At 37.1% G+C, this 72,089-nt stretch overlaps 1 pseudogene; it reads right to left on the minus strand.

The window, feature by feature from the left end:
* Window positions 1–13,968: 13,968 nt before the first annotated feature.
* Window positions 13,969–56,770, minus strand: LOC129514511 (40S ribosomal protein SA-like; annotated as a pseudogene).
* Between the last annotated feature and the right edge of the window lie 15,319 nt (window positions 56,771–72,089).

Genomic DNA, 72,089 nt, shown 5'->3' on the forward strand with positions numbered 1-72,089 from the left:
TCAGAGATTCCCAAGGTCCTTTAACTGTAGTTATTAACTGTATAGTCACTAATTATATATACAAACTTTGATTATAATCCTTCTCTTTATAATTGACCCCAAATCTTTAGGCGGTATTAAGACTCTTTCAAGTGGGTCTTTGCTTCCCCTTCTGAGCCTGGAGGTAAATCTTTCATTTTTAAATCTCTCCAAAGCCTCCTTTTCTCCCACATCTCTATTTCTTAACTTGCACAAGAAAAAACTAAGAAGAATGTGTTTGTATATTTGCCTACCATTCTTCTGATTACTTTATCTTTGTTTTTCTTGATACTCTCAAGAAAATGTGCATATACTTATAAAAATAAAACAAAATATAGACATAATAACAAAGTTTCAATGCCAAAATACTACTTAAAATTTTTTGTTTGCTCTTATTTATTTTCAACGGGTTATAATAAGCTTTCATCTCTTTTATTGCTGTTTAATAGTTTGAGCTGGGTGTCACTTTATTTTGACAAAGTAACTATAATTATCCTAGAAGGAACTAGGTCTTTTGCAATAAACAAGATTAGCTTAAATGTTATTAAAAGCCATATTACACGATTACACATGCAAAAATAATACCACTGGTCAATTCTATGACAACTTGTTTGAATTACTTTCAAAGAGTAAAAATGGATTCATATTGATTCATTCACACTTTCTCACTAATTTTAACTTCAGATTTGAAGCCAGCATTTGGCAAAATAAGATCCATTTCTAATAACCACTTATTTTTATGGCTCTTTGTCTGTGAATCCTATGACTTAGACAAATAATTCAGGTATGAGGATGTTTGCTCTAATTTTATGCATCGTACCTGAAGAAGAATACCCCATTGTCATGGTATCTGTAATTACTGGCCAAAGTCCCTCTTAGTCTCCTTGCCCATACACGGTACAGATCTCACACGTGATTCCATCTCTATGACCTACTCCTAGAACCAGTTGTGGTTACTTATTTAAAGCTACAGTGATTTCATGCTTAATCTATGTGCCCCTTGAGATCTGGAATTTAGCCACAGTGAGCTTGTTACAGAGGCCAACTATATACTGCTGTGGTTTGAGTCCAGAACAGAGGTTTTTCTCGCAAGGACACCAACTGTATAGGCAATTCTCCAAGCACTGACCAGCACTCCTACAGTGAATTCCAGGTCAATCTGACCTTTCGCTCTTTGCAATTAATATTTCAAATCTCCCTACATTTCTCAAGTTGCGAATCTGCTCATCTTTCTCCTCAAGAAGCTACCTCATTTCTAATTCTTCTAGAGAAAATAGAAGCCATCAGATGGAAAATCCTTCTACTGCCCACCTACAACCCTACATTTGCACGTGTTCTCTCTCTCCTCTTCCCTTTATTAATCTAAGGCTAATCCTTTTAGTGAATCTAATTCCCCTCTCCTCAGAAATTTCACACTATTGCTTATCCCTTCAAACCAATTGTCTTCCATTTTTCCCTATGAATCAGTTTTATTAGAAAGTTATATTTCCCAAGTATCTTCCATCTCATGGTAAAAAAGAAAACACACACATACACAAAGTAAAACAAAACCACATGTTTAATCATATTCCCACTTCCCACTTGTCTAACAGCCAGACATTTATCATAATCATCAGAAAAGTGCCAAAAACATCAATAAACAGTTCAGTAACTCATCACAAAGTGAACACTCATGAACTCACTACCCAGGTGAAGAACTAAACAAACACTGCCAACTCTCACGAGACCCTCTCCTAATCATTACTCCCCTACTAAGGATGACCACTATTCTGACTTTAAGACACTGTGGTTTAGATTTACCTCTGTTTATAAGGTGATCATATTAGTTATTTTATTATTGTTATTTCTCAACATTATATTTAAAATTCAGCCATGGTGATGCCATGATTCATTCATTTTCATTACTTATAAAAGTTTGATGAGTTCTAATAAAAATAAAGTCATGTATCAGCCATTGATACCAGACAGAAAATTTCTAACATTCCCCAAAATTTCCTTATGTCTCTTTGCAGTCAACCCTACGCCTCCTCGACTTCCCCCACACACAGTCCCTGGCAACCACTGATCTACTGTCACTACAATTTTGCCTTTCTAGGATTTTACATAAATAGAACCAGAGTATGCAATCTTTTTTGTCTGTCATATTTCACCTAGAATAATGCTTTTGAAATTCATCCATGAACGATGAATCCATGTGTTGTTAGTTTATTCCTTTTTATTGCTAAGTTGTAGATCATTGTAGGAATGTACTCTAATTTGTTCATCCACTGACCAATTGTTGGACATTATTCACTGTAATTTTTATTTGTATTTTCCTTATTACTGATGGATTTGTTTATCAGCCATATATCTATCTCCTAAGTGCATTATCTAAGATTCTTGCCCATGGTTCTGTTCTTTTGAGGAGATCAGTACTTTGTTACTATTTGGATTACAAGTACTTCCTCTCACTGTGTACCTTGCCACTGTATTTATTAATTATAACTTTTGATGAACATAAATGGTCATTTTTATTTAGCCAAATATATTATTTCCCGTTTAGTTGGTATGTTTTGTGTCCTCTTCAAAATTCCTTCCCTATCCCAAGAACATTAAATGATTTCCTTTATTATCCTATATAAACTGTATTAGTGTTTCATATTGAGATCTATAATGAACCTGGAATTAACTTTTGAGTATAGTGTGAGATAGCGTTTGACTTTCTTTTTTCCTTGTTGTTTGTTTAGAATTTTGGTAAAAATACTACTTAAACTAATATCATTTTTCTAAAAGTCCCTTCTTCCCCATTAGCCTATGTGTCACTTTTATCATAAGTGTCTATATATGCATTGTTCCCTTTCTAGACTCTCCATTGAATCTTTTAATCCATAAACATAATGCATCTTCCCATCGTTTGATTCTTAAATTTATCTTTACACACACCCAAATGTGTATAGGTCATCTTTCACATTTTTAGTTAGACTTATTACTAGATAGTTAATATTTTTTGTTATTATAAAGGTATTTTTAAAGTTTGTTTGTTTATTTATTTAAGTCATCTCGACACTCAACATGGGGCTTAAACTCCAACCCTGAGATCAAGAGTTGCATGCTCTTCAATTTTTCTTTTCTTGAAATTCTTGCTGGTACATGGAAACAATTCATTTTTGCATATTGACTTTTACATATCAATATTGCCAGAGTCACTTACTAAAGATTCATGTATATATTTTTATTTTCTAATTATGCAGTTAGATCAGATGCAAATAATGGCATATTTAATCTCTTTTAAAATACTATACATTTATTTCTTTTTATTACTTAACTGAACTGGCCAGGAGTGCCAATATTTTGTCAAATAGAAGTCATATGCCTAATCTGAAAGAAAGCTCTCAACATTCACCAATAAACATAATATTTGCTTTAAGTATTTTGGAAAAATTATTTGTCAGATTAGTGAACTTCCTTTTTGCTCTCAATGTTCTTGCTATGGTAAGAATTATTAATTTTTAATAATAAATGGAATTTGAATTTTATCAAATGCATTTTGGGGTATCTATTGAATATATTATTTCTATCCTTTATTCTCTTTTAATTTGGTGGATTACATTGATTGATTCTTAATGTTAAACCACTCTTGCATTATTAGAATAAATCTAAATTTGTTGTGATATACTGGAATTTTTGTATGCTGCAGGATTTGGTTGATGAGTTTGATTGCCTTGTTTTCTCTAACGTCCTTGTTAGGTTTTTTTTTTTTTTTTTTAAAGATTTTATTTATTATTCATGAGAGGCACAGAGAGAGAGAGAGAGGCAGAGACACAGGCAGAGGGAGAAGCAGGCTCCATGCAGGGAGCCCGATGTAGGCCTCGATCCTGGGTCTCCAGGATCATGCCCTGGGCCAAAGGCAGATCCTCAACTACTGAGCCACCCAGGCGTCCCTCTTTATTAGGTTTTAAAATCAAGGTTTTGCTAGCTTCATAACATAAGATGTGGAGTATTCATTCCTTTTTTCTGGAAAAGTTTCTGTAAGATTGGTATTACTGCATTCTTAAATGTTTAGTAGAACTCACTAGTGAAGCTATATGATCCTTAGAATTTCTTTGGGGGTATAGTTTTAATTACATAATCAACATATTTAGTAGTTAATAACATTTCAATAGCCTATTTCTTATAGGATAATTTTGGTTTAGTATTTTTGTTTCCCTAGAAATTTCTACATTTCATCTAAGTTTGTTTCATAATATGCTCTTATAGTGGTTTTAATGTCTGTAGGATTTGTAGTGCTGTTCCCCATTTTCATGTCTGATATTATTCATTTTTGCCTTCTCTCATATTGTCTTTATCAATTTCACTGGGAGTTTACCAATTTTTTATAAGCTTCTCAAAGAACAAATTTGTTGATTCTTTAATTATAGCTCTAATTTCTGCTTTTATCTACTTTCTCCTTTATTTTGCTTTCTTTGGATTTAAATTTGCTGTTCTCTTTCCACAGTCTTGCTCCAAACATTTGGGACTGCCATACATATATTTTAAAACTTATAAAGCTCAAATTGCTATTGATTAAAATATAACATACTACCTAGACAAAATATGTATCCTTAAGATGCCAATATTTTTAAATATTTGTGAAGGCGTGGTTATTATATAATGGAAATTTAGCAAAATATGAAGGTGCCTAAATTTAATTATCATTGTACGTGTATGGGCATTCTGTTTTGGAAGGACAGTGTTTGGATAGATATAAAATAAAATGATGCTTAAATCATAATTGTATTTTTTTCCAGAAAAAAAAATATTTTTACTTCCTTTCAGGAAAATTATTAATTATATTAGTATAACTTAAAATTTTAGATAACTTATTTTCTATTGACAGATTTAATCTTTTTTCTTAACATGTTATACTATTTAGATGGTTTTAAATTAACCTCATTTTGGAGAAATTTTATTCCACTGAGACTACAGCAACTGAAATTGTCAATTGTCAAATGTAACCAAGAATTATAAATATCATGTTCAAGTATTAAGTGGATCTGTATTTAGATGAATACTGCAAAACATTACAAAATATTTAATTTTATAAAGTAAATTATTTTCACATATGTTGCAATTTGCCCTATCTCTTTAAATACTCTCTAGATCCAAACAGTAATATAAAGAATCAGTATTCTCTTCCTTATATCATATGCAAACATAAACTTAAAATGAATCATAGAGCTAAAAATATAAAACACTTAAAAGTACATAGCAGCAAATCTTTGTAACTTGAGTTGGGCAAAGACTTCTTAATTATGGTCTCAAAAGTGCAAGTAATAATTAAAAATAGATACAGTAAGCTTCAATTTAAAAACATTTGTGCTTCAAAGGACACCATCGATAAAGTGAAACAACAACCACATCAAGGGAGAAAATATTTTCAAATCATCTATGTGCACGGACTAATATATGACTCAAAAAGAACCCGATTTTAAAAATGGATGAGGGATCTGAGTAGACATTTCTTCAAAGAAGATATACAGTGGGCATAAGCACATGACAAGATTCTCAACAGCATTAGCCATTAAAGAATGCAAATAAAAACTACAGTGAGATACCACATTATACCTACCAGGATAGCTATAATAAAAAAAGCAACAGTAACAATTGTTGGCAAGGATAAGGAGAAATTGGAACCTTCATATACTATTGGTAGGAATGCAAAACAGTATAGCCACTTTGGAAGAAGTTTAGCAATTCTTTTTTTTTTTTAATTTTTATTTATTTATGATAGTCACAGAGAGAGAGAGAGAGAGAGGCAGAGACACAACACAGGAAGAGGCAGAAGCAGGCTCCATGCACCGGGAGCCCGATGTGGGATTCGATCCCGGGTCTCCAGGATCGCGCCCTGGGCCAAAGGCAGGCGCCAAACCGCTGCGCCACCCAGGGATCCCCAAGTTTAGCAATTCTTCAAAAGGTCAAACATAGACTTACCACATCACCGAAGCAATTCTATTCCTAGGCATATACCCAGAGAAATGAAAACATCCGTCCATGCAAAACTTATCCATGAATGTTCAAAGCAGCATGAGATTCATAATAGCCAAAAAGTGGAAACAGCCAAAATGCCCATCAACTTATGAATTGATAAATAAAATGTGGTATATCCATGCAATGGAATATTATTTAGCAGTGAAAATAAAGCACTAAGACATGCTACAACATGGATGAACCTTGAAAACACTTTGCTAAGTACAAGAATCAGTATCCAGCTTTATGTATGTTTCATCTACGATATGGGGGAGAAGTGTCTTCCTCAGGCTTGATGCTTCAAGGATTCTTGTCATTTTCCTTGTCTCATGAATCTGATGAAGGTTTGACTCAATGTCTCAACCACTCAGCTACTTCACCCCCACCCAGAATCAGCAGAGATCTCTACAGGGTTTTCTTCTTTTCCAAAACATCATCTCCTTAATTTATCATGTTGCTATAATCCCAATAGTTGTGATCAGACTTTTTCCTACTTTTATCCAGATTTTCAGAACAGTTGTTAGACTGTTGAACAGTTATTAAAATCCTCTATTCTGATTTTACCTTAAAAAAAAGATTGATTTCCGGGATCCCTGGGTGGTGCAGCGGTTTAGCGCCTGCCTTTGGCCCAGGGCGCGATCCTGGAGACCCAGGATCGAATCCCACATCGGGCTCCCAGTGCATGGAGCCTGCTTCTCCCTCTGCCTGTGTCTCTGCCTCTCTCTCTCCCTCTGTGACTATCATAAGTAAATAAAATTTAAAAAAAATTGATTTCATTATCTTTAATGACTTTTTGCTGTCTCTAGGATTACTTTATGATTTTTCAAGTGGTTTACAGTCCCAAGACTGTTCTGTCCCCTGCTCCTGACAAAGACCATAATGGATGCTCTCCCAGGAAGGACAGTAATCCTCTTTGCACAGTGTTTCCCAGAGGTTGGGAGTTGGGCTGATGGTAAATCACTGGAGGTACCCATTCAGGATGATAAATACATGTAGCGATTATTTTTTCATTTACTGGTTTTCGATTATGTAATATTAACTTTCTTTCTTTCTTGTGGTACCAGAGCTCCAATTTCCTTTGGAAGAATAACCCTTCTCCTTCTATTAGTCAGGGCTCTACAGAGAAACAGAACCATTTATATATATGTAAAGAGGTTTATAATAAAATATTGGTTTGCATAATTATGGAGGCTGAAAAGTCCCACAATCTGCCCTCTGCAAGCTGGAGACCCAGGAAAGCCAGTGATTAGTTCAAAGGCCTGAGAGCTAGAGAGCCAGAGGTGTAGACTCTAGTCTTAATCTGAAGATCTAAGAACCAGCAGCACTGAGAGCAGAAGATGAATATCCTAGACCAAACAATCAGGCAAAAGCAAATTCAACCTTCCTCAGTCTTTTGTTCTATTCAGACCCTCACTGGATTGGATAATGCCCACCCACATTGAAGAAGGCCATCTGCTTTACGCAATCCACCAATTCAAATGCTAATCTCTTTCAGAAACACCCTCACAGACACCACAGAAATAATCTTTAACTAGATATCTGAACATCCCATGGCACAGTCAAGTTGACACATAAAATTAACTGTCACATTCCCATTGCATATATTCTTGTGGAATTGTTGCTCAAGTTTATTGCCCTCACTATTGAAGGAATGGAAACATTCTCTAAGCCAATTAAGCTCCCTGCTCTGAATCTTTCAGTCTTGACCAGAGAGATGCAAATTGTGTATGTGGAGTGGTGGACACTGGAACTGATTCAGAAACGACTTTACAATGATCGGTTTACATGATCTACTTAATGTTCTCCTAATTGTTGTTGTTGCTTGCAATAAAAACAAAACAAAAACAAAGAGTAACAATAGTATTTATTCACAAAATAAAAATATGATTCGATTCATAATTTTCCTTTAAAATGACTGCATTGAAAAGAAATAATCAGTTTGGATGCCTGGGTGGCTCGGTCGGTTGAATGTCCAACTCTTGGTTTCAGCTCAAGCAGTGCTAATCAGGCCAACTGTAGGAATCTGGGCAGTGGCCAGTTTGGTGGTTAGTCTGATCCACTCTCCGTCATACACCCATGATTCAATCTTCCTTCTCTCTAAATTTCCCCTTGGAAAAAGTATCCACTTCTTTTATTAAAGCTTGTTCCCTGCTTTCTTAAATTTCTTTCCTGATTATCTTTTTTGGAGTTCTCAGATTGGCCTTGTGTAAGTTGTAAATAATCAAGGCTGATTTTGTATATGACAGAGCAGATTTTGCTACGGCTGGGTAAAACAACACACTCTCTGAAAGCCATCATAAAAGGAAATCCTAAGGCAGTTTATTTTTAATGTATAAATTAGAGGAAAAAAAGATTTCAAATGATTTTGTGAGCACAAGGCCACCCTCCCAAGCCAAATGAATACCATCATCCACAAATAGCTTAGCTCCATCCCAGCCACTGTGCAATTCTCAAGCTCATCTCAAGACAGGCTTTCAAGATGTAAGTGACCGGAGACTCCATCTTTCCTAGTTACAAGAAGCTCTTCTGAAGGTGGCTGTTCTTTATATCCCTGTATACAATTTCTCTACATTCCTTTTACTCCCTAATTTTTTATTATGTTTTCCATTGGCTCTTCTTTATAGTCCTTCTGTTTTTCATTGTGGTGATGGAATCAATAATTACACTACTATGTGAATCCAAATAAAGTTGTCTCTTTTTTTTATTGAGGATAAAACCAATGCTTTGTTTTCATTTATCTTCTTCAGCAGTCTTTAACAGCATTTCATCAGTGAAATTGTATCAGAATATTCAATACTTACAGGACTGTCAATCTCATTTCCAAAGTTGGGGCTTTTCACGTGGGCTCTGCTTGGCACTGCACTCTGCCTGACTTGGATTTTATTTGATCACTTTGGCTTCAACCAACATTGGGAGGCAAGAAAACCAGCAATCAGCCTGCCATGAACTTGCCAGGGGACCACATGCTGTTGCAGAAACAATCATATAAATTTGCTGAAGAAAGACAAATCCACAGCAGGCAGATTACAGCAGCCTGGTCCCCATGCAGTAGCTAGCTCCGGGGAAAGAGGAGCCTGAAGTAGAACATAGAATGAAGAACATACACTCTTCCTGAGATATTGGTTTCACAAGAGCAGGATTTACAGCACTTTGATCAATAACAGAAGGAAGGTAGTGTGACAAGGTACAATCAGTCCTGGGTAGAAGCTATGGACACTGGGTTTCAGACTACACTCTGCCATTGAATAGTTGTGTGGTTTGGGTAAATCATGCAAACTATAAGTCTCAGTTTCCTTTTCTGAAAATGGGAATAATAACCATTGCCATGAATAATTTAGTGCAGTTGTGAAGGTCAAATATAAAACTGCTTATGATAATTGCCTAGGGTAATAGAAAACTTTAGATGAACATAAAAGAGTCTAACTAATCATTATTTCAAAACTAATAATATGGGCAGCACTGGTGGCTCAGTGGTTTAGCACTGCCTTCAGCCCAGGGTCTGATCCTGGAAACCTGGGATCGAGTCACACGTCAGGCTCCCTGGATGGAGCCTCTTCTTCCTCTGCCTGTGTCTCTGCCTCTCTCTGTGTGTCTCTCATGAATAAATAAATAAAATCTTTAAAAAAAACTAATAATATTACTAATAATAATAACAAATACTTTGTCCCAAAGTTGGGCAAATAGCTATTAGTATTTAAGCAGGATTAGCATAAAAATGAATTTGAATAGCATCTAAATCTTAGAGGAACACATTGTGCTTTCATTTTCAAATAGGGTTTCTTCATGATGGATCATTATTAAAAAGTTTCTGAGAGTAAAAAAAGAGATAATCCATGGGAGAAATTGAAATGGAATAAGCGGATTTATGACTATTTTTAAGTATGGTTACAAAGATGCTTTTCACTTCCTTTTCTAGATGCTCAGTGTACATTCCTCTTCCCAGAAAGATCCATTTACTTTCTGTATTTTAATAACCCTATTTTCTTTTTTTTAATAAATTAATTTTTATTGGTGTTCAATTTACCAACATACAGAATAACACCCAGTGCTCATCCCGTCAAGTGGCCCCCTCAGAACCCTGCCATTTTCTTTTCTTTTTTTTTTTAAATATTTTTTTTTAATTTTTATTTTATTTATGATAGTCACACACACAGAGAGAGAGAGAGAGGCAGAGACACAGGGAGAGGGAGAAGCAGGCTCCATGCACCGGCAGCCCGACGTGGGATTCGATCCCGGGTCTCCAGGATCGCGCCCTGGGCCAAAGGCAGGCGCCAAATCGCTGCGCCACCCAGGGATCCCGAACTCTGCTATTTTCTAAACTGTTTTATGAACTGGGAAGCTGAAGTACAAAATCAATAGATATTTATAAAATCCAGACATGGCTACTAATTAAATGGGAGAATAAATAAACAAACTTAACAGGCTAGGATATATACTATTCCTAAAAGGACCTGAATAGTCAGCCCCCTTGGCAGGCAGAAACAGAACGAGATAAAACAAAAACAAAAACAAAACAAACACACGCAAAACACAAAACCCACAAAAAAACAAAACCACATGTATAGAAAAACTTGTTTAAAATGCTTTGAAATAGTCATCAGATGAATCACAATAATGTATAACCAATTTTTTAAGCTATTTAAAAATTAAGCTGATGTTAAAGTAAGTTATTACAACATTTTGAGTGTGTGTGTGTGTGTGTGTGTGTGTGTGTGTGTGATGGTCCTGTCTCATCATTAGTGAGGTATAAATTTTTGTTTTGCTTTTATCTCAGTCAATATGACATTATGGTCTGGCTAATTTATAACACCAGACAATCAAAAGAACAGATCTTCAAAAACACACAATTATTCATTAGTAATATTTGCTTCAACCTACCTTGATAAAAATATGGTTATACCATCTTTCTTTGCTTAGTGACTGATTAAAAGCCATACTGTCAAACTTTCTGTATCTTCATGCTTTAAAAATATCCCTCCTAAACAGCATTTGGCTTTAAAAAAAAAAAAATTCTAGTCTGGTAATCTTTGTCTTATACTTGCAACATTTATTCCATTTATATTTAATGTAATTATTGATAAATTTGCAGTTTAACTTTACATTTTGAAATAATTATAGATTCACAGGAAGTTGTGAGAATAGTACAGAAAAGACCCCTGTATCCTCTATTCAGTTTAAATCTTATATAATTATAATATCCAAACCAAGAATTTGACATGATTACAATGTGTGTGCATGGTGTGTAATTTTATTACATGTGTGGTTTGTGCAACCACAACTGCAATCAAAACAGAGCTATTCCATCATCACAAAGATTTCCCTCATGCTACCCCTTTATAGTCACAGCCACCCCTCACCCCACTAGAGCAGTCCTAACCCACGGTACCCTCTAATCTGTTTTCTATCTTCATAAATTTATCATCTTCAGACTGTTATAGGTTTACAAATGTTTTCTCCCAGTCCATAGCTTGACTTTTTGTCCCTTTTCACATGGTCTTCTGCATAGTAAAAAATTTTAATTGTGATGAAATGCTATTTAATTTTTTTCTTTATGGATCTTGCTTTTGATGTCATGTCTAAGAACTCTTCACCAAGCTAGAGCTTGGTCCCCAAGATCTTATTCTATCTTATCTTCTAACAGCTTTATAGTTTTATGTTTAAATCTATGATCTGTTTTTAGTTAATTTTTGCATGAGGTTTAGGTTCCTTTTTTACGGAGCGGGACATGGATATCCAGTTGGCCCGCACTGTTTGTTAAAAACATTATCTTTCACCTATTGAAATGTTTTTAATCTTTGTCAAAAATCAGCTGGCAGTACTTGTGTGGAGCTATTTCTGGGTTTACTATTCTATTCCATTGATCTAAATGTGCATTCTTCTGTCAATAACACAGTCTTTATTATAGCTATATAATGTCTTTAAATCAGATAGAATGATTCCCTCACTTTATTCTTTTTCAAAATTGTTTTAGCTATTCAACTTACTTCTCACATAAAATTTAATTCTACTATATCACTTTTTAAAAAATATTTATTTATTTATTTATTTATTTATTTATTTATTTATTTATTCATGAGAAGACACAGAGTGAGGGGCAGAGACACAGGCAGAGGGAGAAGCAGGCTATTTGGGGATCCCTGGGTGGCGCAGCGGTTTAGCGCCTGCCTTCAGTCCAGGGCGTAATCCTGGAGATGCGGGATCGAATCCCATGTCAGGCTCCCGGTGCATGGAGCCTGCTTCTCCCTCTGCCTGTGTCTCTGCCTCTCTCTCTGTGTGTGACTATCATAAATAAATAAAAATTAAAAAAAAAAAAGGAAGAAGAAGAAGCAGGCTATTTGTAGGAGTCCGATGCAGGACTCGATCTCAGATCCCAGGATCACAACCTGAGCCAAAGGCAGCCGCCCAACCACTGAGCCACCCAGGTGTCCCTATTACTATTTTTTAAAACTCTTTATCCCATCTGTTCTATGTCTTTGTTTTGCTTATTTAGTTATTTACTTGCTTCGTTACTTTCTTCTTTGGGGATTACTTTCTATAAATTTAAGACCTGCCTCCTTACTTGAAAGTTATATGATTTTTCACTCATTTTTCAGTGCTCCCCTAGAGACTTACATAAAATTATACTGATCATTATTTTATTCTCTTCATAGACAATGTAATAATCTTAAAATACTAAATTTCATTCTCCCAACTTCTGTACCTTTGTTATAATTTAATTATCTCTATAGGACATAAAATTTTATTATTTTATACAGACAATACAGATTTATTAATTACATAGTAATTAGTTATTTAGTCTTCTTGTTTCTCTTGGAAGCATCTCTGGGCTTCCACATGGAATCATTTTTCTTCTGCATAAAACCTGCTAAGTACTATTGATTTCATTGTGGATCTGCTGGTGAAGAAACATGTTTTGTTTTGTTTGACTGAAGATGCTTTTACTTCATCTTCATTTTCTAAGCATTTTTTCACAAGGTATTGATTTATTGGTTGGTAGTTTTGTTTTGTTTTGTTTTTCAATCAGATATCATGATTTGGAATATATCATTCCTCCTGGATACCACTGTTTCTGTTAAGAAGTCAGCTCTGGGCCTTATTGTTGATTCTTTACATTTACATTGCCTTTTGACCACCACCAACAGTCCTATCCACAGATGATTTTAAACATTTTTCTTTGCCTTTTTGTCTAAGAATTTTACTTTTATACATGTAGATATGCCTTTAAAAAAAATTATGCTGCATAAGATTTTCAGGCTGTTTTATGTACCTTTCATCAGTTTTCAGAAGTTCTTGACTATTCTCTTTTCAAATATTGCTTTTACCCTATATTCTCTTTTTTGGGATTTCAGTATGTTCCACTTTCTCATTGTGTTTTCTCTTATGCTTTTTTCTGTGTATTTCATTCCTTTAGTCTCTCCACACTTCATTCTATATGTCATCTTCTGATCTACATTTCATTTTGCCAATTCTTTCTTTAGTTCTATCTTATATGCAATTAAACCCATCCAGTACATTCTTAATTTGGGTTACTGTAGTATTAAATGTACAAGTTCAAAATGGTTAAATTTTAAAATTTCTATTGGGGGGGGCAGAATTTTCATTTTTGTCTCTTTTCTTTTTGAACAATAGAAAGAATAGTTATTTTAAAGGTCTATGTCTGAAAACACCAGCATCTGAACCCTGATGATCTATTTCTATTGTCTGGTGTTTCCATTCATTCCTACTTATGTTATCTTGTCTTTTTGTGCATATGGATCTTTAAAAATTATGTGCCAGACATTTTATTTGTAAGTTGTTTGTAGAAATAAATTGAGGACTAGGATAGGATACTCTATCAGGAAATATTTTTATTTCTATTGGGTCCCTATGAATACTTGCAATCTGGGATAACCTCAATTCAATTATAGGGATTAAGAGGATCCTAAAATGAGCTGCAGTTTCTATGAGGACCTATTTACTTTCAGTTTACCTTTCTCCTAGGGTGCAGCCCTTTGTGGTTCCAAATCTCAGGAAAGCAAGGTCCACCAAGATCTCTTCCTTGACTGAACCTGGGAATCTTTGTTCTCTTAGCCTTTTAAATATGTCAAATGTACTGTTCAATCTCTCATCTGTCCATCTGAACCAGCAAAAATGGCCATAAACACCGATCTCTATTATCCATTTTGTCTCGTTCTCCCCAATTTTTAACACCCTTAGCCCAATAGGCTTATTGTTTATCTACCTCATTCCTAGAACTTCTATGGTGCTGACCTTTCTCTCTCTTCAGCAATTATAACTCACACTCTCCTCTCTCTTTATGCTGCTTCTGGATATTAAGGGAGAACTCAAGTTATCTTACCTTATATTTCTATGAGGGACTTCCTGCTCTTTCCCTTGGCCTTTCTCCTCATTCCTTTCCCATACTTCCCTAGAATAAGATAAGTCAATGTGATATGAGTTTGAGGGAAGCCTCTTGAGGGCTGTGCTCCCTCAAGCTATGGGAGATGGCTGCCTATACATAGAGGACACCATGTTCTGCTCTCAACCATGTGGGCTATCCCCAATCTCATTAGTGGGATGCCTACAAATCCATTTTGAAGAGTAAAGAAAGATATTAGATGTCCATCTGTCCATATATTAAATTATATTACCAATGCAGCTTTTAGTCATAATAAAACTATTATTTCAGTCTCTCTTTGTTCGGCCTTTGTCTTATTTTTCAATAGGTTTCAAGCTCAGGAAAGAAAAGAAGGTGTGTTATTTATTGATTCTCTAAAAGTCTCCCAATGGCCAAGAACTTCTTATTATAACTCATTCTATGCTAGAAGCTCTTCATCCCAATCTTCACCAGTGCCATCACCCCAGGATTATGCCTGTAGCTTAAAAAAATAATACTGATATATCCAGCCACATATTTTTTTCCTCTGCATTGTCATATTCCATTTATAGCCTGGGATTAATGACATGCTTTGAATCACAATAAACTGAAAACAATGAATGTGAAGGAATTATCCCAATGACACAAAGAAATAGCATGGTACAAAAGTAACTATACAACCTGTACATTCTGCCCACAGGTATAATATCAAAGTTTACCTTCTCTAAGCAAAGTAACCAAATTATTAACTATATTTTACTTTTTCATAGTATGTAGGTTTTTAAAATAAAATATTACAAAGCAACCGACACATGATTTATTCCAAGCCAAGGGAAATATTTCCCTAACTGCTTGGACAAAAGAGCCTGAATAATACGAACAACAGTTCAGACCTCATCCCTAAATTCACAAACTACATTTACATACACATAACCATAAATAAAGCTCCTTTTTATCTTAAAATGTTTCCATGAGCCATGAGCTTTCATTTTCCTTTTTTTTTTTTTTTTCCTTCTTTCTGAGAACTTCTGCTTATTTGCAACTATTTCTGGGCCTCAACAGCACTCCAATAGAGTGTTTTGGCAACAACCACTGATGTGGTCAGCAACTCCTTCTGCAGCTGGGATTTCTTGAAAGAAGTGAGTAGCATTTGCCTTATAGTGCTCCAGCAACAAAACAAGCAAAACATTCGTGGGAATCAGTAGTCACAAAACTTAACCCCTCCTCTCTGTCTTTCCTTCCCCTCCTTCATGTGCTCGAGGAGGTCAAAGCCACTGGTGCACATTTTAGTAAGTATGACATTCACAGTGGGGCTAATACATGGATTCGATCCCAACCACTAAGCCCTGAAACAGATCGTGGGAAACTTCTGACTAATGTGATTGTGGGACTAATAACCTGGGTGTCACAAGTTGGAGGACGTGTCATAGCTTAAGACTATTTCCCCCAGAAGTAGACATACCTCAGGGTGGGTCTGCTCATGTGTATGTGTTTAGTCGGGAGTGGTTCAGCTATATAATGTGTCTAAAGGCAACGAGGCCACGGATTAACGGATTAAATAAACATAAATATCTAGCTCTGCCTTAACTGCAGCCAACATACCGAGCAAAACCAAACAAGAACAACAACAACAAAAACCCAAGCAATTTTCCCTGGCTAAGCAGTAATTCAGAATAAGCCAGTAGAGATAAGACTTACCAGGTAAAAGTCACAGCAAGCATTTAAAATGTGTGAGTCTTGTCTGGCTAATCCAACGTGAACAAAGCCACTCTAAGAAATCAAGGTACAGGGACGCCCGGGTGGCTCGGTGGCTTAAATGTCTGCCTTTGGCTCAGGTCATGATCTCAGTCTCAACACCCCCCCCCCTGCGTTGGGGTCCCTGCTCAGTGGGGAGCCTGCTTCTCCCTCTGCCTATGTCTCTGCCTCTCTGTGTGTCTCTCATGAGTAAATAAATAAAAACTTAAGAAAAAAAGAAAGAAATCAATCTAAATATTTGGAAAATGCTGTGATATTTGCAAAAACTGCGACTGTGGAAACACAGGCCACTGACTAAAATCTACCCTAATACCGCAAGATGTTACTATCTTCTACTAATGCTCGAATAACAACATAACCAAAGAAACTTCTCTGAGTCACTGTAACTTTAAATAAATATCTTGTTGGAATCAGAGAGATGGAAACCGCCTGTGAAAAGTGGAGTCCTACAGGCAACTCTCACTGAAGTCTGGAAAGACAAGCCATCCGGTTTTGTTCCTTTTTAAAAATTACTATTCTTTTATTGATGGTATTTTTATGTGAGCCTTAAAAACTTTCTCTCGGTATCAATCCCCTCCTGCAAACATCTGCCTTCACTTTGAGGAAGCAGTGACATTACCACCCGAGGGCTCCCCAGTGAGGGTCAAACACTTCCACTTTTGATGACCAATAGTTTTCAAAACCCACATTAGGCAAAAGGGCATTTCTCAGAAGGAAAACATGCTGTTAGCTCTGACAAAGGCCTGTCTATGAGGTCGCCTCCTGTTTGAATTGCCCCAAAGCAAGACAGATGCTAGAAAGGGAAGTTTGAGAATCGTTCTAATCCAGATCCACTTTGGGTTACTTCCTCTGCTTGCTTCCAACACAGCTGCACAGAATAAAACAAAAGAGGAAACGGGGACACCCAGACTGAATATTATTGCCTTCAGCAAAAACTTTTTAGAAAACCCTCTCAGGAACCCCTGACATCATAGAGATGTGTCATCTTCCTCACAGAACTTTGCTTTACAAGCAAGATTTATGCGATTTCTCAATGCAGACAATTAATGCCAGAACAAAGTTAGTGTGCAGGGCAGTAACAGGAAAGAGGCGATACTCAGGCAAAGTCTTTTTAGAAATCAAAATGTTCATTAACTCAACCAACTTTTATTTTAACCAACCAAATAAATAATGGCATGACATAGTGACTTTGGTTCAGAGGAAGAGACACAGCGAAACTTGGCCAAATCCCAGGGGCTTGGTGTTTCAATTCCACCTCTGTAAGACTCCAGGTGATTTTCCTGAATCCACTTCCTTGCTCTGAATCTCAGCATCCCCATAAAGAAAAGGGAGTTGGGCTTGATGATACTATTGTTTCTGGACATCTGAGTCCGGTGTTCCATGAAAACATAAAAGTAATATATATAGAGATGTAACTCATTATCCTACTGACACCTGATACTCCCTCCTTCTCCAGTAATAACTTCAGTTTAGGATGCCACCAACCACCTTGTTTCTATGGCTAGATATCTACTAGTCATCCTCTCCTCTTCCATTTTTCATAATATAGTCCTCCCTTATGTGGTTTACTATCTTTTCACTACATATTTTTAGTTTTTGAAAGCCTAGTCCTATCAGTTTAATACTTGAATCTTTGGCTGAACCATCCATTTTTATCAATCTTCTCAGGCAGTTCCCGAGCTCAGGTTTGCCCTCTCTTAGGGGAGCCCGTGCCAGCGTCTCCTAGCTGTTCCCCAGGCATGATGCTGCATTGGGTCACGTTGCCCTACAATCTAGCTTTTTCAAAGCCACCCGAGTTTCTTCTTAAAAGATGCATATTCTACATCTCTCTCCTACCTAAATCCTTCCATCATTCCCCACTGGACACAGAATAATGTCGAGCACCTTACCACATTATGCAGGATTCTTTAGTGACATTTCCCACAAATACTCCACCCACCCTGCAAAAACTCCTAATTTTCAATATTCTCCTGGATGCTTTGGTCTATATATACAGCATCCTAAAGCCCAGGTCAATATAAACGTATCCCTCAAGGCAGCTCAAGCCATGCCCCTCATGCTTCTGCTCTGCAAAGTTCATTCCTGGTATTTGCTTCCAAAAGGAAAAAGTGTAGCAGTGCAAAGAGACTTAAATGTTAGACATCCCTTTCTCTCTCCACATGAACAAAATTAAATTCCATTCAAGAAGAGGAGGATGTGGAAAAAGAACACATTGTCCGGAAACAATGATGAGCTGACAATCACAGTCCTTTAATTTCAGCTCTTTCAAAGACTTCATCGCCATGGGTATACCCAAAGGTATATTTAGTTTGTTGCCTATTATCAAGAAATAAATATTATAACTTCATAATTGAACGTCACTCTGAATATGACAGCACTCAGATAATCATGCATCAAGGCCTAGAAAAATTAGTATAACTTAGAAGTTTCCAGTGCTGAGGAAAAGAAACCACACCACTGAAACTGTGTCCTTGGGGGGTTTTATGGTTCTGGTTGTTAATTAGTCTCAGGGACACGATAAGGAACATCCCTGATGATCTAGGAACTACAGGAAGGAAGGTTACCTCTAGGTAACCTTCTAGGTTGCTACAAGACCATGAAACAGTTATTTCACTTTCTTGGGCCTCAGCTTTCCCACCTGACAATATGGGGACACGATGAGTGATGTCACGGTGGCCTCTCGTCCAGTCTGTAGGAAGATCTGCAGCAGTGGTTCCAGGACCAACCGTATACTTTTATACGATGGAGTTACAGGAAGGTTGGCCGATACTACTAGTTGTCTAGTTGGCCTAGGACATGCCTGGGTTATGCATGTTGTCTTAATACAATTATTTTTTAAAATGCGTCCTTGGAACGGAGCCTGGGTGGCTCAGTTGGTTAAGCATCCAGCTCTTGTTTTCAGCCCAGATCATGATCTCAGGGTCGTGAGATCGAGTCCCAGATCAAACTCTGGCCCAGTAGGGAGTGTGCTTGAGGTTCTCTCTCTCCCCCTCCCTTGGTCCCTCCCCCATCCTGTGCGCGCGCACACACACGCACACTCTCTCTCTCTCTCTCTCTCTCTCTCTCTCTCTCTGAAAAAAAATAAAATCTTTTTAAAAAAATGCCTCATTAGAGTTTTGAAAATGTCCCATTCTGGATGATAAATTTTAACAAAACAATAGTATGATGTTTAATTTTTTTCCCTGAAAATCTTTAGGGATTATGTATTTGTCCAGCTTTTGCCAAATCACTGATGATGGAGACGAGAACTTCAGAGCCAGGCTAAAAGCTTTTCCACCTTTTAAAACTCCTTAAACACATGTTTCTTTTTTTATGATTCTCAATCTTTTAGTGTAAAGTCAAAGATTCATATACTTTCATAAAATAGTTTTCATGTGTTATTTACTTTGGTTTAAGTTTACAGATTCCGGTGGGACCTTCTCTTTTTTCAAAGAATATCATTCTTATTGCACTCCCCCACTGACAGCTTCCTTGCTGAGGGAATTCAGCAAAATATATACATCATTTTACCATCTGCAGGGTTGATAGCACTTAATTAGGAAAGCCAGGAGTATCAGAAGACATTTTCAAAGCAGCACTTCAAGTAAGAGACCCCCTTCCCTCCTCTGCTGTGACTAATAGCTCTGCAACGCGTTTTATGTTCAATTGCATCACAGAATTTCCCCTAGAGAATATGGAATTCAAATCAGATGAACAGATGCTCACAAATTAAGGTACTCTATATACCTACAGCAATCATGAAGTGGAAGGTGGGGACAGGATACAGGAAAAATCAAATTTTGAAACCACTTTTATTTCTTGTCTCCCTTTTCCCTTCTCTCTTCTCCTCTCCATGGACCTCCTACCCTCCCCTCTGTTACTCTTCACCGTATTATTTTTCTTACAACCTCTTAGTTGCCATAGATGGATAGTCAGTGAGGGTTATTTGTTTTCAGGGCCCAAGCCAATCTCTTTTTCTCTTCTTCCCTTTATAGTCCTGGAACTTGCTCCCTGTAGTTTAAGAAACAGAGTTTGTAAATACTAAACTTTACTTTTTTAGGCTATGGTTCAGCAAGCAGAGAAATTTGCTTTACCCTGAACAGAAGTGTTTTTGCAACAATGCCAGTCCCCAGTTCCTTCCCCCTTGGATGGTTTCCCTCCAGATCACAGGCTTGTTAGATGAGGATCATCCGGGCTCATCTTCACTCAAATTCTACGTCCCAAACATTATTTCCCAATCTCTACCCCAAAGTGCCCCTTCTGCTCCCACTTCCCACCACACAGCTAATTTTCCCCTAGGGAATAGGAAATAAGAAAGGTATCCATACTAATGTACCTGATAAGGACATTCTTTATATCTTGTTTTTGAACCTTTAAATATAAAAAAATAAAGACATCCTTCCCTTCATGGGAGTTAGCCCTTCTTAACTGGGAAATATCGCAAAGATCGCAAAGAACTTTACCTTCGAGGATTGTCTTTGTCTTTCTATATAGTAGAGGAGATATCAGTGGCTCGTGAAAAACAGCCAGTTCACCAATAAACACTCTAATGAAAGCTTATTTTGGCACATTTTACGTCCTTCCATCTTCCTTTCCCAGCTGAATTTCAATATGTATATTTGCTTTTACAAAACGGTAATAATTTGTAATCTTTGTTGTGAAGCCTATAGAGCACAAACCCACATGTCTGCCTGTCCTCCATCATTCTTCACATCACATTATTTTATTTGTCAAACAATGCTTTAAAATGCCCTAGATTTATTTTTTTCTACTTCAGTTACAGCAGCTCCGCGTTTGTCTCGTGAGGGCCATTCCTCATCAGCCTTATCTGCTTTTGAAAACCCCGATAGTAGACTTGGCTGCGTGGCCACATGAGCTAAGGTCATTCACACTCATCTTGTCAAACTTGTCATAACCCCGAGATTTCACGTAACAGAATGTCCCCTTGTGCATTCTTGGCAATGCCACACAACAGGGGATTTAAGAATTCAATATGCAATATCATATTATCTAATTTGAGTGGTCGTTTCAACAAAATTTCCAGCATTGTAAAATTGTGGAATATAAAATAAACAGAGGAAGAAAACAATGTCCCACATCACTTATTCTATCCCAAGGTGGAGAGTTTATAGCACAAGGGGAAAAAAAATATCTTTTCTACCCATGATAGGGAGTTGGGGTCAGGAGGGTGTGAGACAGTATAAAAGACACATTTCCTTTAGAGATCCAGAAAATATCTTTGTTTACCATTGTAGTGTTGCCAAGGAAACACCAGCTACGTATGACATCATGTTAGATGGCTATCACAAGCACCATAACACTGCTGTTTGAATGTTACAGCGGATCTTGTCCCTCCTCTGTCTTTTCTGTTCTCTTAGGCAGAAGCCAAATGATCACTGGTAGCCAAAGATTGTAATAAAAGAGGGAAACGAGGGGATCCCTGGGTGGCTCAGTGGTTTGGTGCCTGCCTTGGGCCCAGGGCGTGATCCTGGAGTCCCGGGATGGGGTCCCACGTCGGGCTCCCTGCATGGAGCCTGCTTTTCCCTCTGCTTGTGTCTCTGCCTCTCTCTGTGTGTGTGTCTCATGAATAAATAAATAAAATCTTAAATAATAATAATAAATAAAAAAATAAAAGAGGGAAACTAGATTGTAGCCTATATTCAGCTTCAGTTGGAGCATTCCCATTTTATTTTTAAGCCAACTGTGGCACGTCAATTGTGCTTTGGGCTTAAGGGTCGCAGTATTCACACATCTAACTCCGGCCTCCTCAGCTGCCATCACTTGCCCAAAAATTTCAAAACGGAATAGACGTTCTCATCAGTGGGAGAAGAAAAGAAAAAAATCCCAAACCTTTTCCTGGATTACTTCAGGTTTTTCTGGAACACCCCTGTGCCTTTGTTAACATGGACTTGTTGACTCCTTTACATCTCCATCTGGTCTTGATCTCTTGTGACCACGAAGCCACAAGTGTAATAGAATGTCACCCTCCCTGTCTAACTACACTCTTCCAGCTTCCATACGATGCTCCTGAGAAAACCTTTCTACCCATGACCCTGAAAATGTAGGAAGGACTTAAGTCAGCTGTCCATGGATGTATAATGTATAATGTCCCTGTGTGTGCACAGGGACAAGGGCAGGAGGACAGTGGTGAGAAAATGCTCCTGAGCGGAGGTGCCAGGCTCTGCAAAAGGAAGGCATTTTCTGCATATACCTGTTAACACTTTTAATATTGTTTTGAAATTTCTGGCAGATTTTCGAGAAGGAAAATGCTTATGTCCTTTCCTGGATCTCTGAGAAATAATTACTCTCTGTGCCAGAGGGACTAGAGCAAGATTTGGGAAGAAGCTGGCACACGGCTACACCACAGACCACTCACGGCCCACGGAGGGCAGAGCAGCACTGTGGGCCCCCAGGAGTGTGATAAACCTTGCACCATGGCACGGAGGCCTTGGAGACTCACATGGAGCCTCAGCACGGGTCCAGGGAAGGGGACTCTGCAAAAAGCAAAGTAGAATGGTTTGGGAGGGGAAGCTCTGGGAGAGCCACACAGTTACCGTGACAGATATTTGAAAGATAAAGGATCACTTCTGTGAGACACAGGGTGTTTTAGTAAAGAATCAGGCAAAATGGGCAATAAATCGACAACGATGAGGTGCCAACACCTCAGCGGTAGCATCTCCCATATGATCCCCTATAGCACAAAAGGAGCAGACCCGGGGCTTTTCTTTGTTCAAAAAGCCCTTCCAGAAGTTGTATGGACAGCACTCTTTCTTCCTTGCCCTCCTTGGCAGTCTGGACACACTGGAGGCACCTTCCCCTTCGTGGGAGTTAGTCCTTCCTAACTGAGAATAAGTAGGTATCCGTGGCTCATGAAAAACAGCCACAACTAGGTGGCTCAGTTGGTTAAGCATCCGGCTCTTGTTTTCAGCTCAGATCATGATCTCAGGGTCATGAGATCGAGTCCCAGATCAGACTCTGGCCCAGTAGGGGGTCTGCTTGAGGTTCTTTCTCTCCCCCTCCCTCAGTCCCTCCCCCATCCTGCACACATATACACACACACACACACTCTCTCTCTCTCTCTCTGAATAAAATAAAATCTTTTAAAAAAATGCCTCATTAGAGTTTTGAAAATGTCCCATTCTGGATGATAAATTTTACCAAAACAATAGTATGATGTTTAATTTTTTTTCCCTGAAAATCTTTCGGGATTATGTATTTGTCTGGCTTTTGCCAAATCACTGATGATGGAGACGAGAACTTCAGAGCTGGGCTAAAAGCTTTTCCACCTTTTAAAACTCCTTAAAAACATGTTTCTTTTTTTTCTTATGATTCTCAATCTTTTAGTGTAAAGTCAAAGATTCATATACTTTCATAAAATAGTTTTCATGTGTTATTCACTTTGGTTTAAGTTTGCAGATTCTAGATTCTTCTCTTTAAGAGAGGGTGTCTTGGGGCAGCCCAGGTGGCTCAGCGGTTTATGCTGCCTTCGGCCCAAGGTGTGATCCTGGAGACCCGGGATTGAGTCCCACATCGGGCTCCCTACAGGGAGCCTGCTTCTCCCTCTGCCTGTGTCTCTGCCTCTCTCTGTGTGTGTCTCTCACGAATAAATATATATATTTTTTTAAAAAAGCAACATATTAAAAGAAAAAGAGAGAGGGTGTCTTTATTTTTTTATATGTAAGGTTAAAAAACAAGATATAAAGAATGTCCTTATCAGGTACATTAGTATGGATAACTTTCTTATTTCCTATTTCCTAGGGGAAATTTAAAAATTAGATGTATGGTGGGAAGTGGGAGCAGAAGGGGCACTTTGGGGTAGAGATTGGGAAATAATGGTTGGGATGTAGAAATTGAGTGAAGATGAGCCCAAATGATCCTCATCTAACAAGCCTGGGTCAAAGCCTGTGATCCGGAGGGAAACCATCCAAGGGGGAAGGCACCTACTGCCCTCCCACTGTCCACACAATTCACACGTTGTCAGATCCACTGCTGGATAGATTCCTGTTTCTAATCTCCACTGCCCTCCTCCAAGGTCTCTGCCATGCGATACAGTTCTCTGTAAGGTGATAGGGAGAGCAGGGTAATTACAGGCCCATTTCTGGAGTAACCAGTGATGATTTTTATCACTCGATTCACAAAGTAGCTCACTACTTACCAAACCTGCTGAAATTGCTAACCGTGCATGGAGCACATAGTATTCAAGGACTTACGAGAATATCTGGGAAAACGCTACTTGGAAATTTTTGACTGAAAGCAACAATCTAGAAACATAGCTCCTACCTTCTTCTAGGTGGGAATAAGACCTTTCAAGTAGTCTATCATATAAGTGGTATCTGTAACTCATATAAATATTTTTTTATATATACTGCAGAATTTTAGGATGTGACACATTTCTCTTAAATGGAAAATAAGAATGGATATATTCTTGTTACTTCAAGTTCATGGATTTTGAGAAGGCAGAGGAAATAAACTCTATATGATAAAAAAGGAATTTATGATTTTTAAAAAGATGAATGTCAGTTCCAATTTTTGTAAATTATTGCTTTCTGCAGAAAAAGAAAAAATGTTAGTATCTTTGAAAAATGTGTCATTTAGAATTATGTTTTCAATGAGGAATAGATTATAAGTTAATATAATGTTAATATATTATAATATAAGTTAATATATTATAATAATATAATATAAAGCCACATGAAGTTAAAGCTAAACAATTGTCATAAGGAAAAATTGGTTGCTTACTGACAACTTTAAGAGTGAATCTAAAAATTTTATTTTTTTAGTTGTATTTTAAGTTCATATTGTACTTATTATTATTCATGTAAGCAATTATTAAATTTTGTTCCAAATAATTTTTAAAATTCAAATGTGAGACTTTGTATTTTCCCTATTAAATTGCACTTTATGAAAATGCCATATTATTGATGTTAACCTGATGTTAGGAATGCTGAGAATTTTGTTTTTGCCTTGTTCACCTGATGACTCTCAGATTTTTATTTCTTCTCTGAGAGTTAGAGGACTAATCAACTCTTCAGGAAAGAATAAATACAATAGAGGAAGATTGCTAATCCCAGATGAATAGTAATAGGTTGGTTGGTGAAGGGTAATTAGGGTCTACCTTGTAACTCCAAGAATTCTTTTGCATAAAAGGTTTTTAGTTTGATGTACAAGGAACTCCCACTGTACCCGTTACCAAGATTCTACAATTGTTTCTGTTTTGCCCCATTTGATTTATTCTGTAGGTCTCTCTATTTGTGTATGTATGTATACATTTTTTTTCTGAAACCATTTGACATAATTTGGAGACAACGTGTTCCTTTACCCTTAAAACTTTTAGGGTATACTACCCAAGGGCAAGAACATTTTCTCACATAACCCCTGCATAGTTCCCATGGTCAGGTAATTTAACATTGATATCAGAATGATATGGACTGAATGCTTGTGTCTCCCCACATTTATTTGTTGAAGCCCTAAGTCCCCAATGTAATGATATTTGGAGATAGGACCCTTAGATGGTAATTAGGGTTAACAAAGGTCATGAGAGTGGGGCCCAAGCCTGATGGAATCAGTGCCCTTTAAGAAAGACACCAGAGAGACTTTTCTTTACCTTCCTCCCTCACCTTGTACACAAATAACAGATTATGTGAGTGCACAGTGAGAACGTAGCTGTCTATAACACCAACGGAGACTTCTTGCCAGAAACTGACCACGATTGCGTCCTCATCTTGGACTTCCAGGCTCTAGAACCATGGGAAAATAAATTTCTGTTGTTTAAGCTATGGTCTATTGTACTTTGTTATGAGAGCCCAAGCAGACTAAAACACTAATCCTTAGTCTATATTCAAAATTTGTCAATTGTTCCAATAATGTCTTACATGGCTGCTTCATTTTCCTCAGTTCAGGATCCAAGTTAGGATCATACATCATATTTAGTTGTCATGTTGCTTTAATCTTTATTTGAATAAAGACTCTCTGACTTTCATGACCTTGACAGTTCTGAAGAGTACAGATCAATTACTTCATAGGATGTCTGATGTCCTCTCATGGTTAAATTCAAGTTATTTGCTCCGGGATGGAAGTGATAGCTTGTCTTTCTCTGCACCATATATGGAAGTATTTGATACTGGTGGTTCCAATAATGATGATGTTTACTTCAGTATCCACCAGGTTTCTCCAGTAAAAAGTTGCTATCTGTCTCTCTGTAATTAGTACAGAATTTATTCAGAGACACTAGTTTATGTGAATATCCTGATTCTTCAAAATTTTACTCACCAGGTTTAATATACGTTGATGATTTTCTAAGTCTATCATTCCTTATACATTTTTTGGTTATCATTCTGCTGTAAAGAAGAGTGGCTTTCACTTCTCTCTTCATTTTTTGTGTTTTTTAAAATTTAAATAAGAATAGACTCATGAATTCTTATATAATGGCTTGCAAGTATTACTATTGTTACTGTTTTTTATCATATTTTGATGTTCAAATTGTTCTTACTAAATCTGCCCAGCAGAAGCCCATTTAGGCATTGTTTGGACACTTTCTTATGTTCTGTTACAATGAGATGCTCCAGGTCTATCTTGTTCTTTCCTGTTCCAGTTCTGAATTAGTCATTTCCCCCAAGAAGCCCTGGTCCTGGCTCCTGGTGTGCTCTTTGCTCAGGTGCAGCTTTGCTTCAAGGCTTCTCAGCACACAGAGGTATGAACACACACGTGCACAGTTTCTTTCTTCTCCATCATTCAAAATTCAAAACTTAAGTGTTAATGAGTTCTTTCTTCATTTTCTTTCCTATATCCATTTCTTTTTTTCTTTTCTCTTCTGGTTACCTTTCTATGTCTTTCTCCCTTCCTTTTTCTTCTTTCTTTATATTTTCCCATTTCTTCTTGATTATAATCAAGAGAAAAGATGCTCTCAACAACAACTTTACAGTTTGAAGAAATCACACCAGCCACTTTAATTTGTTTTAAGATCCTTAAGTAAAAGTTTAATCGATGAATAGTACTGCCAAAGAAGCAAAATATTTAGATTCATAATTTGACACAAAGTATTTTTCTACTTTTACTTCCTAGTTAAAGATCTAATTTAATAGGGCAATTCATTTTATTTTTCATACAATAATAGGTCCTGACTAACTGGGTGTGAATATAACATATCCATATCTAGTACAAATGAAGGCCTCACAAATCAACCTTTCTGGTACAAATTCAGAGCTCACAAAACTAAACTCTCCAAATCTGGTACATTTTTCTAGAATATTACAAAGGGCTCATCTATATTGATCAGGCTGCCTCATTCTTGCCCTTATGGCTTTTACCAAGGAATACATTCACAGAATTTTAGTCTGAAGGATACTTCAAAATTATGCAGTCCTACCTCGCCATCCTATACTCACTTCTAAAGAAAGTATTTATTTTGACAATTTTAAAAATCAGAAACTATTTAGAATTTTGTATCACTTTGAGTTAAAGCCTTTCGGTGCCTATCATAAAGTCATAAGCCAAGTAGCTTCAAAATATTTTAGTCAAACATTCATTTACTTTATTTGTTAAAATACTGACTATGTGCCAGGAACCGTGTAGATACTGTGGATACAGCACCATAGATAGTGCATGGAGAACATAGATAGTGCATGGAGTAGGGAGGGGATTATGGGCAGAAGCGCAGATTAGTTAGGAGGCTATTGCAACCATAGCCTAAGCAAAAGGTAACTGTGACATTGACTAAGATAATAGGTAAGGTTAGTTGGCTTTAGATATATTTTGTTAGAGCTCACAGGATATGCTAATGGATAGGATGTGGAATGTGAGAAAAGGAAAGGAGTCAAAGATGACTTAGGGATTGTATTTGGTTTTTAGGCTGAAAAACTGGAAGAATAAAGTTCTTTCAATTTGGGGAAAATAAATTTGGGGCGGGCAAGAAGTCAAGTGTGTTTTGTGGGCATGATAATTTTGAGATGAATATTCTATTTCAAAGCAGAGATGCATATGTATTTCAAGTGAAAAACTTTGTGGAGTTCAACACAGGGATGGAGACTAGAGCAGTCATCAGCTTACAGCATCAGCCTAGGACCCAAAGGTATATTTTTGGTTGGCATTTACTGAAGCTTTACTTCTAGCAATTGTTCTGAGAGCCTTACATGCCTTGATTCATTTAGCTTGCACAACCATCCAGCCCAACCAGGTAAATACTATTATTATTATATCATTATTATTTACAAATGAACAAACCAAGAGCAAAGAGAGACTATGTAATGTATCCCCAAGTTTCAAAGTGAGTAAATGTCAAGGCGGAATTTGAATCTCAGCTGTCTGAATCCACAGTCTTATTCTTAACCAACTAAAGGTTAGGTACTAACATAACTTGGCACTGAGACTTTGAGACAAAGGAGTTTGGAATATGTGTGAACTTCCAAGATAATAGGTCACAGCAATAATTAGATGCTTCATTATGATTAAATTACACACTGGAGATCTGGAAGTGTAGCAGGGTCCGTAGATACCCAATTTATAGCCATAGATTAGCTTAGTTACGGGTATTACCAAGCTCATAATGCCTAATCATTTAGATCTTGTGCACACATCTTGTCCTGCCGCCTAGCACTTGTGTAAAATCTCACTCATTTAAATCTTTCATCATTACCTTTCATCAAGTAGCAGTAAAGAGTGGCTACTAAAAGGTTCATTTCATTAACCCCTTGGCGTCTAAACAATTATAGTCTATGTTCATTTCATTCTATATAATAAGAAAGAATTTAGGAACTTAGTGTGGAACTTGGGAACTTAACAGAGATTTAGTGAGCACCAAATTAAGAGTGGTGATGTACTTAGGCCTGTGAGACTGCTTTTGCCCTAAGATTTTGTAAGTTATATACCAAATGCTGCTAATTAATTTCCCTTCCTTGATGAGGAAGTACTTCTGCTTTTCCTCTGCAGAGAGGACCACCCAACTCCTAGAACTCTGCTGTTACATATTGCTTTTGCTGACAGTGCTAAAAGTTTGCATTGTGAGAATAGATTCTCTAGAAATGCTTTTCCAACTTCAAGAATCATTTGTATAGAGTAGGTCTACAGCAGAAGTGAATGTTTGTTCTGTGTTTTAAGTCAGTTTTCAATCAACATGGCCCATGGACCAAATCACCTTTGTATGGCCTATGAGCTAAGAATGATTTTTCCATTTTTGAGTGACTGGAAAAAATCAAAGGAATAATATTTCATAACATGAGAAAATTCTATGAAACTCATATTTCAATGTCATAAATAAAGCTTTATTGGAGCATGTTCATCCACTCAAATACTGTTTAGGGTTATTTTTGTACTCTACAACAGTAAAGTTGCATATTTGTGACAGAAACCATATGTCCTACAAATGCTGGTCCTTAACAGATAAAGTTTTCCAACCCCTGCTGTATATACTTGAAAAAAGAATCCGTCATAACATATTTTAGAATATAAAATAGTTATTTGTTTTTGTACTGCTGTCTTTGAAAATCATGGTTCCATGTGGCAAAGCTGTCAAAAGTAAGAGGACCATCTTATCAATGAGCTAGAAAATAAACAGAATAGCACTGAAGCAAATCAACAAGTTATTGTAAATTGTTTTTTAATTTGATAACTCTCGGTAGAGAGGGTCAAATCTGAATTACTATTTGGCTGCTTTTAAATGATTTTTCCATTATTCCTTTAAGAGAGCTCATTCCTAAATGTTTTCAATGGACAATCCCAGGGGTCTATACACATGTATCAGTGTTGGACATTTTTTGTAGAAGAATGTGAAGAAGAAGGCTTTTTGGTTTAAGGAAGAGCCCTTGGACTTGACATAAGGAAGATAATTTTCCAACTGCATAAGGTTTTGCCTAATCACAATATTTAAAATTTGACTACCTCTTGCCATCCTCACAACTTAGTTTAACAAACTAAGTATATTTATCCTTAGTTTGAAATGAGGAAACTGAGGTCCAGAGCATCATTGTTATACAATGAAAAAAAAAAAGCATTGGTCCTAGGGTCAAAATCTCTGACCTCTTTCTCACTCAACTCTCCAAGTAATAGTGCCTTGCATAGAAATGCAAGTGAGAACCCTTGACCAGCTAACCCCAATGAGCTGTTATAAGATTAAATAAGAGATATATATACATGCTCTGAAAACTCTATAAAACACTTTATTTCAAAAAAGAAGAAAAGAGAAAAAAGGCGAGTGATTTACTTACATCAAATAACTCTTGGATAACTAGTGGGGTTCACCTTCCTTCTAGCCCTGTGTTCATCCCATTAGCCAAAGCTACTGGAGGTGAAAATGAAAATCATTTGCTATGGGAGTCTGTGCCTTCGGCCATCAAATATTTTCAGCTTAGTTAGGACAAATTTCACACCAGAGGGCTTGTGATCCACAACTGCATTGCTCTCATCTGTTTCCTCCAGCAAGTAGAGAGACAAAAGCTTTACACTGACTATATCAAATGCCATCAATTCAAAATTTTGTTTTATAGCATGGCTGCAAAAATCCTGAATGTCAACACAACAGTGCTCCAGATGCCACTCAATCTATGTACTTTTTAATAAATTGCAAATTTACTCTACTGAATAATATAATTGATAAAATCACCATATCTTTGGACTTCAGTGAATTGTTTGTGTGATGGTGTTGTTCTTCATTACATGCCTGAATGCACTCATTAAGCTCAGAGTGAACAATAAGCATAAAAAAGCACAAAGACAATGTGCCTGAACCAGCAGGAAGCCCACATATCAACCAGCACAGGATCTGGCAGGTCTGCTCTTCTAGAAGGAGAATGTTCCAAGCATTGTATCTAAATTTCACATTCAAGAGGTGATTTAGCTTTTTGCTTTCCAGTGAGGAATGAGAGCTGCATTTCCCTGATGATAAACATAAACCTGAGATGAGAAGATTTTTAAATTAAAATTTACCAACTTTTCAAGTTACTGACACTTTTTGCCTGCATTGTTTAAAAGCCTAAGCTCATTTTCAAACTCATTTTCCCTCAGGTTGTGTATACCTTTGTCTTCAAATAACACCATGTTCCAGGGAACTTCGGACGCTTTTTCAGTTCTTTCCTTGCTAATAGCAAAGGATATGCCCAACTAACCTGACAAGGGTTCTGCACAAGGCAACGCAGCTTCATTCCTATGGAAAAGATAGTTTCTGAGCCAGATTCGGCTGATATAATGGGTTCAGACAAGGGTTCATTTTTCTGGGCTCAAAGGTTAAAACAAAATACATTTGTTAATTAATTTACCAGATATGTATTGAACACTGGATATTTTGGGTTCTGGGGATAAAAAAAATGACTAGAATAGAGAAAGTTCCTGTTCCTGTGATCCTCACATTGGTGCAGGTAGGAGAGACAAGAGTACTTACCATAATAGGTTTCTCTATAATATCTTGTGTATGCTATATATAATACTATAAAGTGCTAGAAAGAAGATAATGGTGTAGTAAGAGAGCAAAGTGGTAAATGGGGTTGGAAATACTATCTTATATAGAATGCTCTGGTCACCATTAATGACGTTCCCCAGTTCTCCTAATGTTCACTTTCTAGGAACACTGGAGGGTTACATTTCCTCACATTTTAAAATTTGGGTATGACCATGTGACTTACTTTGGCCAATGAAATATGACTAAATGACATGTCACTGTCAGGCTGGAGAATTCAGGAGCTGCTGTGCAATTCTCTCAAGTGATGCCTCCTGCTGTAGCAAAGCTTTAAGTCTCATTGACATAATGCCAACTTCTAGTTTCCAGTCTGGCATGTAAAATCTTGGAAGTCATCACTTCTCTCCAACAAGAAAAAAGCTGAACAAACTAAAAATCGACACTGTTCATAAATTCAGCAGAGCATTGAGGTCACAGGGCAAAGAACTGCCACCAAAATTGAAGAGATAGAGAGGTGGATATTGAGAATTGCAACTTACTGGAGCAGAAACCCACAAGTAGAAACTTCCATCAGAAGTTAAAAAAAAAAAAAAAAAACACAAGGAGCTCAGTCTTAGAATTCCTGCACTTTAGTGAGCTTCTTACATTGAAAATCAGAGGAAAATTCCCTGGTGCTCTCCAAAAGGGGAGGAAAAGGAACCATAATGAAATGAAATGTGCCCAGAGCAACCTGTTTCTATTAACAAGGCATGCCCTCAAGAGGAACTATTTTACCAGAGCCTAATTGACTTCTGTTTTGCCAGAACCTAACTGATCTAGAAAAAGGAAAATACCCAATTCCATCTCCCTCTAGCTTTCCCACGTCAACTAACTAACCAGTTGAGAGACTGAGAAGCATTTGTGTAGATCACAGCTCAGGGGCAGCAGCACAGGCTCATTCAATGACTGAAACCTAAGTACAGAACTATATAGAATACTTTCCTTCCTCCCACATCTTACCACAACATCAATATACCACAACTATAATAATAAGAAGATACTACAGTAAGAACTGTATGCCTCAGACCTCATTTAGGAAGTTTTCAGGAAAACCCAAATACAAAAGGGGAGACAAAAACAAGGACACCAAGGAAGAAATTTCAGCTTCTGATACCAATAGCTACAGCAAACGATAATTACCAACAAACTCCTAACCAGATAAACATAAAATCTTACACTAAATAAAGGTCTCTTACAGGCATACTAAAAAACAAAAACACGGTTTGAAGAGATCTAGCAAGCATTGGAGCAGATATAGACAGCAGAGATGTGGGAATGTTAGACTAGAATTTAAAGCAACTAAGATTTAATACATTAAGAGTTATACTGGGAAAAATATGCAACATGCAAGAAAGGATGGGTTATGTAAGCAGAGGTAAAAACTCCAAGAAAGAACCAAAAGGAAATGCCAGAAATCCAAACTAACAGAAATGAAAAATGCCTTTGATATTTATCAAGGGACTGGATATAGCCAAGGAAAGAATCAGTAAACATGAATAAATGTCAATAGAAATTTCCAAAACTGAAAAGCAAAGAGTAAAAGTTATAAAAATGGTAGAAGAGAATATTTAAAAACTGTGGAAAAATTACAAAAGGTTTGACATATTCATAATAGGAATACCAGAAGAGAAGGAAAAAACAGAAGAAATATTTTAAGCAATAAAGACTGAGGATTTTCCAAAATTACTACTAGACACCAAACCAAAGATCAAGAAATCTCAGAGAATACCAAGTAGAATAAATATGTGGATAAAAAATAAATACCTAAGTATATCATATTCAAACTGTAGAAAATCAAAGACAAAGAAAAAAGTCTTGCAAGAAACCAAAGAATAAAACACTACCTATAGAGGAGCAAGAATAAGAATTATATCAGATTTCTTCAGAAACCATGCACATAAGAACACAGTGAAATGAAATATTTAAGATGTTGAAAAAAACAAACATCAACATAGATTCAACCTGTATCTGGCAAAAATTTCCTTCAAAAGTTTGAAGGAGAAATGACTTTCTTAGACAAAAATTGAGAACATTTGTTACCAGTAAACCTGCTTTCCAACAAATGTAAAATAGAAATTCTTTAGAAAGAAGAAAAATGATAGGTCAGAAACTCAGATCTACGTGAGGAAAGAAATCATGTTGGATAAGGAATAAATGAAGGTAAAACAATATCTTTTATTTTTTTTATTCTTACTTTAACAGATACCAGATTCTTACCTTATCTATTACTTTTCAAAATAATAGCAACAATGCATTTGATAATACAGCTTATGGATAAGTGAAGTGAATGACAGCAATTTCATAAGAACAGGAGGGAGGAACTAAAAATACTCTATTATAGGGCACTTGTACTTGAAGTGATATACCCTTATTTAAAAGTGGATTTGTATTAGCTGTAAATGTATATTACAAACTTGAGCACTAAAAGAAGTTAAATAATGCAATTAATATTGCTAAGAGAGGATCACACATTAAAAACCAGAGAAGGCAGAAAAAATGGAAGATCAAAAAAAAGAATAAAATAAAGAACAAGCTCAGTGAATAGAAAATAGTAAGAATTATAGGAGATATTGATCCAACTACATCAATAATCAACCATCAATGCTCTAAATATACTAATTAAAAAACAGAGACTGACATATCAGATAAAAAAAAAATCCACAAGATGCAACTATATATTCCCTACAAGAAACCCACTTTAAATACAATGACACAAATATATTAAAAGTAAAGGGATGGGGGGAGAGTAAAGGGATAGACAGGGTTATATATACACACTATGCTAATGCTAATCAAAAGAAAGATGAAATAGTGGCATTATGAAATGTTGGAATTTCCATCTGCCTGGGTCCCTCATGCCCACGATGAGCAGAACTCTTTTCTGATCCAAACTAGACATACAGGGAAATGAAAACCAAACTTTTATTTTTAGTCAGTGAGATTTGGGAATTGTTTGTTGCCACTGCAAAACCTAGCCTATCCTGACTAATCAAGGTAACCAGGGAGGAGCTCTCTGATAAGAACCTGAATGATGTGTGACAGGAGGTGTGTGGATTGCTGGGGCAGGAAGCTCCACGAAGGCGGAAAAATAAGAACAGAGCCAGAGACCCTATGGCAGGAGCATGCACGAGTGTTCTGAGAACTCTAAAGAGAACAATGTGGTGGCAGTGAAGGAAGGATAGAAGATGATAAGGCAGAGAGAGTCAGGACCAAATGCCAGAATAAAACCCAAAATACCTACTCAAGTCATTTTATATTTTCTTCAGTGAGAGATGGATAGTTTATTAGTTTCCTACATAATAAACTACTACAAACTTAAAAATCTAAAACAACACAAATTCAGTATCTTATGGTTTTTGTGGGTCGAGAGTCTGGGCATACCATAGTGGGTTCTCTACTCAGTCTTCCCATGCTGAAAGTAAGATATTGGCAGGGGCTACGATCTCATCTAAGGCTTGGGATCCTCTTCCCATCTCTTCAGGATGTTGGCAAAATCCATCTCCCTGTCATTGTAGTATTGAGGTCTCTATTTTCTCGCTGCATGTGAGCTAGACATTACTCACAGCAACTAGAAGCTACCCATAGACCTTGGCCATCTGCACACCCCTCCCACCCCACCCTACCCCACCTCACAACATTGCTGCTTTCTTTCAGCTCAGCGGGAAGGCATCTTGCTGACATCAAACCTGTGTGACCTCTAGGGAGACCAAGACCTCTCTAAAGGGCTCACACAATTAGGTCAAGCCTAGGTAGGGTTAATTAATTCAGGTCAACCAATTTGGTAACTTAATTGCATCTGAAGAATCTATTTTGCCATGTAACACTTCAAGAGTGCAATCCTGTCTTTCACAATCAAGAAGTATTCTTCCAAATAATCACACAGGGTATGTACAAGAAAAGGTGGGAATCTCGGGGGCCATTTTAGATTTTTGCCTACCAGATGGTGCCAACTTATGATTTAGAGCATCAGAGGGATACAACTTGGCTTAAATTTTTAAATGGGTCACAGTGGCCACTGGTAAGGAATAATCTGTAGTGGGACATTAATAGAAGCAGGGAGACCAGCATAAGTTGATTACAATCATCCAGGAAAGAGATGATGGTAGCTTGAGTTAAGACTTGGCAAATGGAAAAAAAATTAAAAATTAAAAGAAAAAAGACTTAGCAAATGGGATGATAACATGAGTTAAAACCAAATATTATATAGGTTATCATTTCTAGTATACACCCACCAAATAACCATAGTTCAATAACATATGCTCTAATATTAGTATAGTATCAAATAAGCTACTATATTTTTAAGTATAATTTTCTTTAATGTTAAAATTTTATCAATCATTCTTGGCCTATTGGGCTGTGACACCTCTATCTAAACAGTAAAGGGTGAGAGGCCAAAACTTAGACATTGTGCATTCCAATGTACCTGGTTCATCTTGACAAGTAACCCAACACGTATTGACAGTCACACAAAACGAGTTCTCCTTTTTCCTTTACAAAGGGAACCACAGAAACATTTTTAAACTTTGTAATAGCAACATAAAGGAAGGATATTGTCAAATGCTGGTTTCAAAGAAAACCAAACAAAAGTGTGATATTACTAACTACTCAAATGAAAAATCTCTCTCCCCCAGGCTTCCTCCTCCCATGAAAATACAATGGAAGGAGAAAGATCTGGAAGTCTGATGCCGATGAGCTTATGCCTATCAGTAAACAGTCTGATAATTCCTAAAGAAATCTGTTCATTTAGCCCATAATTGCCCAAATATTTGATGTCTGTTTTTTTAAACTTTGCATCTATTAAAATTCCACATATTACGGGAAATACTTCCAAATTATTTGGTTCCATTATGTTTCCGCTGGGCATGTTTATTATGTGTCATGTTTTAGGTACTTACTTAGGTAAAGTAGACAGTTTGGCTAGAGCTAAAAACAGCTAGAAAGTTTTCTGGAATTGAGGAATTTGTTTAATTCTGAACAGTTACAAGAGAATTTAGCTCTCCGAGAAGGAGATAATTGAGCCCAATAAAGCTAGAAACCGATACAAATATGTCTACCCAGAATGAAAGGAAGATTTCTATTGGGAAAATGCTTTCGTAACTAAGAATTAGGCTTGTCCTTCTGACAGCTAACTACTGTACTTTAAAGTATCTTCTTTAGGGGAACTGGAATAATTGCATCCCTCTGATGGAGAAATGGCTCATGGAGAGAGAAAGATGGAAAGTAAGCAGGGTGAATGGTCCTATCTAATTAAAAGCTGTTATCTAATTAAATACATCCCTGGCAATAGATGGGTCTCAGGTTAGTTTTCTGATAGGGAAATGGTGGTCCAAAGAATTAGTCACACGATGAAATGTTCTTGATCTATTCAGTCGCAATTTTTTTTAATGGAAACAGGACCCCAATTTTTCTATATGCAAATTAAATAGAATACTTATACTAATATACAAGATATCACCCAAAAATACATTACTCCCTTTTCTTGTTGAATATCTTGATGGTCTTTATAATACGTAAGCACCAAGTTATAAATCTAGGCATCAATCATCCATTTTTCCATGCTTTCACCTTTTTGCCACTACAGGAATGGGTATGTCCTCATTTCTCCATCCTAAGACAATACCATGCAGTTTGGGTTTTTAAACTTCTAAGTCCTGAAAATAACTGTGCTTCAGTTTCAGCTTGTCTCACTGTGGCAGCCAAACCAAGTTAAAAATGCATAGATATATAAGTAGTTTTGACACTGAGATATCATTTGTCTATAAAACATTCATAGCACTGTGCTTTTCCAACATTGCTTGTTTATCCATATACAAGACACCAAGATTCAAGCTCTGTTGAAAATAAACATTTTGAAATAATTATCTGCCCCTGGCTTCATCCCCATTATGACCTTCACTGCCTCCCAGGCTAATACGGGATGGTACCAAGTGCAGGGCCGGGTGATGTTCTGCACGCCCTTGTAGAACCATCCTGCAACTTCGCTTAATTATAAGGTGCCCTACACCCAGCCTGGCTTGCCCAAGTGCTTGCTGAGTCTTCTTTGCTCCAAGTGGCACTAGCTACAAAGTTCTATCAGAAAGTATGTAGAGGAACTAAAGCTTTTTTTCCGAATTTCCCAAGCAACTACTCCTTCTTTGTGACTAAAAGAGAGGCTACGATGTTAGTTCCACAGAATTTTCTATTTAAGAAAGTAAAACTGAGGCTTTAACCTCCACTTTCTTGAGGGCCTCGCTTTGCAATCAGCCTGCTCCCATTGGTGCTGTGTTGCCCAAAGTGGAATTTGATATATATATATATATAAAATTTGTGTGTATACAAGAGGGAGAAGGTCCTTAGTGCTGTGGAATGCTATGTTCTTGACTTTCCAGAAAAATAGGCCTGTTCTCTGGCTCCATCATAGTCACATTCATGTAAAATTCTAAATGTCTCTGCTTAACAGAGAAAGAGCCTATTATACGCCTTTCTCAGTTTTTCTCTTCTCTAGCAATTAGAAAAGTTCAGAAGAAACGTTTCAGTTACATCAAAATACCAATTTGCCTCATTTATTCCCATAGGTGTGATTTAAAGTCTCCATCGGTAAAAGGTGATAAAATTGAACTCTACTAGGTATATTGCACACACCCACATCTTAGTATTAACCTCTGTCTGTGCTGTCTTTTCTTTTCTTTATCCTATAAGTTACCATCCTTCCTTCCTAGAAAGGAAACCCAAGCAAAACTTAGCATAACACCTTCAATAGAAGTCTATCCACACAGGGTGCTGCTACATAGCCTTCTCCTATATGAACAAAGATATTTATCCCACTGACTCAGAGTTTACTTCAGATTTTTTATCTATTATTTGGCTACATAGGCAAGGACCCTTGCTATTCATTTACCCAAACTGTCTGCTTTTATAGATAAGAATATTGATTAATTAGGTGATCTATCTAAAATCCCATGATAGAGTAAGGACAAAGCAGGAATGAAAGCAATTTCCCTTACTACAGTTTATATAATATTTGTATTTTGATCAATCCTACTTCCAAGAGTGACTTGGGGGCAAGGAAAGAATTAAAAATGGAAAATTCGGGGATCCCTGGGTGGCTCAGTGGTTTAGCTCCTGCCTTCAGCCAGGGCGTGATCTTGGATCCCCAGGATCGAGTCCCACATCGGGCTCTCTGCATGGAGCCTGCTTCTCCCTCTGCCTGTGTCTCTGTCTCTCTCTGTCTCTCATGAATAATTAAAGTATTTTTTAAAAACCTAGAAAATTAGCATATTAATTAGAAAAATTGTCATAGTAATTTATTTTGCTGATGAAAAAAACATATTATATAAATAACTTATGTGATTGCTTTGCAATGTTTTAGTTTTCTGGCCCTTTAGGAGATGACGTCCCTTACATAAAGAGATGGTGTGGCCTTTCTGAAAGCTGAGGCACTTAGCACAGACTCTCTTTCAAACCCAAGATGATTCTCTGGCAATAGTAAATTGAACTTCCATGATAGACTGCACGGTTTGTTTTGCAACAGTTCACTAAGCAGCACCGCAGGTAATAAAGATGAAACCAGCAGTCAAATCACAAGTGACAAAAAGATGCTGAATCATTTTAAAACAAATTTGTGGTGTTTTTTAACACTTTTCCAGTCACAGTGCTTGGTTTAATTTCTTGAATTCAAATACATCATGCTGACAATTTCTCAAACCTTGTTCAAGTCATAAATAATCTTATTGAACAACAGATATTTTGTTTTCTGTATTTGATGTTCTCATTTAATGAAGTGTGACATATTACCCAGGTAGTGTCAAGTCTGTGAAATACTAGGTGGTATTTCCCTATTTAATGGCAAATGATGGGGCATTAGTGTGATTGTTTATTTGCAACTTTTTTTCCCCTCTGAATAAGATTACTTGCTTGCTTATTCATGGGTGGTAAGATTGTTTTTAAAAACATCTTGATTGTGATTGTATACAACAAAAATCAACCTTCAGTAAGGCCTCAGAGTAGGGTCTGCTCAGAAGAGACATTAACTGGAGCCCCACTGCGGTAGTTTGGGGAAAATGCCATTGGTTCTTCCCACTTCACTCTGTCTACAGTTTTTGCAATGTAATTGTGCTGTACCCTCCCCTCATAAACAGACTTTTACCACGTGACTTGCTTTGGCCATTACATTGCAAATAGGGGCTTTAAATGGGCTTAGATATCTGGGCTTATCCTCTTGTTCTCTTTTCATGATAAATTTGCATTTACTAGCCTAATGGCCTCAGAAGGAGCATCAACGGTATGTGGAACAGAGCCAATTCACAGATGCACAAGTAAGCTATTGAACTGCAGACTATAAAGTGGGCCCAGTCAGCAGCCAGCTGAGCTCGCAAATACCCAAACATGTGAGTAAGCCCAGTAAGTTCAGCTGAGAACCTAGCCTATTCCTGCTGATTCCAGAAATATAAACATGAAACGTTCATTGTATGTCACTGAAGTTTTGTGGATACTCATCGCACAGCATAGCTGTGGCAATAGGTGAATGATCCATGCAAATCCCTTAACGATGCATATCCTAGGGCCCACACTCAGCCATCCTGCAGCCAAACAAGATAGAGGAGTGTTACTCAGTAGTGGTCATGTTTCCAGCACTGGGAGATGCACAAGAAAGAAAGCATGGTCCGTGTCCTTAAGAAATTTATAGTTTCCTTGAGAAAGAAAATGTACATACTCAAGATTATTTTTATCAGAGTATCTTAACTAGGGGCTTATATCAGTTTTACTGGAGAGCTTTAATCAAAATGTGCACGTTTTTGGTGCTAGCCAGGACTTACTGAATCTAAAATTCTGAGGGTTAGGCCCGGGGATATATATTTTAGAAAAGCTCTCCAGGGAATTCCAATGCTCTGTCCTGCATAACAACCAATGCTAAGGGCTAAATAAAAACACACTGTATTTGTGCATAAGTGTAATGCAGTGAGAACGGTGAAGTCAGCAAAGGCAGCAGTTGTCACAAAAGTCTTAAGAGGGAGAATCTGAACAAGTTCCTAATCACAGGATTTAGATAAACAGAAAGAGGGGTGGGAATTCAAGCACAGAGAGAAAGTCATAGCTCTGGAATGAAGATGGGAATTAAAATGCATGGATAGAATATAGACTCATTTATGGATTTATTTATTCACCATGAGCTTCTTCAGCATTTACCATGTGTCAAGCACTAACTAGTCTGAGCTCTTCACAAATATTAACTATCATAGCAACACTATGATGTAGGCACTGATCATTCCTTTTCTTTTTTAAAGATTTTATTTATTTATTCATGAGAGACAGAGAGGCAGAGACACAGGCAGAGGGAGAAGCAGGCTCCCTGCAGGGAGCCCAATATGGGATTCCATCCCAGGTCTCCAGGATCAGGCCCTGGGCCAAAGGCAGGTGCTACACTGCTGAGCCACCCAGGAGTCCCCGGCACTGGTCATTCTTCCTTCATAGTGGAAGAAGTCCTATACTCTACAGCGAATGCCTATGGAATTACCATTTGATAGAAAAATGCTAATTTGTAGAATACTTTTTCTCTGCAAAGAAACCTATAGAGAAATACCAAAGTCACTGTCTACTACCTTGAAACTAGACATAATAATAAAATTATATATTATTATATGTGAATATAATAATTATGGTGATTACATTTAATCACTATTATTATTATTAGTTTTCTAGAGTATATATAGGCTTCAAAAAGATGGAAGAGAGGTAAGGAGAATAAAACCATTTTGTTAACTGTGGTTGTAATTTTGTTTTAATATAATATTAGTAAAATAGCTCGATTCTAATAAAATAAGATCATTCTTCCTGGAAAATGTATTCAAGTTTTATACCATTTTTGAAAGCATGAGGGAAAAGTCTTTTCCAGTAAATGAAAAAGATCTAGGGATTTTGTCTGAATGGAACCAAATTCCTAAGCAAGGTAATTAAAGAGAGAACAGTTATACAGGTCTCCAAAGCATCACGTGGAATTTGACAGTATTCAACCAAAGTTCAATATTAACCATTTAAATTTTACCAAAACTCTGTATATCACAAATGTTTGTAAGATATGTATTTTCTTGTTAAAATAATAAGAAGCATTTTTTCCCCTTATAAATAAGCTGAGAGGATCATTCTGACCTGCTTTACATCCTGAAAATCTCTAGACATGAACACCTACTGATTGCTCTGTTATATCATCTTAAGAAGGTTGCAAATCCAGGCAGATTTTTTATATACTTCTCTATTTTCCAGAGTACCTTCTAAGTCCTTGAAGTCCAACTAATTGATCTCTATCTGAAAATAAATGTCTAATAATGAGAGAATTATAAACTTGATTGATATAACCTATAAATTGATAGTGCTATCATGGTCATCTACTATAAAGAACTACCAGATTCTAAGAACTGTATTTAGACAACTTAACCAGGTATCTCTCTAACTTTTCTCTAAACATTTTCAGTAGGAAAAAAAGTTAACCCAAGTTCTCCAAGTAATCCATTCTCTGTGTTTTACATTCAGCTAACAAAATGCTACGGTAAAGAGTAGGTGAATAATGCTTGCAGTTTCCCTCTTGATAACTGGATACATCAAGATTTTTGAAAGCCAACTAAAGTATACAATGCTAATTTTAAAATGAGCACTAATCACTTTATTCTCTCTGAAAGAAAATGCAAATATAAGTAGAAGATGATTGGTATTGATTGATTGAGCCAAATCTTCTTTGGCTTGTTGGCTTACAAATCCATTCTTCACCCTTCTTCTATCCTGTGCCACAGGGATGCTGACCCTGCAGAGTGTTTCCCAGGCTTGTGCGTGCGGGCTTCTGGTCTGGTCAAAAGGAGATACTGGTAGGAGATTGGGGCTGAGGTGAGGGCATGGTGGAGAGAGGGGAGGAAAGATATTTTATGCTTCCACAGTAGTCATTCTGGTGGCATGCCCTGCTGCAGCTTCTACCAGACGGGGGCACTGACTGGTCTGGCATCTAAGGTCTGAGAGACAACCTCTTCTCCATTCACCCTATCCTTTTACACTTAGGTGTGCTAGCTGTTTCCTGCTGCTGCTAATGTTGGGGTTTTCTCCTTTCTCTGTTTTTTTTTTTTTTTTTTTAGCTCTCCTGTCACCTATGTTACTAATTATCTTAGTAAATGCCCTCTATTTGAAGTCCTTAGAGTGGTTTCTGTTTTCCTGACTAGACTCTGACTCTTACAAACAAGTAATCTATTTTCAAAAATTATTTGAGACAGCTTATAATAAAGACACAGGACCACCAGACCAAAAAAAAAAAAAAAAGAAAGAAAGAGAGAGAGAGAGAGAGAGAAAAGGGAAAAAAAGTGAAATCTATCTAAATCAAATCAAGAAGTAAATATTGTGGTTAAATAGAGAGGAAGGTTGAAATGTATTCATCAAAATGTTTTCGGTTCACAATGGGATTTTTCTCTCAGCCATTTTCATCACCATGAACAAACAGAATCATCAACAAAACAAAAAGACAACCTACTGAAAGGGAAAAATATTTGCAGGTGATATATCTGATAAGGAGATAAGGAGTTAACATGCAAAATACAAGAAGAACTTAATATAACTCAACACCAATAAGCCAAACAATCCAATTAAAAAATGGGCAGAGGACCTGAATAGACATTTTTCCAAAGAAGACATACAGAGAGCCAACAGACACATTTAAAGATGCTCAATATCACTAATCATTGGGGGAAATACAACTCAAAACCACAGTGAAAGATCACCTTATGCCTATCAGAATGGCTAGAATCATAAAGAGAAGAAATAACAAGTGTTGGTAAGGATATAGAGAAAGAAAGGAATCTTAGTATACTGTTGGTAGGAATGTAAATTGATCCAGTCACTGTAGAAAGCAGCATGGAGGTTCCTCAAAAAAATAAAAATAGAATTACCATATGATCCAGTAATTCCACTACTGGATATTTGCCCAAAATAAACAAAAAACGCTTATTTGAAAAGACATATGCAGCACCCCTATATTTACTGCAGCATTATTTACAATAGCCAACGTGAGGAAGAAACCCAAGTGCCTGCCCTTCCATAGATGAATGGATACATCATATACATACATACACACTACACATGTACATTTATACAATGGAATATTGGTCATAAAAAAAGAGTGAGATCTTGCCATTTGCAACAACATGAATGGATCTAGAAAGTACAAAGCTAAGTGAAATAAGTCAGTCAGAGAAAGTCAAACACCATTTGATTTCACTCATATGTGCAATTTAAGAAGCAAAACAAATGAATAAAGGAAAAGCGCAAAAAAACAGACTCTTCAGGGGACAAACCGATGGTTACCACAGGGGAGGTAGGTGGGGGGGGGCATGGAGAAAATAGAAGGGGATTCAAGTGTACTTATCACGAGCACTGAATAACATATAGCGTTGTTGAATCATTATATTGTACACCTGAAGCAAACGTAACATTGTATGCTCATTATACTTCAATTTTTAAGAAGAAGGAAAAGCAAAAAACGTTTTCTCTTTGCAATGGGAATTTTTCTCTCAGCCATTTTACCTGCTGAATCTGAATGGGCAATACCTTGAAAACTATTCAAGTAAAATTTTCAGAATAATGTGAAATGAGAGCATATAGGTGGAGGTGAGGGGTTAAAGGGGAATCAGGACAGGAGGCTTTCTGGTTCTGTCTGGGCCAAAGTCTATCACACATGCTTCCATCGTAAACACAGGACAAATACAAGTCACATATCCAAACCCCTCCCATGTACCCATATCCGGGTTTACAAGCAATTCTATTTCTTTCTCTTCCTGTCAAGAAAGTATATCATAATGTAAAATTCATAATAATAATAGAATTGCTATAAGGCTAACCTTATAATCCTTCCTAACTTATCTTAAAAATTAAATCATTCACAACTTTTGATATTTTATTTTTATAAAATAATCAGTTGTAGCAGAGCTAACAAGTAATCAATGGCTCATTCCTCCACAGAGAATTTCTGGTTTGCACTAATTGCAGAAATCATATAATCGTCAGAGTTGTTTCTTCACTTTGAATGCAAAAGCATAATCTGTATGTTTTCTAAACATTATGTATGGCTAATAAGCTTTAGATTTATTAGTAAGATTATCCACAATTAATAGGTTCAGAATCGCTAATTATATGTCCTTAAGAGAGACAAAGTAAATTTTTAAAAAGCAGGCTGATATGCCTTTGTATAATCATGAGTATCTAGTATGTGTTAAATTCTGCAAGGCAAGAAAGAACTTCAATTAATGTTGCAATTGGATTAGCTTAGGCATTAGAACAAATAAAATCACTGCTAATAAATTAACTCTTTCATAAGTAACATTATTTCAGGACCCAACATTAAAAAAAGTCTGTCACTTACAGCTGATACTCGTCTAAAAAATGCTAATGGGACATTAAAAGTATTAAAAAAATACATTAAGTATTAAAAAATACATTAAGTATTAAAAAAATACTTGTGACAACAAGTAAATCAGAAACACACAATGTGCACGGATCTAAATGAGCACAAACCAACCAACAAAAAATATCTTGATTGCATGGTCTGCTGAGAATTATCCACAAGTTTTCTTTTTGTAATATAAAGTATAGAACTAAAGTAAAAATTTCCCATTATTTTGCATTACTTCACCAAGGTGAAAAGTTCCATGAAAATGGAGGTATGTTCATGCTGCTCACTTTGTCTCACAAATACCTTGTGTCTGGCCTAATAAATATTCGTCGACTGGATGAATACCATCCTGATTCTGATTTGAATGTCTGAGGTGTTTGATGCTTACGACAAATTGCTGATTTCCGAAGAATATCATTTTAAGTTACAATATATAAATTAAAACCAAGTCCAGTCCCATCAGAGACAATTTAAAAAGTTGAATACATGATACTTCTCTCACTACCGGAATGATTTTTCCTACTATCCAGCATATGTAAGAGGGACAATGAGACTTTCCAAAGAGAGTGTTTCCACTTGCTAGATCTCAGGATAGAGATCTTTTTAGCCTCCTTCTCAATATTTTATTCCTTGTACCATGAAGAGCTTACAGATGCCAATATTATAAAAACAAGTGTAACAATTTCCGTGGGGAGACATCCCTTTTGGCAAATTACAAATAGAGACCAAGAATCCATGTGGCTTGGCTAACCAAACTTTCCTGGAAATGGTCACCAGACATAATAGAAAATTATTGAAAATTAATGAAACTAGCAGTTTCATTCCTTTCTAGGAATAAACTCAAAAGTGACCCTTAACCAAAGGTCCCCCAGTGACATCCTCTCACAATTAATCTAATTCTCTTCCCATAAAATAAGTGAAGAAATATCAGTCCCCTAACATTTTAAGAGACTGAACATATTACCAGGATTGTTAAAACTTAACAGTTGTTGAAACATGGCCAAATCCTAAACTTTTGTACTTTTCCCCTTCATTTTAAGGGTCACCTGTCTCCTGTTCAAATATTTGGTAGGAAACTAGAACCAAACAAATCACTTTACCTTTTCTTAAAAATTGTTCTAAATAAGCACCAGTGTAACAGCCGTAAAGTATGTCTACAAACAACACTGTTAGGTAACAGACACCAATGGTCAGGGTTTCGAAGCATTACAGTGTATTTAATTCAAGCATTTGCATGCTATCCACCTTCCATCTGCTGCAAAAATGAACTCTCTGGTTGCAAGTGAGTAGAATAGAATAAATATCATTTGAGGCTCTGCCAGTAGTACAATTGCCAATTCTATAACTGCTCTTCATCCTCCTTTCTCTTCCAGGATGAAAGAAACTAAGGCAGCAAGCTGGATATTTCCAGCTGGGTTCCCTGTAAGCATGCCTCGCTTTCTATAATCAAACTCAACAGAAACAGGCTCTTGCTACTGGGACATCAAACATGAAGAGGCTGATGCTCTGCAGAAAATAAATAAGCAGACATCAAAGATTTGTAAGAAATTTGATTAAGAAACCTCCTCAGTCTTTTTACAAAACAGCAGACACCACACTATTGGCATGTGCTGTAGCTAGAATTGGGTATATAGACTTTTATTTTTGCTTTTGGATCCTATGTTGTATTAATACACATCCCTCAAGTTGGACACTGTAATGAAAAATTAACAAAATAATGACACTTGCATGAATTTAGCCTTTGAATCAGAAACGCCATTCACACGTGTCAAAATATTTTTTGTCATTTACCACTTATGTCATGAGGTTTAAATTCTTTGTAGAATTGAGAAAATAGTAATATCTAATTAAAAATTACTTTACTCCAGTGAAATAGCAAGGCAAAATGTTTCCTTGCCTAAAGAATACTACACATTACCACAGGGAAAATGGTATGGGGGGGAAGAAGGTAGTATCTAGGGGGGAAATCAACAACTTTGTCTTATTCCTTCAACCATTCATTTAGGTCTCAAGATTCTCTCAATAGGTAATCAAACTTCAAAACTGCAGGAGAATACAAATATCCAACATTAGACTTGTCTGTACAGATAAGGTTCCACTGAAAGCCACTTGGATAAAAATGTTTTAAAAAGTCAGAACTGTAAAATCATACACTGGAAAAGCCCATATAAAAAATGAGGAACTTGCGTAATTTATGTAATTTGTTCAACCATCACATTATTGCTCCGATTTCTACTTTGTTTTGCTGGGACTAACTTTGCCTGCCAGGTTCTCTTCACTCTCTTTACAGGACTGTCATCTTCACTCTCGAGGCTCTTGACCTCACCCAACATAGCAAAGCATACCTCTGAAAATAAATCATATCATGTTTCTGAAAGCTGTAAGGAGCTCGAGGAACGGCACATTTCAGGGGACAGGCTTGAAAAAGGAAAGTCTCCATCCTAAAAACCCTAACTTAATTACCCAATTGTTACTAAAAGTATGCTCATGATTTCTCCCCCCAAATTCTTCATTTACCTGTCACAATTCACCATCCATCTGGTCTACAGGTCTAATATTAACTAGAAGATAAAGCAATTAAGAAAAGCAATCAGCTCCAGTCCTAATTAGCCTACCAATACCACACTAAGGTCCAGATGTTACCTCTAGAATTCTCAACATCCCCTGACTCACACAGGAACACCACCTGTGATCTTACTTCAGGTGAATGGGGGTATGATTTGTAACAACGTCTGCAAAATTTCAAAATACTCAGTTCAAAAACAATGCATTTTTTTTTCAGATGAGAAATCACTTTAAAAGTAAACTAGCTGTTATGAATTATCTTTTCTAGGGTAGTTGTGCAACAAAACAATTATTTTAAAAATTAAACATTTTGGAGTGAGAATAAAAACTGTCACTGACAAAATGCTCAGCTTTCAATTTTAGTGTGACAATTTGACACTTAGTTATAGGACTTGAAGACCTCATCTGTAAGCTCTATTATTAAAAGGACCTGGTGCTCATAGCATTTAGAAACCTCACTATCCTGGGTATTAAACAAAAGCCACTATCTGGGTGTCTTACCTTGAGTCACACTATAAGAACTACTCAACGCTATGAAAACTCAGTCAAGAATGTCCACATAATCATGTTATAGGTGACACTTTTTTGATTACATAGTCCTTGAAATGGTTTGTGTCAAATGCCATTATAAAACGTTCTTTTGCTAAATTGATCTGAAGCTAACCAACACTGTAGATTCGATAACATCCCCCGCAAACGTAAGAACGTTCCATTCAACTCTTAGCAGGCATGATGGATATCCCTAAGATCTAAAGCATAATGACATTTCTCAGGCACTGAATCGGATGTTGTCAAATGAAGCATCCTGAGCCAGATGAATCCATTAGGTCTATGTAAAGATCTTCCTATATAGCATGTGAATACTGATTTTCCCCTTGGAAAACTCCTTAGAAATTTCAAAAGACTGAGAGGCTCCAGACTTCTCCCTCTAGCCAATGCCTGGTTTTATCTGGTCAGCCAACCTTTTAATGACACAAGAGTGGTCACCAATAAATCTCAGATTGTAATTATTCACCAGCACTTCATAGGCCCCGGCTGCTCCTTTCATATCATCAAACTCTTTGAAGTTTTGTGAGGGTCCATCTTTAATTTAGATGAAAGATTTCACTCTGTAGGTTTCTGAAATACACTTAGGAGAAGGATGAGTTCATTTATTCCTACAGCCATTCCTCACTCACTGCTTTGTTTCGCGGGTGGCATTTAAACCACAGTATTTTGAGCTCTAAAGTCAAGGGCAGGAAAGCAATCTCATTTGCCTTCGAGGTCTATAATTCAGAATCTGACTCATCTGAGTGCCTGAGAAGTAGGTCCTGGTGTCAGTCACAGCCAACAACAACAATAAAATAATAATAAAATCACTCAATCAAACTAAAAGTTCCCAAAGTATGAACCCAAAGCAAAACAGCTAGGCTGTGAGCAAGAGGACTTCCCAGAAAGCAGAAAAGCCACCTCCAGACAATATTAATAGCACATCAATAAACAGGGGAGATGATAAGGGACATTTGTAAGATTGGCTGAGTGCTAAGTTAGAATCTTTTGCTTCAGTTATGTACATTTTCCTAATCCAAGACACTTTGCTGAACCTCAACCCTGAATCTAGAGTAGTTGCATAGAGTCTAACTTAACCTTTGGGTCTCAGCTTAAATATCACTTCTGTAAAGAAATCTTCGCTGTCCCTCCAAACTAGATTAGATCATGTGTCATTTATTACCATAATATTCTTTACTTCTTCATAATGTTCTTTACAGTTAAAATTAATTATTTCAGCAATTATCTGCTTAATTACTAGCCCTTCTGCTGGATTTAACATTGCAGTAGGTAGGACGGTGTCTTTTTTGTTTCCTGACATATTTGATATGCTAATATTTATTTATTGAATAATCAGTATTGGGGGACTGAATATCAAACTGAAATATCTAAGAACGTAGAATTTTAGACCTAGATCATACTTTACATCGCAATTGGCACAGTTTCTATTCCAATGTGGGGATCCTCTCTCAAAGTGTTTAACTGATGATCATCGGGCTGTTCCCTAAATGATTCCAACAAAGGGTCAATAAATAATTTATGAGAATTTGTTTTTGGTCCACCATTCACCATTTATTAGAAATTGCTCCATCAAGTGCTTCCTATAACTTCTGTGTGTCTCTCTCTCCAGTCTTAGCAGCAATCCAGAATAAAATCTGTTCCTTCTATATAAGAATACTTAAAAAGTAGCCATAATGTGCTCCAGTAGGTCTTCCTTTCTACGGGATTAAATCCTTGGTTCCTCCAAATGTTCCTTATGTGAATATAACATGTAAATGACAACTTTTCACTGTTTGGTTTTGATCCTCCTCACAGTCATTGTTCCTTTGTTCAGCCTATGTCCCAACATAAATCAAATCCCACAAGGCTCCAAATGTGGTATGACCCAGACGTAGTACAGTAAAACCGTTATCTTCCTTAATGTGGACTCCATAATTTTATTAGTGTAACTTAGGTTTGCATTGCTAGTAGTATCCTACTAACCCTATAAAAAATTGAATCCTACTGAGCTCAGCACCTGCTTAATAAAGCTCTGGTATCTCCTAGAAATCTAAGAGTGACTTTTCTTTGCCATATGTGTGTCAGTACTATATTTAATTCCTATTGCTTTGGGGACTATTATATGATATGGGGTACATAAGAAGTGCCTTAAGTTCTATAAAATATAGAAATATATAGTTCTATTTTCTCTTCCTTTCCTTCTGATTATTTTCATTTATCTCAAGACATGTCTGGAAAAAATTTTATTTCTGCCTCCATACTTAATTGGTAGTTTAGCTGAGTAGAGTATTCTTAGTTGGAAATTATTTTCCCTCAGGATTCTTATACAGTACTCTTATTATTTTAAATGTCTCTTTTAAAAAGCTGAAAAGAGTGAAGCTTGCAAATTCCAAAGATAAAGAGAAGATCCTTGAAGCAGCAAGAGACAAGAAATCCCTGACTTTTATGGGGAGGAATATTAGGGTAACAGCAGACCTCTCCACAGAGACCTGGCAGGCCAGAAAGGGCTAGCAGGATATATTCAGGGTCCTAAATGAGAAGAACATGCAACCAAGAATACTTTATCCAGCAAGGCTCTCATTCAAAATGGAAGGAGAGATAAAGAGCTTCCAAGACAGGCAGGAACTGAAAGAATATGTGACCTCCAAACCAGCTCTGCAAGAAATTTTAAGGGGGACGCTTAAAATTCCCCTTTAAGAAGAAGTTCAGTGGAACAATCCAGAAAAACAAGGACTGAATAGATATCATGATGACACTAAACTCATATCTGTCAATAGTAACTCTGAACGTGAATGGGCTTAATGACCCCATCAAAAGGCGCAGGGTTTCAGACTGGATAAAAAAGCAGGACCCATCTATTTGCTGTCTACAAGAGACTCATTTTAGACAGATGGACACCTACAGCCTGAAAATAAAAGGTTGGAGAACCATTTACCATTCAAATGGTCCTCAAAAGAAAGCAGGGGTAGCCATCCTTATATCAGATAAACTAAAATTTACCCCGAAGACTGTAGTGAGAGATGAAGAGGGACACTATATCATACTTAAAGGATCTATCCAACAAGAGGACTTAACAATCCTCAATATATATGCCCCGAATGTGGGAGTTGCCAAATATTTAAACCAATTAATAACCAAAGTGAAGAAATACTTAGATAATAATACACTTATACTTGGTGACTTCAATCTAGCTCTTTCTACCCTCGATAGGTCTTCTAAGCACAACATCTCCAAAGAAACGAGAGCTTTAAATGATACACTGGACCAGATGGATTTCACAGATATCTACAGAACTTTACATCCAAACTCAACTGAATACACATTCTTCTCAAGTGCACATGGAACTTTCTCCAGAATAGACCACATACTGGGTCACAAATCGGGTCTGAACTGGTACCAAAAGATTGGGATCATCCCCTGCATATTCTCAGACCATAATGCCTTGAAATTAGAACTAAATCACAACAAGAAGTTTGGAAGGACCTCAAACACGTGGAGGTTAAGGACCATCCTGCTAAAAGATGAAAGGGTCAACCAGGAAATTAAGGAAGAATTAAAAAGATTCATGGAAACTAATGAGAATGAAGATACAACTGTTCAAAATCTTTGGGATGCAGCAAAAGCAGTCCTGAGGGGGAAATACATCGCAACACAAGCATCCATTCAAAAACTGGAAAGAACCCAAATACAAAAGCTAACCTTACACATAAAGGAGCTAGAGAAAAAACAGCAGATAGATCCTACACCCAGCAGAATAAGAGAGTTAATTAAAATTCGAGCAGAACTCAACGAAATTGAGACCAGAAGAACTGTGGAACAGATCAACAGAACCAGGAGTTGGTTCTTTGAAAGAATTAATAAGATAGATAAACCATTAGCCAACCTTATTAAAAAGAAGAGAGAGAAGACTCAAATTAATAAAATCATGAATGAGAAAGGAGAAATCACTACCAACACCAAGGAAATACAAACGATTTTAAAAACATATTATGAACAGCTCTACGCCAATAAATTAGGCAATCTAGAAGAAATGGACGCATTCCTAGAAAGCCACAAACTACCAAAACTGGAACAGGAAGAAATAGAAAACCTGAACAGTCCAATAACCAGGGAGGAAATTGAAGCAGTCATCAAAAACCTCCCAAGACACAAGAGTCCAGGGCCAGATGGCTTCCCAGGGGAATTCTATCAAACGTTTAAAGAAGAAACCATACCTATTCTACTAAAGCTGTTTGGAAAGATAGAAAGAGATGGAGTACTTCCAAATTCATTCTATGAGGCCAGCATCACCTTAATTCCAAAACCAGACAAAGACCCCACCAAAAAGGAGAATTACAGACCAATATCCCTGATGAACATGGATGCAAAAATTCTCAACAAGATACTAGCCAATAGGATCCAACAACACATTAAGAAAATTATTCACCATGACCAAGTAGGATTTATCCCCGGGACACAAGGCTGGTTCAACACTCGTAAAACAATCAATGTGATTCATCATATCAGCAAGAGAAAAACCAAGAACCATATGATCCTCTCATTAGATGCAGAGAAAGCATTTGACAAAATACAGCATCCATTCCTGATCAAAACTCTTCAGAGTGTAGGGATAGAGGGAACTTTCCTCGACATCTTAAAAGCCATCTACGAAAAGCCCACAGCAAATATCATTCTCAATGGGGAAGCACTGGGAGCCTTTCCCCTAAGATCAGGAACAAGACAGGGATGTCCACTCTCACCACTGCTATTCAACATAGTACTGGAAGTCCTAGCCTCAGCAATCAGACAACAAAAAGACATTAAAGGCATTCAAATTGGCAAAGAGAAGTCAAACTCTCCCTCTTCGCCGATGACATGATACTCTACATAGAAAACCCAAAAGCCTCCACCCCAAGATTGCTAGAACTCATACAGCAATTTGGTAGCGTGGCAGGATACAAAATCAATGCCCAGAAATCAATGGCATTTCTATACACTAACAATGAACTGAAGAAAGAGAAATTAAGGAGTCAATCCCATTTACAATTGCACCCAAAAGCATAAGATACCTAGGAATAAACCTAACCAAAGAGGTAAAGGATCTATACCCTAAAGACTACAGAACACTTCTGAAAGAAATTGAGGAAGACACAAAGAGATGGAAAAATATTCCATGCTCATGGATTGGCAGAATTAATATTGTGAAAATGTCAATGTTACCCAGGGCAATTTACACATTTAATGCAATCCCTATCAAAATACCATGGACTTTCTTCAGAGAGAACAAATTATTTTAAGATTTGTGTGGAATCAGAAAAGACCCCGAACAGCCAGGGGAATTTTAAAAGAGAAAACCATATCTGGGGGCACGCACAATTCCAGATTTCAGGTTGTACTACAAAGCTGTGGTCATCAAGACAGTGTGGTACTAACACAAAAACAGACACATAGATCAATGGAACAGAATAGAGAACCCAGAAGTGGACCCTGAACTTTATGGTCAACTAATATTCGATAAAGGAGGAAAGACTATCCACTGGAAGAAAGACAGTCTCTTCAATAAATGGTGCTGGGAAAATTGGACATCCACATGCAGAAGAATGAAACTAGACCATCTCTTGCACCATACACAAAGATAAACTCAAAATGGATGAAAGATCTAAATGTGAGACAAGATTCCATCAAAATCCTAGAGGAGAACACAGGCAACACCCTTTTTGAACTTGGCCACAGTAACTTCTTGCAAGATACATCCATGAAGGCAAAAGAAACAAAAGCAAAAATGAACTATTGGGACTTCATCAAGATAAGAAGCTTTTGCACAGCAAAGGATACAGTCAACAAAACTCAAAGACAACCTACAGAATGGGAGAAGATATTTGCAAATGACGTATCAGATAAAGGGCTAGTTTCCAAAATCTATAAAGAACTTATTAAACTCAACACCAAAGAAACAAACAATCCAATCATGAAATGGGCAAAAGACATGAAGAGAAATCTCACAGAGGAAGACATAGACATGGCCAACATGCACATGAGAAAATGCTCTGCATCACTTGCCATCAGGGAAATACAAATCAAAACCACCATGAGATCCCACCTCACCCCAGTGAGAATGGGGAAAATTAACAAGGCAGGAAACAACAAATGTTGGAGAGGATGCGGAGAAAAGGGAACACTCTTACACTGTTGGTGGGAATGTGAACTGGTGCAGCCACTCTGGAAAACTGTGTGGAGGTTCCTCAAAGAGTTAAAAATAGACCTGCCCTATGACCCAGCAATTGCACTGTTGGGGATTTACCCCAAAGATTCAGATGCAATGAAACGCCGGGACACCTGCACCCCGATGTTTCTAGCAGCAATGTCCACAATAGCCAAACTGTGGAAGGAGCCTCAGTGTCCATCGAAAGACGAATGGATAAAGAAGATGTGGTTTATGTATACAATGGAATATTCCTCAGCCATTAGAAACGACAAATACCCACCATTTGCTTCAACGTGGATGGAACTGGAGGGTATTATGCTGAGTGAAGTAAGTCAATTGGAGAAGGACAAACATTATATGTTCTCATTCATTTGGGGAATATAAATAATAGTGAAAGGGAATATAAGGGAAGGGAGAAAAATTGTGTGGGAAATATCAGAAAGGGAGACAGAACATGAAGACTCCTAACTCTGGGAAACAAACTAGGGGTGGTGGAAGGGGAGGAGGGTGAGGGGTGGGGGTGAATGGGTGACGGGCACTGAGGGGGCACTTGACGGGATGAGCACTGGGTGTTATTCTGTATGTTGGTAAATTGAATACCAATAAAAAATTAATTTATTAAAAAAATAAAATGAAAATAAAAATAAAAAGCTGAAAAGAGCTTAATACTTGAACTATTTGGTGTGATTTTCTCCTCCCTCCTTTTCTTCTATTCTCATTTGCTCTCCATCACTCTTTCTGAGACCTTTATTTTCTTCATCACTGATGTTCTGAAATCTGTGACCCATATCTCCAGTGTTAGTGGGATTTTTGTGGATTTTTTTTTCTGGATTACTCATGAACTCTTTCAATCTGAAAGCTTATGCTCATCAGTTTTAGGAAATGCATTACTTCATAATTTTTTACATTTTGTTCTGTTCTCTTTTTTGGGATTCATATAATTCATTAGTTGTATCTCTTGGAAAAATATTATTTTCCTAACTTTTCTTCCAATTTCTCACCTTTTGTCTTTTGATATTACTTCTGGGAAGACTGCCTCAAATATATATGCCAAACATCTTACTGATTTTAAGGTTTATTCTTATCCAGTTTGTAGTTTGAAAAAGTTATTTCTTATTCAAAGGAAGCTCCCTCACAAAGATATTCCATTTCTTTGTAAGATTCTATTTATTTATTCATAGGAGACAGAGGGAGAGAGAGAGAGAGAGAGAGAGAGAGAGAGAGAGAGAGAGGCAGAGACACAGGCAGAGGGAGAAGCAGGCTCCATGCAGGGAGCCTGATGTGGGACTGAATCCCAGGTCTCTAGGATCAGGCCCTGGGCTGAAGTCAGCACTAAACCGCTGAGCCACCCGTGCTGCCCAAGATATTCTATTCTTGTTTAAAATGCAAAGTCTTGTCTTCTTGAGAACTTTACTTGCAGTTTCTTTCTTTCATTCTTCTTTTTTAGGAACTGTTTATTTTCTGTTAACTTTATTTTCATTTTGTTTGCCTTTGTGCAAGAGTAGCTTAAGACCACTCAGTGGGGACAGCCCGGATGGTTCAGTGGTTTAGCACCGTCTTCGGCCCAGGGTGTGATCCTGGAGACCCAGGATCGAGTTCCACGTCGGGCTCCCTGCATGGGGCCTGCTTCTCCCTCTGCCTGTGTCTCTGCCTCTCTCTGTGTGTCTTTCATGAATAAATAAGATCTTTAAAAAAAAAATTAAAAAAAGACCACCCAGTGGTTGTTCCTACCCATTCAGTGGCCTGAGCAATGGGAGGTGTGGACCAATCTTCAGCGGCAGGCTGAGCACTGCAGTCTTCTGTGGGGAACTGCTGAATGAGCACAGAGGGCATCAACCTGCCTTCAGACCAGTCTGCAACCTCATGAGCAGTAGTGAACTCAGGCGCTGGAGCAGTCTATTCAGCCTGAAACTCCTCTGTGGTCACAGCCTTTCACAGCAGAGGCCTGCTTTTCCTTTCCAATCTCTTCAGGATCTCTACAGTAGAGATCAGATCAGATCTTCCATGGTTATTCACAGGAAATGTTGCCTCACATGTGCAGAGCTTCCTGGGCCGGCATCCACTACATCAGACCCCCCGAGTGAGCTCCCTTGTTGCAGGAGATAGCAATGTCCACGGAATGCAGAGGAGAGTCTGTGTGACACAGTGGTGGGAGGCAGGTTAACATAAGACACCTCTGTGAGAGGCTGGTGATTGGCCTTGGGATCAATAACCACCTGAAGTCTCAGCTCCTGGAAGGTGCTTGGATCTGGTTAGTGAAGGTTCCAGGAGTGCAGTGGCCAACAATAGGAGTGGCTCCCGTAGCAGCAGCAAATTTCATCATAGCTCACTGACCAGGATTCCTAGATGGTAGGACAGTGGCATGAGCTGGGTTTTCAGTGCCACAATGACATGAGCTGCAAGCAGGAGCTTCTCCTAGGTTCTCTTCAGATTTATGATGTAGACGTCATCACTCTTCCTTCTGTAGATGTACTGTTCTATTTGGAAGTCCAGGATGGTGCCACCAAAGTGGGTTCCTGGTGCAAGCAATTTGAGGACATCCTCCTCCTTCATTTTCAGGACATCAAGGGCTCTGGACATCGTGAAAGTTTCCCTTTAAGTAATGACGGGAATGCAAATCAAGGCTGTATGAACCCCTACCCAGGTAGCGTGTAAAGGCTCTTTGTTTTTTAAGTTTTATTCTCTTTCCTTTCTCAACTTTGTTTCCACCGAGTCTCCTTTTTCTACTTGCTCATTTTGGTCTTTGTCTTCTGCATTAGGAAATTCCAACGTTTGGTTTTCCATTTTCCATGGTCAGCAATTTATATTTAAACATGAGGTCCTAAACCCCTGCTTGCAGGAGGAAAAAAAATCTTTGGACTGATAGCTCTTACCATGAGCAATAAGACGGGGACCATGTGGGTTGCCTGGGTGGCTCAGTGGCTGAGCATCTGCCTTTGGCTCAGGGCATGACCCCGGAGTCCCGGGATCGAGTCTCACATCAGGCTCCCTGCATGGAGCCTGCTTCTCCCTCTGCCTATATCTCTGCCTCTCTGTGTGTGTCTCTCATGATTAATAAATAAAGTCTTAAAAAAAAAAAAAAGAAGAGGACCATGCTATTTCACTTGAGATGTCCTAATGATAGTTTTATACACTTTTTATTTTGATCCAGTCTTTTGAGCACAGGATGGGAACTCTCCAGGCTACTCCTCAATGGTGCTGCCATCAGCATTCTGAGAGCCAAAAAGGAAAAGAAGTCTGGAAGACTCCCAGTGTAGAACATTGATTTTCACTCAAGCTTCATGCTCCCAATCCAGGGCTACACCCTATGCTTAGCTTTGCTTGCTGTTCCTGAGTTAAGTCTCTTTATATCAACTTTGCCAGAAATGGAAACTTCATTTCCTCTGCTGGGAAATTCTTCTGATTTGGGATTTTGCCTGGCTATGATGCCTTGGGGAGGTGATCTGGGAGTCTAGTTACTCCTTAGATAAAATGTTCCTTTCACCAATCTTTGTCTCCTGTGCCCAATTAAGAAGTATCTGGTATCCCAAACTCTTACAGCTATTGGGGTTATGCAGGTAAATTGGTTATCTTATTTTTTGTATCCTCCCCAATATACTCTTCTTTCTCAAGTCTGATTAACCAAATATCACTTCATCCACTGAATAATGAGCATATGCAAATTTGGGACATACTTATACTAAAAAATTAGTTGTTTATCTAAAATTCAAATTTCATCCACTATTTTTTTCTAACAACCCAAGTATGGTAGAAAATAGAGTAATGAAGTGTTAGGAATGCTGTTTTTACCTTACAATATCATGAACCAAGAGAGTGCTTGGATTTGATACAAAAAGAAATAGATACTTTTAATATAATACTGAGATTAGCAAAGGTACCTAATAAAGTTACTAACCCAGAACTTTTTAGAAAGGAAGGAAATAAAATAAGGGAAGTAGTGTGAATAAAATATTTGGCTATCATAGCAGAAAAACACTAACTTTCTGTTAGTGTTTAAATTGAGAAATAAGCGAGGATGGCTGGATGGCACAGCGGTTTAGCGCCGCCTTCAGCCCAGGGTGTGACCCTGGAATCCCAGGATCGAGTCCCATGTCAGGCTCCCTGCATGGAGCCTGCTTCTCCCTCTGCCTGTGTCTCTGCCTCTCTAGCTCTCTGTGTATCTCATGAATAAATAAATAAAATATTTTTAAAAATGAGAAATAAGAAAAGCAATACAACATTAAGGCATTCACCTAGAAGACCTAAAAGCAGGAGTGATTAAATATGGTTGTCACTGGGCATCAGGAAACTGCTGACATAACATACAGAGGAAAGGATTATGGATTTTTATTATTAGCCATATAGTACCTTTTGCTTTTGAATACATGTTTAACTTAAATTTTTTTTCATTTTGTTTTAAGGAATACTTTAAGTAAATATTTATAATTCTAGTGTGGTGTTTATTATTATAAAGAAACAAAAATATTGTGCCCATAAGTATCTATAGCCCTGACTTAAGAACATTTCCATGAACATCTTAAATTTTAAAAAGTCAGTCAGAATAGCTTAAATTTCAAAGATACAAGTCTATTGGAGAAATTAAATTTTCTCTTTTTCTAGTAAGGAGAGACTTTTTTTCCTAGGGAAAATAGCAAATATGAAAGCAAAACTCCCAGCAGGTGATAATAATCTTGCTTTCATGAAAGAGCAGTCAAGAAAAACACATTCATTTGTCTGCTTTCAAAGCTTGCTGCAGTTACTGTCAAATATCTGAGCAATGTTCTCATTTTTAATAATGATTAAATAAGTAATTGTTTCATTAGTCTTAATCTTGGGGTTTACTATAATCTAGGTTTCATGAATAGGCATACTAATTTGTCTGATTAATTTCCTTCTAGCAGTAATTTTAGTTAATAAGAGTGATAAAGGCAATATACAGAAAATGTAACATTCCTATAATTACTGACTAAAGTTATGAATATAAAAATATGCAATTTCCAAAATGAATAAGAGCAAAAAATAATAGAAGGGCATAGAAACAATAAATTTGCATAGTAATATCAAAAAACTTAATATATCATGGTAGTCAGTGAATCCCCTTCAAGTCAAACTGGTTGACCTCATGCATAAACAAAAGAAGGGAAGAGAAGAGAAAAAAGAAAAGGAAAAGAAAGAAAAGAAAAGAAAAACTGTTGTAGCCTTTATGTTCAGTACTATAGGGCCTCTGATGGAATTTTGCTGATGATAAGATACAATTACTCCATACTCTTTACACACCATGATCTTAGATATAATTGATCTTATAAATGAGAGATAAAAGTACTGTTTTATAACCCAAATCTTTTTTTTTAAGATTACTTATTTATTTATTCATGAGAGACACAGAGAGAGAGGAGAGACACAGGCAGAGGGAGAAGCAGGCTCCATGCAGAGAGCCTGACGCAGGACTCGATCCCAGGACCCTGGGATCACTCCCTGAGCCAAAGGCAGACGCTCAACCACTGGGTCAGTCAGGTGCCCTAGAATCCAAATCTATGGTGAAAGTCAGGTCTACAAAATATTGAAACCAATTTCCACAAAGAAGACCTAAAGTCCAATCTAGTTACATGTTGAAAACTTACTCTTCTCAGTTGTATTTACAAAAGTATGCCTCAATTAAAAAAGGAAATGAAAACAATACAGTAGCTTTAACAAAAGTCAGGATTTGCATGAATTACTTATGTTTAAAGGTTTTTCTTACTTATGATTCATAATATACTGCACCTTATTTTACAACAGAAAGAGAAATTATGGTCCAATTTACTAAAATAATTATAATCATAATCACATCTGCTCTTAAAGACTGTCAAATATCTCCAGAGTGCACTGCATACATTTCCTTTACTAGATTCCCTCTTTTATGAGTTAATTAAACAATTTCACAGCATTATTGTACAAGTATTCTGCGTGGCATATTGTTTGTGCAGAACATTCCTTTTAATAGCTCTATTCTTCAAACAGATGTTCATTTAAATTTTTTCTCAGATTTTATTTGAGGAACAATTAGTGCATTTATCCTACTACGTTGTCACCTTTCTGTGGATTTTGAAGCTCTATCCTTATCTTACATAGTCAATTCTAAAGGGAAGAAAAAAACACTCTTCAGCAAAGAGGTCAGTACACAAAGATATCAGAGCAAATTACCCTCAAATGATAGCTACTCAAAGTTACCTTGGAACGAGAATACAAAATCAACATGAATTTTTTTCCTCAAAGGCATGGAAAAATAAAAATATATGATGGCATATTTGCCCACTCTATTACTTTTGTTTTTATGAATTTTTACTTATATATCCAAGCAGAGTGGATTCAAAACACCAGGGTTAGAGTGACAGATTGAAGGGAAAGAAATGGATGCAAGACCCCTTAAAGGTTATTTATCAAAAGAAAACTGAATCAGTCATTTCCTAAGACATATTATCCTGGGAAGTGACACTGTATATTGTTATGAACTGGCTTATCTCACCTAAACATTTTAAAGGAAGGAGATGCCATCTACCATGTGTTTTGAAGAGGAAGTTTCCCTCCTCGCTTGACTCAAATCAAGTTTTACAGGACTTGAGTCTCCGGTCAGGTCTGCTTTGTTGCAAACTCTCTAAATGGATTTATCTCCACTTATCCTCTCTGTCTTAGAGAACTATTGCAGAGTTAGCCGTGTTCGCCGGTAGAGATGTTGCATCTCAGGCGAAGAAGGGCCATTTTGTTTTCTTTTTGTGAATAATTTCACTGCAAGGAAGTCAGAATCACATTCTTCTACTCGCCTTTAAATAAATAGTGGCACAGAAATGCATTCATCCTCGCTTTTGAACTACGGATTAATGAATTATGAACATCTATTTACCACCTTGGAACTATAATGTGCATTCACTTAGATGGAAATACAGTGTCAACAAAAATGAGGAACATTATGTTTTCAGAGCTATTCTTCTATTTCTTTTTCTTTCATTTTCTTTTAGCTGGAATTTGGTTCTATCCGACTAAGAAAGTCTGAAGAGAAATTAAAAATATGCTCACAAAATGAGCTCTTCATTTTTAGTTTCAAAAATGTGCAAAGTATTAGTTATTGGGAAGTTTCAGAACAATTGCACAACATCCCAGCTTCCTCAACAAATGCAGCAGAGTTTAAGGTAATAAAGTTTGAATTGTTTCTTTATCCAGACCTTCGAGGGTCTCTAATCAGGAGCCGTCTCAAGGAACATTATTTTACAATAGGCTTATGAGATGCCATTTTGGGAAAGAAAAGTTCAGGAATGATTAAGAATATTGGGACGGCCTTTTCTCTCTGCCATGTGAATTGTGTGCACCTGGAAGAGAACAATGAGAAATGGAATGTATATGACAGGTTGCCAGAAGCAGAGCAATGACTGCAGTCATTGTAAAGGGAGACCATGTAGGCACTGTTCAGAAGGGCAGTAATTTGAAAACCATCTAAAATGTTCAGACAAAGGTAAGTTTTAAATGGATTTTAATATACGTATGAAATAAAATGCTCTTTAGACATTAAAAAAATGATGACCTTTTTAAATTTTGTAGCACTATAGAACGATTACAGTGTAAACCCTAAAGAGAAAACAATAAGAAAAAAAGCAATATACAAATTAAAGACTCATCTATTTATATATTTGTAGGAGTACCTGATGTCCAGACCAAGCAACTTAGTTCTTATTGCATTTACTTAGTCTTTCCCCTTACATCATGCTAAATATGATTTGGTGGACACTACAGCTGTCACAATGGGAATTTGCTGCAACATACCATGGACACAAATGCTAAGCTCTGCAGGCCAAGTAGTAGGCTACATTATTACATTGTGTGCAGGCATGTGTGTATGTGCATCATCTGAATTTCCTTTTGTAGTAGTATAAGCATTCATCTAGGTGCACGAATCGTAATTGAGCATGCTAATGAATCTTCACTATTGAACACTTCCAAGTAACAAGTTACCCATATCAGGAAAAAACCGTTTCCAACCTCATTTCCTGTCTCCTCTCAGTCACTACTACCTCCATCCAAGCTTAACCCATATCTAACTAACAATACTTTAGCTTCTTTTGTTCAATACTATCTTTGTGATAGTCACTAATGTTTTCTGCATTTAGTTAGAGCTCATTATTCTCATAGTTGTATAGTACTTCATTTTAAAAACATTATCACAATTAAAATACTTATTCTGTTAAAGGACATTCGGATTGTTTCCAGAATATCATTTTTAAAAATAATGCAGCTATAAACATAATTGCGACATTGACTGATCTCATTGTTAACTCACTCCATTAAAAATGAGGTTTTTATACATATAAATCATGGGGATTTATATATGGTTATGTAACATTTGCTAATTTTTAAAGATTATTCACATCTATGTTTGGTTACTAATTTTTCCTTTTCTGTAGTGTCTTGGTCAAATTGTAGTATCAAGGTTATGCTGACTTCATAAAATTAAGAAGTACTCCTGTTCTTCTATACTCTAGTTTTTTACAAGTTCACTCATTATAAATATTAAGAAGCATTCATGAGGAAGCCACTTAGACTTGGAGTTTTCTTGTGGGGAGTTTTTGTAATAATATTTTCAATTTCCTCAAAAATAGGTGATTAAATGGTATCATTTTTGGTAAATTATTTTTTGTGAAATTTTTTAAAAAGATTTATTTATTTATCTGAGAGAGAGAGAGACAGAGAGAGAGAGAGGGGGTGGGCAGAGGAAGAAGAAGAGAGAATCCAAGCAGACTCGATACTCTGCATGGATCCGGATGCTGAGCTCAATCTCACAACTCTGAAATCATGACCTGGGTTGAAACCAGGAATCAGAAGCTCAACTGACTGCACCACCAGGTGTCCTGGAATAACCACTTTTTAATCTATCACATTGGTAATGTTTCATGTTCTCTCTTTTCTCTTGGTCAATTGTGTTAAAGATTTAGGAATTTTCTTACTAATTTGATTAGTAAAATCACATTTGATTTTCTCTATTTTATATTTGTTTCATGTTTCACTGATTTCTGATCTTATTTTCAGGATTTCCTTCTTTCTACTTTCTTTAGCTTTGATTTGCTTTCTTCCTGTGCTCTTGAGATGGAAGCTTATATAATTCATTTTTAGAATTACTTCAAATACAAATATAAATACTGCTTTTGTTTTTATAGTTGGTGTTCATGCTGGATTTTAGCTAGTAAATTTTAACTACAAAAAGTAACAATCATATCAATATTAGGTGCCATAATGGCTGACATTTCACTGAGCTATACAACGAACATTTATTGATGTCTACCACATGCCAGGAGCTGGGGACAGTGTTGAAATGAGACATATACATCTTCTGTGTGGAGCTTATATTAACAGAGGACAGCAGACAGCCGTCACATAAGCAAACACTATTATTTGCTAATCATTGTTAAATGATTGTGACTTTTGTTTTAGAATTAAGAAGGACCAGGATGGGGATCCCTGGGTGGCGCAGCGGTTTGGCGCCTGCCTTTGGCCCAGGGCGCGATCCTGGAGACCGGGGATCGAATCCCACATCGGGCTCCCGGTGCATGGAGCCTGCTTCTCCCTCTGCCTGTGTCTCTGCCTCTCTCTCTCTCTCTGTGACTATTATAAGTAAATAAAAATTAAAAAAAAAAAGAAGGACCAGGATGAATACTAGGATGACAAAAGAAAAAGACATTTAATATTTAATATTGGCAACTGTGCTAGAAGAGGCATTAATATCTGCATTTTACAAAGAAGACATGTAAGACTTATGAAGACCAACTAAATAAGTTCATAACCAACAGAGAGACGAAGCCTCCAAATATATTCTTTCTACTAGAACAATACTTCTGCCAAAGAGCTTGGCATTCTGTTAAGGGGTTCCTCCCTCCCTCCATCCTCTTTTAGACACATAGACTCTAGGACTCATTCTATAGTTATAAACCCACAACGGCAGATACTTCCAATGAAGGCTTTAAAAAGGTCTTTTGGCAATGAGATTAACATTTGAGGTTCGATTTGCAGATTCAAAGTGCTAGACTGTAATAACTGGAGGATGTTCAGAGATGATTTTATTTGCTCCTGTTATTTATGGGTTGGTCACACCAGCAGGATGGGAGACAAATGTGTAAAGGGTTAGTGTAAGAGCTACAAGAGAAAACAAAGGAAATGCAAAGCACATGCCTTAGAGATCAACTGTATCTTCACAGAAAACTCACATGATATAAATCATTTCTCACAAAATTGAAAATGATGTGGTCAAAGATCCCTTCTGGTCCTTTCCTAAATGGTTACTTGTTTGAAGTCCCTTCTTATGCATTCCCTAAGAAAAGCCTCACAAATAAACAGAAGACACTGAATGGGCTCCATTTACAGACAGGCTCCTAGAAGGAACCCCAACTGCTCTGTTGTTTGTTTCCCTTTGCTTCACTGCTCCGGGGCGACAGCTCCATTTTTGCCTCCAGCAGAAGAGACTGAACAAAGAAATCTCTGGGCCCAACCTGCTCAGAAGACCTTCAAATACTTTGGGGCTAGTGGATTTTCAAAACCCGTGACTTTTGCCTTAAAATTCAGAAGGGCCCGCGCTGAACACAAAGCTGGACTGTGACTGAAGAAGAGAGTTTCCTTTTTTTTTTTTTTTTTTAGTGTTTTATTAAATTCACTTTGCCAACATATAGTATAACCCCGAGTGCTCATCCCATCACGTGCCCTCCTCGGTGCCCGTCCTGAAATGGGGGGACCGAGGCTTAGCATCTGAGCAACACCTGTGGAAGGCGAGAGCAGCCTGGGCGCATCCCTGGCGCCCGCGTCCTCCCCCAGGCCGGACTTCTGTTCCAGAGGTACCTGACCCACGCCGGCTAATCACACTGGCGGCCAACACTCAGCGTCGCCCTGCCCATTGTAGTCCATGTGGTGAACACTGTTTAGAACCATCAACCTGACAGAAGAAATGTGCCTAATTAACACTCTCCTAATACCCCAGCAACTGCTGTGGGGGGGAATGCATTCACACTTCCTTATCAAATTAAGGCCAAAAAAAAAATGCTCCTAATTAGCTAAAATCAATTAATGTGACAGCAAAATGAATGTATTTATACTGTCAGCTAAAGGTACAGTCAGAGGAGTGTCTAATATATAATGAAGCTGCTGGAGTTTCTTAAAGCCGTTAATAAGGGGTTGAGGCCGAGCAGATTTTATCAGTGATATGCAGAATCTGATGGATTGACCTCAGAAGCAGCAGATGTCCTAACGTGTTAGAGGACGTGGGTGATTTCTAATTGTGATTAGTCATTAAAACTTAGGGGGGAAATATGTGGTTAACCAATAATAGGCGTGCAGATCTTGTTGCTTGCTTGCAATCATGCATATAAATTCATACACTCAAAAATAAAAGAGGAGTGGGGAGCCTGGGTGGCTCAGTCGGTTCAACATGTGACCAGGCTCTTGTTTTTAGGCTCTGGGCATGATCTCATGGGTTGTGAGATGGAGCCCCAAGTAGGTGGGCTCTGCACTCAGCTGGGAGTCTGCTTGCAGGTTCTCTCCTTCTGCCCCTCCCTCCACTCACCCTCTCTCTCAAATAAGTAAACCTTTAAAAAGAATAAAAGAGGAGCTTTAGACTGCTCATTAGTAAGCTCGTTATTAGTTGTATCTTCTGTAAGGCTTTTGTGGATAGTAACTATTTCATAAACTTTTTCTTTAAAGCTATGCTTAGTTCAAAACTTGAGACAAAAATGTAGTACTTGCCAAATAATTCATGTTGGGTCCACTAATTATCTTGTTCCCATCCTCTTCAACTACAGTGTTTGGATTCCAAGAATACTAGGCGAGTTGGGTGGCTTGAGAAAATGGTCTTACTACCATGATAAATTGTTAACAGAGAAATGCCCACATTGTGATGATTAGTTAAGTGTCATCTAAAATAACAATAATTATATGTATCATGACTTTCTGTTCTAGACCAAAGAATTTTTATTGGGCATTTGAGCAGGTTATACAGCAAAATTTAGCACCTCTTCTAATCATAGTTGACTCTTACTGAATTCACCTTCATCAAAGATTCCATTTGATTCCTCTCCACGCCAGTGGACACAATAGGCATCATCCTTTCCCCTGTGTCCGGATGACGTGTTGTTTACTTAATGAAGTGTCTGGAGGCCTCTACTGGTGTTTAGGAAAATATCAACTGAGATAGAACAATAATCTTAAAGGGATTCTAAGGAGATGGACCACCTTTATATGTGATATATACAACACTTCACTTCTGCATTTTTAGCACTCTTTCATTATTAGAAACACTGGTAAACTGATTATTGTCATTCTCCGATATCACCTTTTCTAAGTGAACGGTGTGACTGCAGGATGCCCTGTATTCTCTTCTCCAGGATGCCAGTCCTGTTCCTGCCCATCCTAGCTGCACTAACTTATCCGCCTGAAGATTATTTTTTCACCCTCTGTCAGCATATATCACATCTGAACTCCTCATTCTCCAGGGATTGGGGGAGATTTTCCATCAAACCAGCTGCTTGCATTTTTTTTTCTTTCTCAGTAATGGCAAAACAGCTTTGTTATAAATTAATGGTGTCCGCATTGGATGGGGGTAAAAAAATCAGCTTCTGTTTCATATCTGTTAAAATTTCTAATCAGGCAAAACTGACAAATACATAAAACACAGTGAGAAGCTGCCAGCAGGAGAAATGGGTGGGATGTAATAAAATCTGGAACAGAAGAGTAATTATAAAATTATTTCTAAAAGCATACAGGAAGAAAGGAGGTGATTTCCATTGATTGTGACTTTCAGTAATCTTAGCAATTTCCTCAAAAATATAAATGAGCATTTTCTTTCCACATTCAACAGCTTATGAAATTCTTTGTAACGTTATAATATACAATATCAATATTCTTCCATCAATGGAAGAAGGGCATAGAGAAAAGGCGAAATAGAATCAAGTACCACAACCAGCAATCTTAATGGCTATGTAGGCATCCATATAGATCAAAAGTGAACCCAGGCACACTCGAAATATAGGCAAGGAAGATGAGTTCTGATAATTAAATTGCCACAAGTCTTAAGTCTAGTTCCTCAATAGCAGACCTGAGACTAGGATTCTTCGGCAAGTTATTTTTTAAGGGAGTGATCTCAGGAAAGACCAGCACAGAAGGAAGCAAGATGAAAAGTCAAGAGAAGCTAAGCAAGGAATTGATTTCTGGTGCACCTAACCTTATTGTGACTCTAGGATTGTACCAGGCTGCTATCTCCCTTCCGGAAGCAAGGCAGTGAATACTCAGTACATCTATCAGTCTTGAAGTGACCCTGGGACCCTCGGACCTCTCTGGATGAGGTAGCTCCAGTAGCCCAATGGTTCATTAGCAGCACCTACTACTCCCCCTCAAAGGGCTCTCCCGGGTTCTAAGAGAGATGTCCATTGTCTGCCACACTCTGTGATGCTTTTATGGCATTTGTTGAGAATTAGTGTTCAATCATACATCAAACAGTCTTGTGACTTCTTGGTAAATTTAAACGCTAATGAGATCCTTTAGGCAATGAACACATGCATGGAGATAATAAATAAATTGTAATTTTCTTGACTATCCCCCTTTCCTATCTATGATCCCATTTTTCTACAAGACAATGGGTAATAAAATCAATCCTTGAAATGATTAAACAATAAAGGTTTTCTTTTAATAAAGAATATAAAATAAGATCTTCTTTAAGTATAAGAAATACAAAATTTTATCCATCAATGTTAGCCATGCAGCCATATTTTGGCCAAGAATAGGATTTTTAAGTTATAAATGATATTTGAAATATCTTTTAACCTTTCTCAAAGATTTCAGGATATTCTAATTACATTCTAATTTACTGTCTTTTATGTAAAAAAATCAAAATACTGGTTTTTATAAATTTTAGGGTTTATAGAATTTATGAAATTTTAATTGGGTGGAAAAAGATGAGATTTCACTTACTTTATTGAAGTGTTGATAAGCAGATCTGCTAACTCGTTCGAAGTAGTAAGATGATGCTCATTCATTTTATAGTCACTTGTGTATCTGCCATAGTTGAACATTTAAGATTTTATAGATAATATTCAAAGGCTTTCTGAATAAGTCTTCATGGTGCCTTAAATGTTGTATGAATCTCCACCTCTACTGGACGTTCTTCTAAATTGGTACTAGGTCACCTTGACTGTAGTTCAAGAGAAGATCATGGTTGTAGGTTCAAGCATGCCTTGGATGTAGTATGTGCTCTGCTATGGATTAGTTGTGTGATCTTGAATATGTCACTTAGTCTCTCCAAGCTGGGGCTTCATTCTCCATTTACTATTTAAAAAAAAAAAAAAGTACATGTAACATTACTTACCATCCAAACTTATAATGAATATTAAATAAAATGTATATCAGATAAAGATAGCACATATAACACCTCATCTGCTCAAATACCATATAAAGGCAGAAAATACATATTCTAAAGATTCAAAAATAATTTAAAAACAGAGTTTAATTGGTAAGCCCAAAATTTTGACCAACTCTTGAAAATCCAAAGCTTTCAGGGATCAACAATCTTGAAAATCAAGACTGAGGGAACACCAAGAGTTCCCACACTCAAAGTTAGTGGAGAGAAGGAAGAAAGAAGGTCCTAAAGAAAAGTTGCTCTCCTCTGCTGTACTGTTCAAATACTTGAGAAGTTTGATAAAGTGCCAGGTTTCAGTAGCAGCTTATTTTGTGATAATGCTCTCATTCAAGTTATCCTGTACTATCATATAAACTTGCACAAGAACATTTTGGATCCCATTAAATCTGACACATATCAAGCACAGAATGGAGATGGAAAACACAGTTACTGAGAGAAACTTTTCAAAAAGATTATATCAAAAAAGAGTAGTCCTGAAAACATTAAGCTATTAAAACTACCCAAAAATTTAAAGATTTGCATTAAGGTTTTTATAAGCAAGGGAAAACAATATAGAAATTTAAAACATGGATGATTCATGTTCTATTTATCAAAATAATCTTATACCTAGCTTAATTTTTTTAATAAAAATTGAGTTTCTAATGATCACCTGATTTAAATATCAAATTTAAGGCATTACTATAATTAAAGATGGAGGAAGCTGCACCATGTAGAACTAGTGCAAGGAAAAGAAACAGCAGACTCTCCTAGTGGTTTCAGAGTGAGGGTCAAAGAGTCCCTATTTGTGTTCTTTTATTCTGCAAACCTCTTATTTCTTCTAGTAATAAGGATTTATTTACTTTTTTTTCTTCAACCTCCTTAGAGATACTCAACATTTAATAACCATCCTTTGTAAAAACCTTTCACTTCTCTAAAGATGCAAATTAATTATCATCACTTTGCATAATTGGTTCATAATAGTTTAGTAGAGTTAAACTAATGGGAAAAAATAGGAACAAGCTTAAGTATGTTCCATGTTTGTATTCTTTATGGTCACTAAAGTGTTTCACTAGGAAAAATAGCTAAAAAAATTGATGTAGAAATGGTAGTTAGAAGAATTCCTACAAATTTTTTTTTTTTTTAATTTCAGGCTCCTTATTTAAACGAACTACTTGAATATTCATCCTTAAAGATTTGATCATAGTTTAATGCTGTAACATTTAATTACCTTCATTTTTGGGCCACTATAAATCAAAAGATTGTAATTCAAATGTATACTAATTTATTCGTGACCTTGAAGTTAATTACTAACCATCAGAGGCTTTAATTATTGTTGGCAAGGTGGGAATATTATCAAAAGAAGACCTGCTGAAACAAGAAATAGAAATGAGGTTTATGGGCACTGAGAAGGTCTAGGAAAGTTATAATCAAGTAATATTTAAGGAAAACCCTGATGCCAAAAAATGGCAAAGGAATAATAATAATAAATAAACTACAAACCAATATCCTTACTGAAAATGCATGAAAAATTTGTATATAAAATTTTAGCAAATTAAATCCAAGAAATGTAAAAAGTATAACATATCATGACTAAGTGGGGTTCGTGCCAGAAATACAAAGTTAGTTTAGCATTCAAAAATTAATTGAAATATTTCAGCAGAATAACAAACTAAGAAAAAACATATAATCATCTCAATAAATGTAAAAAAAAAAACACACATGACAAAATTCAACATGCATAACTAATAAAAAACTACCCAACATATTAGGAGTAGAAAGGAACTTCCTAAACTTGATATAGGGCATTTATGAAAAGTCAACAGTTAACATCTTATTTAATGGTGGTATCTGATCCATGAAAAAAAAAATTAAAACTTAGGCTCTTCAAAAGATACTTTTGGTGAAAAAAGAAAAAGGTAAAACATATTGTTGGTGACTTCCAGTTCTGATGAAAATAAACTAGCCCTTTCCTTCCAGATTCTCCCTCTCACCATGAATATAACATGAAAACAATCACAAATGGGCCTGAAAGGTGGAGGGGCAGACTGTCTAGTGACCCTGGGACTCGAGGTGAATTTCCTTGTGTTTCTTTATTGCCTCCTGTATATCTCAGACAGGGCTCTGAAGAAGCCTCCAACCTAGAACTTCTAATAGGTGTAGACTCCAAAAAAAAAAAGTCTCCAGGAAAAGCCTATTCCTCCTAGCCAAAATACCAGGAAAAGGGTAGCCTAACAGAAAACATTTTTGGCAATATCTACCCTACTCAGACCAACACCAGTGGAAAATCCATCCCCATAAACAACTCTCACAGTTTCAACTGGACCAAGAAGTAAGCTGATCCTTAATCCCCATCTCCCCACCACTTTACCTCCTACATCCCCTGCACAGGTACATCAAATGGTGGTGTTCCAATGTCCCCACACAGTAGTGCCATCAGAGCCAAGCATGGGGGGGATTCTTTTACCCCCCCCCCACCTCCCCCAACTCCATCTGGCTAAAGCAAACAGGATTCTGAGTCCCCTGCCATGTTAGGGTCAGCATGGCTCAGCAGAATATTGATCTTCCATCTCCTGCCCAGTAAAAGCAGAGAATGCTTTGACTGTCCAGGTGGTATTAGCAGGTCCAGAAATATGCTAAGCCTCCACTCCCACCTGGAAGCAGAGACTTAATGAGCCAATGAGAAATGGAGCTCATCACCACTCTGCTTCATACACCCATTCCAGTGTCAGTGGGACCCAAAAGAGAAAAGAGGGGGATGAAAAGAAAGTGGCACTAGTTGGCATTTGACTTCCCTCCTCCTTACTCTGGCAAGTTGGGGCCCTTTCAGAGCAAAAAGTCAGGCTCAGCCAATGCCCCACTTGCACTGACACGGTGTCAGCGGGGCTAAGAGAGAAACTGAACCTCCACTCCACCCGCCTGCCACAGAGCAGTATGAATCAGTGCCGCGCATTTGCATAGTGGGGAGTGGAATAGATATACCCACCCAGCCCTTGTGCTACACTTCAACAGGGGGGAAATATGCTTAAAAATATTACACAGAATCCAGAGGTTCGTTACATGATATCTAAAATGTCCAGAACATCTGAATATCACTCATCATACCAAGAAGCAGAAAAACCACAACTAGAATGAGAAAAGACAACCAACAGATCCCAAGATGCATTGAATCGGAAATTGGAATCATCTGACAAGAATTTTAAAGCCACCATCATAAAAATACTTCAAAAAGCATTTAGAAATTCTTCTGAAATGACGAACTAGAAAATCTCAACAACTACAAAATGTCATAAAAAAAGAACCAAATGAAAATTATAGAATTATACAATAAATGAAAAAAACTATTTTTTCACTTGTTAGATGGCCTCAATAGTAGTGTGCGGATGACAAAGGATAAAAGCAGTGAACTTGAGGACAGATCAATGGAATTTAGCCAACTTGAACAACAGTGAGAAAATAGATTGGAAAAACTACAAAGTCTCAGTGACTATAACAAAAAAGTTAACATTATATTATCAGAGTCCCAGA

Source organism: Nyctereutes procyonoides, unplaced genomic scaffold, assembly GCF_905146905.1.
Source record: "Nyctereutes procyonoides isolate TBG_1078 unplaced genomic scaffold, NYPRO_anot_genome, whole genome shotgun sequence".
Lineage (NCBI taxonomy): Eukaryota > Metazoa > Chordata > Mammalia > Carnivora > Canidae > Nyctereutes > Nyctereutes procyonoides.